Raw genomic sequence first — 71,809 nt, 5'->3', positions numbered from 1 at the left:
CCAGCCCTTCTAGAATCTGGAGTCAGTTACTAGATCTTTGATTCTTCTTCTTCTGCCATTCTTGATCCTTATGAGATTCTGGAGCTTCAGAGATAGATGGGCCCTCTGAGGTCAGATGGCCCAACCCCCTCATTTTATAAATGGGGAAAGTGAAGCCCAGGCATACGAAGGGCCCTGTTTTTGGCTGCTTACGGAGTTAGTTACAAAAGTGACAGAGTGGGGACACGTGTCCAGGTTTCCTACCGATCTCATGCTCTTTCTCCTTCCAGCCTCCAACACCCCAAATGCCACCTTTAATCCACATCTACTTTACGTACTTGGAGAATAACAACAATAGCTCATGTTTCCGCAGAATTTGGGTTTCCTCTTGCAATGTTGTTCTGTTCTTCTCCAAGGTTGTATTCTGAGAAAAGAAACTCACTGTAAGTTTCTTTTTTTCTCTTTTAAACTAAATATTGTCTTTTATTTTACTCCAGGCTTTGTGCTAAAGACTTTATCCTCAGTATTTCATTTAACTCTCAAAACCCCTTTGTGAGACATTATAATCATTTTTGTTGAAAGACTGGGAAGCTCAAGTTCAGAGAGGCCGAGTAATTTACCCAAGATCACACAGCCAGAGAATGGTGGAGCTGGGATAAGAACTCAGGACCTGCAGACTCACCCACTAGGCTGGTCTGTTCTCCATGTCTAGCATCTGTCACCAGCCAAAGTATCATGCTCCTATTGGGACATTTGTCTCTTCATATTCATGGGGCTTCTTTCTCTTTGGCTATTTTGGTTACCTTTCTTCACCCCGATATCGTAGCAGTTGGCCATGCCAGGAGCCTACCATCCTCTAGCCTTACTCTGCGAGGTTCCTGACCCACGGCTTGGGATGTTTCGCATCACCTGACCTTGGAATCCTGGCCACAGCTGATGCAATACAGAATAACTTAACCCAAAGCCTACTAGCTATGGGCTGGTCAGCAGCCTCTGAGGTGTTGATGCTCTGTCCATAGGAACACTGTGCTCTGGCAGGTGATTGGCTGAACCAATCAGACCTTTTCTCTTGGAGAGCAGTAAGATAGGGTAAGGCATAAGAATAGTGTTCATAATCAGAAGAGGCAGAAACACAGAAGTCCAAGGCTTATGGACAGATTAGACAAGAGTGAAAAACGTTCCAGTGGTGGAACAATATCGTGTACTCCATGGGGCTTGACTCTGCAGCTCAGATGGTTTCTGCAGCTCAGATGGTTTCCTTACTTCTCTGTGAATTTTTAAAATAAACTTCTAGTAAGTGAGTAACATGAGTGTGTCTCTGTCCATGCTCCCCAGAAGAGGCAAATCAGCACTCTTCAGTCTGTTCCCCTTCAGTGCAGCAATTGGTTCAGCTGATCACCCTCCAGCACTGAGTCTCCACGTAGGGCAGAACTTCTACAGTCATTGGCCCCTGGTTAGACCTGAGATAAGTTTCCCCAAGGGAGGCTGAGAAACCATCTGGGCAGATTCCTGAGGCGCCCTTCAGACTTGATGGAGCAGAATTCCCGTGGGTGGCTCCTGAGACATCTTACCCAAACTCCCCAGATGATTTTATTCCCAAGTGATTTCTATGGATCTTAAAGTTTGAAAACAGTGGCCATGGAGAGCTGTTTGTGGGTCAGATACTCACTCTGGTCCTACCAATTGTGGTGAGCATGCATGATCTGGAGTGAAGATCCTGCATTCTCTTTGGTCTAAGGACTTGCCTGTGGATCCTCCTTTTTGGGAGGTGGAGGTAGGGGACATTGGACCCCATCATGCAACCCTGCTGATATGTTTTAGGAACTGGTCATACCTGAAATGGCAAAATGCTACCCATCAACTGGTCATACCTGAATGGCAAAATGCTACCCATGAACTTTAAAATATTTTGAATTACGTGCTGTCTCTTAATGACCCCAAGATTTCATACACCCAGAAATCTGATTTCCATCTTTTCTTGAAAATCTGTGATATTTAGTAGCACTGGGCCTTCATTCTGTTTTGGCAACAATAAACTATTGCTGAATACAGATGCCATCTTCAGATGGGGCTTAAGTGCTCCATTTACTTCAGGGTCCCCCCTCTTCTGATAGTGTCTCCAAATTTGAGGCTGTCAGTGGTTCAAGAAAAATGGGAGTGATCACATTTTTTTTGTGGATATGAAGAATATTCTCTTATATTTACTAGGTCAATTTTGTAACTGTCTTGAGAAAAATACAACTCAAAATGGTCATATTACTCTGATGATGCTGGATGTCTGATCCTAAAGACATTTGGGTTGTGGTGCTTGACACTGATTCCCACATCCCTCCATGTGCTGTAACTGGAAGGTGAGAGTCCACCATAAAACCAGAGAATATCAGAATCTGATTGTGGAGTGCACCATCTTTCTTGTACAGATGGAGAGACTTTGGCTCAGAAAGACAAGAGCACTCCTGGTTGTCACCCAGGATTTGGGGCATAGCCAGAGTGAAAGCTGAGTCCTCATTCTCAAGCTGGGCTCTTCTTCTTCTATAACTGGCACTATTTCCTTCAAAGTTTCTTTACACTTGGCCACATCCTTTTTTTTGTTTTTTTTGGCACGGGGCAGGGGTGTTCACTATATCACAAGTACAGTTCTAACTCAAGTGTCTTACAAATATTAACTGATTTAATAATTATCCTTATTGACAAATGAGAAAATTGACGTTTACAAAGTACTTTGCTTATTTGTGAAAGAAAAGGAATTTGAATCCAGGTCTGGGCACCATCAAAGCCTGAGGGCTTCCCCGTGTTGCTGTGTAAATCAGCTAACTTACCAACCTGGGAGGTTGGTGCCATGCTGTTTCCATTTTATTATGGAGAAGGCAAGAAGGTAAGTGGCTTGCCTGGGATCGCATAGCCAGTAGTTGATACAGTCAGGACTAAAATCTAGGGCTGGCTCCAGGCTGGCACTTGTAACTGTGGCCACATTTGCTACTCTTCTGTACCTCATGTAACCACTAGAAACCTTCCAATGGTTCATTTCCATTGTTTTGTATGGAATCACTCTGTACAACTTAGTATCAATACATACATTTGGGTGTGTAGAGAGGATCGGTCTATTTTGTGGCACACTGAATGTAACTGGAGAGTTTTGTGATAGTGCAGCATTTTGGGCCAACACATTGAGCAGCAGCCTAGACATTCAGGTGAGATGATGCCTACAAATGGAGAATCTGCATCCACAGACAAGAAGGGCCTTCTCCAGTGGCACATGGTGAGTGCCAATTCTCAAATGATTAGAGCCAACACTCTCTAGAGCCAGAACTAGAACACAGGGCCCTGACTTTTTTTCTGTATGATTCTTTCTCTTTCCAACATACAAAGTTACTTACCTCCTATTCGAATGTTATCAGTCAAATGCCATGAAATGCTGTGATTCCCTTCTGTCATCTTCATTTCACATTGTTAAAGATGAGAGGTATGCCTTCTCCTCACTTAGAACCCCAATACCTCAGAAAGTGAGGACTATATCAGTGGTTTTTACAACATACTCCAAAGAATCCTAAAGTTTCCTGTTAGGTCCTTGTAAGATTTTGAAAATAACAAAGTCTTTACCACCAAGAATAAAGATTCAAATTGACTTGACCACCAAGAATAAAGATTCAAATGTCTTTAGGATCAGACATCCGGCATCATCTGAGTAATATGACCATTTTGAGTTGTATTTTTCTCAAGACAGTCAGGACTAATAAAGATTCAAATGTGTTAATCACTCAATTACAAAACATATTTTATATGTTGAGTTTAGTGTAATATATCATTTTAAAGAAAGAGTTCCATTGCTAAAAATATCTTGAAAACCTCTTTTTGTAAATATCATTTGTCACAGAGTCACAGGATACATCTACCCAGAGGTAGAAAGTAAACGTGGATTCAAAGTCAAATATTCCAGTAAGGTAGAGGAAACCAAACTTTCACTTTGGGTTAACCAGGCACTTTGATGAAAAATGATCTTGCCTTCTCAGCATCAGTCGGCTGGGACAATGGCAGTGTTTCTTCTGTCCCTGCTGGGCATGCATTGACCTGTCCATCTTTGCAATGCAGGCACTGGAATAGCAGCCATCCTTTGGCAGGAGAGTCTGAGCCTGCTGGAGGCTCTAACACTCAGGCTTGCTTATAGGATTCTCTATATCTCCACTCTGGGTTCTAGAACCCAGAAGCCTGGCTGCAGATTCAGACCCTGAAAACCTGGGGGTAAGGGTTCAGGTGGTGAGGAGGGGTGTGGTGGAAATGGTGCTATGAAGGTTTCTGGAAATATCAGCTGTAGCTTTGTGAGTACAAGAGATTAGAAAGTTCTGTCACACAGGAATGAACTTGAGAAAAAGCAAGCAGATGAAGCAGATACACACTCAGGCCCGTTCTCCTCTATCGCCCCAGCTCAGGTGGGTGGTACACACACACACACACACACACACACACACACACACACATACACACACACACACACAGGCTCATATTCAGATTTGGTTTGATTCAGCTGTAGTTCTTAGTAAAGTGTTTAACTAGTCAGGTCAGATACCCTGCTTCTCATCTCTAGCTAGCCTCAACACTTCTCCTGTGTTTATCCACAGCAGGTAAACACCTACAGGCTTCTCCCTGCTGCAGCATATGAGGCTACCACCAGGCCTGGCCTCCCTGGCCATCTCACTCAACCCTCAAGCCTTCCCCATCTGATCTCTTCATGCCATCAAGGCCAGACTGGACATCCTCGGACACTAGCGATCTCAGAATCTCAGGCCTAGAGGGCATCGGGTCATCCACCGCATGCCTGTTGTTTGACATGTAGAGATGTTGGAGCCTAATATCTCAGGAGAATGAAGGGGAAGCTTTATCTTCCAAAAGGTCTCCCAGGATCTCTGCCTCAAGCCGGAAGCCTGTCTTAAATCAGATTTCACAGATGGCAGCCCATGGGCTATACCAGCCCCACACACATTTTGTTCAGTTCATACACTGTTGGATGCCACAATATTATCTTGTAATTTAAATTTAGAGTAAACATTTTAAAATGGAAAATTTTATCCCTCCAAAGTCCAGATTTCTAACTTCTCTTAAAAATATCGTACAGTGTGACAACCTCATCAAAACTCCCAGGTGGAGTAATTTGCTGAAGGTGAATAGCCACGTTCCTTTTAGGTGGAGAATTAGCTTAATTCATTTCTCTCCAGTTGGCCTATAAAGGCATTTGTATTTGCAGCCTCTGCCTCAAATAAAAATAAGATAATATTAATAATTGTTGATGCATATTGAGTATTTTACCAGTACTAAATACCATGCATATGTTAATTCTCAGTAAAACTCTATAAGGTAGATTTATTATCATTCTCATTTTACAGATGAGAAAGCAGGGTCTTGGATGAGTTAAGAGAGTTGCCCAAGGTCATACACGTAAGAAGAGGAAGAGCTTGGATTAGATTTACCCAATTCTAGAAACTATGCTGACCCTAAGGCCTAGGTAGTCTGCTTCCATGGAGGTGACTCTTGAAATTTGTCCATTCCTTATCTACATTTGGAGTTTTGGTCTTTGTTTCCAACAGTCAGTGAGACTTTGGTGCTTTTATGCCTACAAGCATTCACCAAATGGGGAATCTGGGTCATGACAAGATGAGACTGCACTCTTCTCCTTTCCATACCCCCAAGCCCCTCTGCTCCTCCTTCCGACTTCTTTCCTCAGACTGCAGCAGCACCATCCTTCTTTCAGTCAGCCATGCAGTCACTTCAACTTCATTTCTGACCCTCCTCTTCCCTGCTTATGTGTTAAATCAACATCTGGTGTTACACTGAGTCTTGTTTATACTTTATCCATGTTTTTGGCTTCAGATCTTTGTTTTCTGTCTCCCTTCCACCTCAAAACCACTCTTCAAGACATTGCTGTATTAATCTTCTTAAAGCATCGGTCAGCCCACATTATTCACCTCCTTAAAAACCACCATTGACTTTCCACTGCTTGAGGGAGCCAGGCCCCTGCTCTTTGGCATGGCCTTTGAGAACCTTTATAATACTGGGGAAGCTTCTCTAGGCATAGGTTCTTGGAATTCCTCTTTGTATTTCCAGTCTGCCAGCTAAACTGAGCTATTCCCAATTTCTCAAATGTCCCTAATGCTTTCCATGTCTAAACACCTGTCCTTTTTGTTTGGAATGCCCAACTACTAAGCCTTCCTTGTGGAATTGTACTCCATCTTTTAAGGTCTAGCTCAAATGCCACATCCAGAAAACATCCCTGAACAAAATGCTCCCCATTTATACCACCCTCATCCCTGTTCCCTGGACAGAGAGGAAATGCTATTTTACAACAATTTATGGAATATCTATTATGTGCCCGGCACTGTGGGATACTCATTGATGCACTTTTACAACTTTCAGCAAATACTAAGTGCTTACTATGTGGCAGACACTGTCTTAATATAAGAGGTGCAAAACTCACAACTGTAATATAATATCGGGCAGTGATAAGAGCAGTGAAGAAAATGTGAAGCAACTGAATCTGATTCACATGGGGTGATAAGAAATGAATAAGGAATCAATAAGGCCCACCAGGACTCATGGCACCAAGAGATGCCTGCTGCAGAGATGTGCAGGACTAACTGGCCCCATCTAGGAGCAAAAGTTCAGCAACAGCCTCTGTCAATTCTGTGGCTCTTCCTGCACCCTGACCCCATCTTTGAGGTTGATTGGCACTGTGGCTGCTGGGTGTCTTTATGAGCTCTCTTCAAGAGAAATGCAGCCACGAGGAGGATCTGCTTTCAGGGTCTGTAGATGCAGGGGTTCTCCACTGATGCATTCTGGAGACTGGGTTCCAGAGTGAGCGTCCCCACTGTTGGAGGAGGAAATGCACAGCCAGACCACTGGGCAGTATGGGTTAATGCAGCCAATCCGAACAGAGCCGACCGATGAGGGCAAGGGGCTGATCATTCCTGCTACAACACTCCCCAGAAGCTACTGAAGTCTGTTATCAGGATCGCAGACTTTAGCTGAGAATAGCTCAGGTGAGTTGGTCCCGTGGAAATCACAGGCAAGCTGGCTGCCTCCTGGGTGCTCCACTCCTCAAGTCCCTCCCTGTGGAATGTCCTGTCCACTTTGCTTGACAATGATGATTGGTATGATGTCGATTGCTATGATGGTGATGATGATGATGATGATGATGACGACAATGTGACCACAAGGCTCAATTACTGAGGGTCTCTGCTAAGTGCTTTATGTGCTTTCTATCACTTAATGCTCACATATAGTCCTTGAGGTAGGTACTGTCATTATCCCTACTTTACAGATGAGAAATCTGAGGTGTAGAGAAGTTAAGAATTTTGCACAGAGGCACACCTTGTACATGAGGGGTGTTAGAATTTCAAACCCAATCAGATGCTGGACTCCAGAGCCCCTGTGTGTTTAACTCTGTAACAGTATAGTCTCCTGTGCTGTTGAAATTTTATCTGACCCCAAGGCCTCATTCAAAAAACATCTCTACCACAAAGCATCTTTGATTATCTTTTTCATGTCTGTGTATGGCACACGTGACTGACCTCAGCAGTAGTTGTCATTCATCCATTCAACATTTATTGCGTATTCATTAGGTGGTACATGGACAAATGCTATTTTTAATTTTAATTCCTGAGTATTTTAATATGTACTTAAATAATAGTTAACACATCATACCTGTGGGCTTGTAAATGTTTCCACCTGGACGGAACTAAAACATTATGCTAGAACTGAAGTCATTTTAATGAGGACCATTAATTACATGATTAATGGGTCAGGGGATCTCTAGAAAAGGTTATGCAGAAATGGCTTATGTCTTGGATGCACTGCTCTCATTTGTGGAATCTCTAATATGATTCAACAATCTCATTGCACAATGAGAAAACTGAGGCCCAGAGTTTCAGGTGACCCACCTATGAGCTCCTAATAGTCAGAGGCAGATTGAAGGAAAGCCTCCAGGGCACCAGATCCCCAGGCCAGCATTTCTTTCTATAATGCCATTAGTTTTTTTGCTTTCTACCTGTGCAATTTTAACCTCAAAGGGCAAAACAATTAAAACAGTTCATCTGAGTTCATTCTGGTAGCAGAGAGAACCAGCAGTAACTTCATACACCCAGTTAGATTGCTGTCATTTAACAAGGACTTTTACAAGTATTTTCCTTAGAGTCCTGTCTCTGTTTATACTTATAAACAGAAAAATTTTTTTCAAGATGCTTGTCATTCCTCCTACATTGTTAGAGATTTGCTTGTATATAGTCTCAGGAAATGATTTGATGTTTTCCCCTGGGAGTTTATTCTACTTAGCTAGAATCATAAGAGAGAATCAACTTTGTATGTTATGAGGCCTCTTTCGATTTGCGTTGACATTGTGTGTGCTGCTCTGACTGCCAAGTTGAAATTGAATGGTGTATAAATATAAAATGACTTCTTTAACTTTTCCACCTAAGTCAGCCCACTGGGGGAGCACATTGCTTGGATCTGAATGCATCCCTTTCAGAGGGACACAGTCTAGAAAGAGGGTGACAGGACAGGAGGAGACCACAGCCCTATCAAGGGAGCAGCAGCTGACGGGACTGGGGTTAGCTGGCCTGCAGACTCGAGGGGCCATCCCAAGGTCACTATTAGCAGCTTGTTGAAAAGCTGTCATGAGGCAGGGCAGGGCAGGCACACTGTGCTGCATGTCTTCAAAGCCCTGGGCTGCAGACGCCACCTGCTACTTCAGGAGTTGGGGTTGGGAACAGAGTAAGCAGGTGGGCACCTAAGGAATGTGAGGAGGGGAAGGCAGCAGCTCCAGGGAATTGTTGTCAGGTAGGAATGCAGGCTAGAACTTTTTTAAAAATATGAAATCTAAGTTTTTAATGGTGGCAATAAATTTCGATAGATTGTGTGGCCAAACAAAACACATCTGTGGGTTAGATCCGGCCTGCAGACTACCATTTTTGACTTGTGCTTCTATGGGTCATGAATTACTTTAGTATTTCCAGCTGCTGATTCAGTACTTTGAGTCCATGCATGGATTCCCCCTTTCTTATGTGGCAGTTCCTGGGATGTGGTCCTGTGCTCAGGGTTCAGCGACTTTGGAGAGTATTTTCACCACTCTTCAGGGGATTGTGTGAGACTTGGACAAGAACTCTGAAGCTCCAAAAGCTGGGGACTCCTTGTGGGGTAAAGGGAGGGTCAGGCGATTCCAGGCAATGTGGCGAGGTCCCATGGTACCTGGGAACATAATTGAGACAGAGGCAAGAGATCTAAGTTTTCACACTACCTTTGTTGTATGTTCTGGGATAAGTTTTCACACTACCTTTGTTGTATGTTCTGGGATAAGTAACTTCTCTGGGTCTGTTTCCTCTCCTTTAAAATGAGAGGTGGGATTGGATGGGTTTCTGTGATTTTGTTACAGTCACCCTTCCTCACTCTCAACCCCAATTCTATAGGACTTCCAAGACCCCACATCCAGTATGCCTGTCTGAGGTGTGTTTGCAGCAATCTGAAGAACCCACTCTGCAGAGCCAGCTGGGTCAAGTTGCCCTCTCCCTGTTACCCTAGGGTTCTCTCTGCCTCAAATGCCTTCCTACTTTCTCTACCCATGTAACCCCTACCCATTCAATCATTCAGCAAGCCTCTCCTGACCCAGGTCAGGTCTATTTCCCAATCATATGCACCATTCCATCAGAGTACTCACTATAGGCACACTACTCATTTATTTGTGTGATTATCAGATCAGCGTTTCACTGGGTTAGATTATCCTGATGTTCTCTTCTCACCCTGATAATCAGTGATTCTGAGACAGTCAACCAATGAACGGCAGTGCACAGAGCAGTGGCTCTCAAGCTCTATTATTTCCCCCATGCACTCGAGAGAGTACGGCACACATCCAGCACAAATCTGCTGGGTTGAGAAGCTCATATAGAGGTTAAGAGCACAAACCTGGTCTTGACATTTCCATCTGCTGCTTTCTAGCTTTGTGGCTCTTTCCATAAGATGCACTGACACCCAGCTTAACCATAGAGTGATGATTCATTTTTGTTGTTGTTGTTTTTGAGATGGAGTCTTGCTCTTGTCACCCAGGCTGGAGTGCAGTGGCACGATCTCGGCTCACTGCAACCTCTGGCTCCCAAGTTGAAGCTATTCTCCTGCCTCAGCCTCCTGAGTAGCTGTGATTACAGGCACCTGCCACCATGGCCAGCTAATTTTTATACTCTTATTAGAGATGGGGTTTCGCCACGTTGGCCAGGCTGGTCTTGAACTCCTCTTACTTATATAATTCTTGAAAAGTTATTTAAAAGTAAAACTACGTGTCTCAATAGGCTGATGTAAGATTAGGTAAGATGTTGTTTGAATAGTCTCTGACAAAGAGTAACGCTTAATACATGGAAGCGGCTATCATTATAATTATTATTAGGTGGTGATGGTGGGAGCTGCAATGGTGAACACACAAAAAGTAAGATTAAAAATCGGTCTTTACAATAAAAGAATTTACAGAGAAGGCTTTGATTGATGGAGAAAGTAGAGTACAGAGTGGGACATTCAGGATACATTGGGAAACCACTTCTCCTAAAATTTTTTCTAGATTCTAAGTGCTCACCTCTTTACATTCCTAAGGAACCTCAGGTGATCCACCCACCCAAAGTGCTGGGATAACAGGTGTGAGCCACAGCGCCCGGCCAAGTGATGGTTAATTTTATGTGTCAACTTGACTGAGCTATTGGGTGCCCAGACATTTGGTCAGACATTATTCTAAGGTTGTGTGTGCTGATATTTCTGGATGAGATTAACATTTGATTTGGGAGACTAAGTAAAGCAGATTGCCCTCCCTAATGTGGATGGTTCCCGTCCAATCCATTGAAGACCTGAATAGGAAAAAAAGGCTGACCTTCCTCCCTATAATAGAAAATTCCCATGCTTGTCTGCCTTTGAGCTGGCACATTGGTTTCTTTTTACTGACAGACTTAAACTAAAACATTGGCTCTTCCCAGGTCTCAAGTCTGCCAATGTTTGGACTTGTACTACATTATCAGTTTTTCTGGGTCTCCAGCTTGCAAACTGCTGATCTTGGGACTTGTCAGCTTCCATAATCACATAAGCTGATTCTTTAAAATAAATCTCCTTTAAAACACACACACGTGTGCACACACACACGCATGTCCTATTGGTTTTGTTTCTCTGGAGAACCCCAATGAATACATGTGGAAACAATGATAGCTGTCCTGCAGGATTCTTGTGTGGAACAACTGAGTTAAAACACTTAGCTACTATTGGATGCACAGCAGGCATGCAGGGATGCAATACATGGAAACCATAAAAATATTTTGAAATCCCAGACAGAGCATCCTTAGAATAAATATTCTAGCTGGAGTTTTGGATATTTGCTCTCTTCACCAATTAGCATTTCCCTCCTCACCAAAGGACTCAGAGGAAGATGAGACCAAATCAGCCAGAGGTCCAGATATGGTTTGACTGTATCCTCACCCAAATCTCATCTCGAATTGTAATCCAAATTGTAATACCCTCATGTCAAGGGAGGGACCTGGTGGGAGGTGATTGGATCATGGGGGCAGTTTCCCCTATAATGTTTTTCTGATAGTGCGTGAGTTCTCACAAGATATGGTTGTTTGATAAGTGCCTGGTGCTTCCCCCTTCACTCTCTCTCTCTCCTGCCACCTTGTGAAGAAAGTGCCTTGCTTCCCCTTTGCCTTCCACCATTATTATAAATTTCCTGAGGCTTCCCCAGCCAGGCAGAAATGTGAATCAATTAAACCTCTCTTGTTTGAAAATTACCCAGTCTCAGGTATTTCTTTATAGCAGTGTGAAAACAGACTAATACAGGTGCTTTCTCCCCCAAGGGATATTTTGCAATGTCTTAAAAGATTTTCAGTTGTGATAACTGGGGGAAGAGAGGTGCTACTGGCATTTAGTGAGTAGAGGCCTGGGAGGCTATCCAACATCTTAGAATGCACAAGGCAGGCCCATGGCAAAGAATTATCTGGTATAAACAGTCGATGGTAAGCCAGACAGTAAGCGATGATATGTATATATCATCTGTATATCCTAAAGTCCATATACATACAATCAACTGACAACCTGCACAAAGGCAAAGCCATGACACAGACTCCCAGCCACGAGCCAACCTGACTCACCCACTGGAGGCTGACTTACCAGAAAGGGAAAGCCAGCATCTCATTTACGCACAACTTTTTGGGAAAGTAAAACTTCAGGGAAGCTGGGTGTCCCTGGTGTCCTATACAGTGTGATCATGAAGCATGATACACGTTTTTGCCCACACCTTCTTCCTGCCTAAGCTTTTCAATACTGAGCAATTCCTGTTCCGCATATCATATCATAAACTCTTTAGGAAAGTGAGAGGCCTAACAAGAGGTTGGAGGCAGCAGGGGAAATGGGGTGAGGCTGGGTGTTATGCTGAGCTACCCACCGTCTGGGCAACCTAGGTTTGGCTCACTTTCTCCCCTTTGTCTTAAAACCTTCATCAGTGAAATGAGAGGGTGGGATGAAATGACCTTTTAGTTGTTCTTTTTTTTTTTTTCAGATGGTGCCGAATCTTAGTAAGACAAGAGTGGAATTTCTCATAGAGGGCTTTTTCTCTCACGCACTGCGCTTTGCAGAATATCACAGAACTTGGAAACACCAGCTTGGGAATTAAAGAATGTGACAAACCTGAGTTGGAAATCCTAGCTCCGCCTCTTACTTACATAATTCTTGGAAAGTTATTTAAAAGTAAAATTACATGTCTCAATAGGCTGATGTAAGATTAGATAAGATGTTGTTTGAATAGTCTCTGACAAAGAGCAACGCTTAATACATGGAAGCGGCTATCATTATAATTATTATTAGGTGGTGATGATGGGAGCTGCAATGGTGAACACACAAAAAATAAGATTAAAAATTAGTCTTTACAATAAAAGAATTTACAATCCAAGAAAACTAGGTCAGTGACACAGAGAAGGAAGAAGTGCTCAAAGGAAGTATGGTCAATGGGTTGCGAGATAGGGTTTGCATTTAGAAAAGAGAAGTTAATTCCAATTAGAGATACAGAGAAGGCTTTGACTGATGGAGAAAGTAGAGTACAGAGTGGGACATTCAGGATGCATTGGGAAACCACTTCTCCTAAAATTTTTTCTAGATTCTAAGTGCTCACCTCTTTACATTCCTAAGCAACAGTTAAATGGGACAAGCAAGTTCTCTCTGTTGTCCCCGTTCAGCCTAGATGTCTGTGGAACTGTTGAATTATTCAAATGCTTTTTGTTCTGTCTGACTCCCTACCAAAAAAAAAAAAAAAAAAAAAAGGGAAAAGAAAGAAAACAAAAACACAACAAATGTGTACATCCCATGTCCAAAAGGAGTATTTGGTAGCAAGGCACAAGTACACAGATGAAGGAAAAATACAAGAACAGAAAAGAGCAGGAAAATTTCTGTTGCCTCTTCTAACCAGGAATTCAGATGGGGAGTTAAAGAGTGAATGCCTTCTAATTAGCCCTCTGCTCTGTGAGGTTCTCACATACGCTGTGTGTGCCCAGCTACCCCCAGGGCTGTCAGAGAGCAAAGCTACTTTCATAGGAAGAGAGGGAAAGAGAGGAGCGAAGAAGAGGAGGCAAGCAAATGAAGCAGGTTCTACATGGCAAAATAGAGACACAGCCCATCCTTCTCATTTAAATGAAAGAGACAGCTAATGGACAGGGCAAAATTTCCTGCTCACTCTTGGCATGAGCAGACCGGGGCTGTTGTCCTAGCTCTGCATGTTATGGGCCCGTCATAGTATCCCCTACTTCACAGGCTGTAATGGAGATTAAACGGGAAGCCACCGGTAAAGGGATTACTGTGAAAAGCAAAGTGGTTCACATAAAACAAAGATACTATTATTGTTGTTGTTTTCACAGTTAAGGAAACTGATGTGTAGAAGAGAAGGTCTTTGCTCAGGAGGTCCTGAACAGATGGCAGAGCTGGAAGTTTCCATCCTCTCAGGCCGAATGGGCAGGTTGCTTTCAGGGATAGGGTGCAGGCAGGCTGGGGCCACCTGAATAGTCAAAGCCCTCTGCTTCAGCCACCTTCAGCCAAGGGAGCCTGGGCTGGGGCTGATAAACACAGCCAAAGGCATATCCGGTATGAATTTCAGCAGCCCCTCCTACTAAGACGCCAAAGCACGCAGGTTTGTGGTGGGAAGCCCTGGGGAGTGGAGAGGAAGAGCTTGGGAGAACATGTGGGAAATTGAGCCAGCCAAGAGAAATGAAAAACACATTGGCTGGTGTGAAGGGAAGAGGATGCAGAGACACAATCCATAACTTTAAATGTTTCCGTCATCTGTGGCAGAAAGGTGCAAGTGACCTGCTACAGGGCAAGCCCAGTTCCGAAGCCCAGGCTGCTAAGGCAAAATACCTCCAGACATCTCTATCAAAACTTTTACAAGGATAGTGACTGTGACAAAATCATTCCAATGCAAACATGTAGAATTTCCACAGCTTGACTCCCAGATTGGTCTGCAGAAAGAAGACTATAACCTAGGGACAATTTTTTTTTCATGTCGGGTGGCTTCCATACCAGCTGCCTGTAATTTGTTGAGCAAAGCACTTGCCCTTCTTGAGTCTCTGATTCACTAGCAAGGCATCTACATGGGAAGAGTGATGAGGTCCTTTCTAGGTTTCAAAATGTGAAGTATGTGAGAGAGGACGAGAATGGCACAAACCTTTATTGTGTACAACTAGTTGCCAAGTACTCTTACATATTTTACATATATCACATCCTTGGGCCTTTATGGTTTTTCTTTGAGGAATGTATTATTATTTCTAGTTTAAGTATGGGAAATATGATGCCCAGAGAGGGTTGAGACTCATTCAACATCACACAGTCAATAGTCACAAAGTTGAAATTCAAAATTATGTCTATTGCTTTTCGAAGATAATGGTAGAATAGCAGTAATCGATGTTGTTGTCCCCTGAAAATGATGTTATAGAACATGTGCTCCTTGTTACTGTCATGAGCCTGTCCCACATCCCAGCTCTGGATATTTTAGGGGAAAGATCACCATCTTTGAAGATGAGACCTGAAAGATGCATGCTGAAGCTGGCTCAGACTGTCTCAAAAGAGCTAATTGTGTGCACCTCTTCTCAACTCCATCTTCAGTGATGTCACCTCAGTACTTTGAAATTGGCCATGACCCCAGTAGTTACACCATAGAAATAGACGAATACTACAAGTCAGGGATCCCCCGTCATGGAGAGCTGGCTGACTAGCACACCACTGGATGTTGCCTCAGCTCCATCACTGGCTGAGAGGAGAAATATTTAGACCCATGTAGTAACTTGACATTGCTGTGACATCCAAGCACTGTGTAAGTGGGCTTGTCTTGTTGACCTGGGTTAGACCTGTTGGGGTATTGGTGATGATCAGAATCACCTGGAGTGAGTGCTGATAGTGTGAAGGAGACACAGGCTCCTTTCTTCTAATCGGATAGGGCCTGCTGTGTTTTTACCAAGTTTCCCAGATAACTCTGATGCCCACCACAGTTTGGGAACTGCTAGTCTAATCTACACACCGAGAATGGGAATACCTCTCTTGACCTTCATCATGTGGATGGTGAAAGTAAGCATGAACAAATAAACTCAGATCTTGAAAGGGTAGAAGCCAGAGGCTGGGTGCGGTGGCTCATGCCTGTAATCCCAGCACTTTGGGAGGCCGAGGTGGGTGGATCACAAGGTCAGAAGATCGAGACCATCCTGGCTAACACAGTGAAACCCCATCTCTAATAAAAATACAAAAAATTAGCTGGGTGTGGTGGTGGGTGCTTGTAGTCCCAGCTACTCGGGAGGCTGAGGCAGGAGAATGGCGTGAATCCGGGAGGCGGAGCTTGCAGTGAGCCGAGATCGCGCCACTGCACTCCAGCCTGGATCAAAGAGCCAGACTCCATCTCAAAAAAAAAAAAAAAAAAGAAAAAGATAGGGTAGGCGCCAGATAAGCATGAACCTGAGGCTCCATTTCCTTGCCTGTAAAATAGGGATACTTCTCCCCTTGCCTGGCACTTCTTGAGAAGGTGATCCTGTTGTAATGGTTTTACAAACAGTGAAACTCTGTACAATGTGTGGCATTGTGATGACAAAAATATGAAGATGATTTTTCTTTTGGCTCTATTTCCTTGGAGTGTTGAGGACACCCTCCTTTCACCTTTTACTCCCACATCCTATTTTTGAACTTGGCATATTTTGGCCTAGGGATTAAATGACCCATGGAGCCAACAAACCTGTGCAGCTGCCCTGACTCCAGCATGTCCCAGCACCCCTGCTCCTTGCTGCAGCTGATCTGCCCCCTTCCAGTACCAGCCACTGGCCTCTGGCCCAGGCCGAAGATATCACAGTCCCCATTTCCTTCCAAGTTGCTTCTCAAAACCTGGCACTTAGCTTTTTAACATAATGGCTGTCCCACCTCAAGAGGCTACTTGGCTTTAATTTTAAAATATCTCTTTTTCTCCTGTGTTTTGGAGTATGGCCAACTCAGCTCTGCCAGTGACCCCTCCTTATGGGTGCAGATGAAAGTTCTTAAGTCGTTGGGGCAGAGGCCAAAGTTCTAGAGTGTATTTGCCATGATCATGCCAGATGATGTTCCCTCTCTTGGGTCTCCACTTCTGCATCTGATATTTCCCAGCAGGGAGTGATTGGCATTTTGTGTAGGGTAATTCTTTATTGTCTTGGACATTGCAGGAAGTTTAGTATCCCTGGCTGCCAGCCACTGAGTGCCAGGTAGTGCCAACTTTGTCATTGAGACAACTCCAAAGGTCCCCACACATATTTCTAAGTGGCCCTGTGGGGCAGGTTCTGCTCCAGGACTGTATTATGAAGACTTCGGTTTTCTCATCTGGCAAATGGACCAGAGAAGTTCCCAAGAACCAGAAGGTCTCAGGAGCAGCATTAAGAACCGCCTTGGGCTAGAAGGAGAGGCTGAGTGTGTCTCTGTCCTGCTCTAAACCAAGGTTCTGGTTAAGTTTATTTAATTTATAACAGTTCTACAAAACAAGTTGCTTGGAGAAAACCTCTTGTGGTTAAAAAAAAGTGTGAAAACCACTGGGCTGGGTCAGAGGTTGCTAGATGACAGCCCAGAGGCCCAATATGTGCTCTGCAGTCATGTTTTGTTTGGCATGGGATTTTAAAATATTTAGAGCCAACATTTTAAAAATCTGGATTTTAGGCTTCTCAGAAAACAAAACAAAACAAAACAAAACAAAACAAAACAAAAAAAACAAGAGGACAGGAAGATTTGGCAACACAGTGCCGATTTCTACAAGGCAAGAGCAGCCAACGGCTGAGCAGAGGCTGCCCACTTAGGCAGGGCCTACCCTGTCCCTCTTTTCCTTTACTTGTCTGGCCCCATAGGCATCAGAGTGTACAATGCTTAGAAGGGTAGTTCTCAACCCAGAATATCTGGAGTAGCTTTTAAAATTCCAGTGCTGGAATTTTAATCCAGACTAATTTAATCACAGTCTCTGGGGTGGGGCCCAGCTGGAGCATTAGTACATTGAAAATCTCCCCAGGTGATTTTACTGTGTAGGCAGGCACGAGAACTAATAGACTCTAGATGACTTCTAGTTTGAACACCTGCCCCAAGAAGCCTGGATTCAAACAGGAGTTCCCGTTCCCTCTCCCCATGTCCCTTAGGATTCCCATGCTCCTTTTCTTCCCCTGGAAACCCTTGACTTTGCCCAGACTCACAGCCATCAATCCTTTTGCTTAGTTGAGTTCTCACTAGACGGCATATCCACCTCATCTCCCACTGCGTCCAGGGCCTTCTAATTGAATTCAATCAATGTTCTGTTCTTTCCAAGGCCCCAGAGGGTTCAGACCCTCTCCTGGAGACTGTTCCACTCGCAGGAAAACTCTGCAAACCCCATAACTCACCAGCTCCCACCAGCCTCTACCACAGAAGCTAATCCAGGCCCCTTCCTCACACTCTATCTGCAGTGACACCTTCCAGAATCATCTTCTCTGGGACTTCATTTGCATAAATGCCAAAAAGGCAACCTGTAAGGTTGGGATTCCCAACCTCAGCCCTATTGATATTTTTGGCCAGATAACTCTTTGTCGTGAGGGTTGTGTTGTGCATTGGAGGATATTTAGCAACATCCCTGGTGTCTATGTCCTTTAGGGGCAAAGTCATACCTATTGAATACCATTGCTGTACATTCAAAGTTTCACGTTCTTTTAAGGCATGAATGAGATGTGCTGTTATTCCAGTTCTTATGCTGCCAACATACCTGTCCACTCCCCATTTCCTTTGAAAGCAAATAGATCTTTCTGATCCCACCCACCTCTAAGGTTCATTACATCAATAACAATACATCCATTCATCCAATTTCTCCAAGTTCTAGAAGTCTTCTATACCTCTAGTTCTCTCAGTTTATGTATGCAAGTGATCAGCATGTCTTATAGGCTCTGCTTCCTAAATATATCTCAAACTCCTCTACTTCTTCCCAGCTCCACTGATTCCAATTTTGTATCTATATAGATATACATCGATATATATCGATATATGGCACACTGAGCTTGTGCCATGTGCCCATATTCCTTCTCCCCTCTGGTCCTCTTTGAAATTAATCTATATCTATATCTATATAGATATCTATATCCATATATCTATGTATATCCCTATGGAGATATGGATATAGATAGATAGAGATATAGATAGATAGATAGTTTTGGTCTGGACTATTGCGATAGCCTCATTCTCTCTCCTACAGATCATTTTCCTTACTGCACTCAGAGCTGTCTTTAAGAAATGTAGACCAGATCATGTCACTTACCTGCAGAAAAGCCTTCAGTCTTCCCACTCTTAGAATGAAACCGAAACTCCTTACTAGGGCCTATGAGGTTGATCTGGCCCCAGCCAACTCCTCCAGCCACTCCTCATACTAATTTTCTTCTATTTAATTCTAGCCAGATTGGCTGCCTGTCCACTCCTTAAATATACCAAGCTCTTTCCTGCCTCTGAGACTTTGCATGTCTCATTTTCTCTGCCTATCTTTTTTTCTTTTTTTAAACCCTGGTTTCCACAGCTGGTTTCTTCTCAAGGTTCAGATCTCGTCTTAAGAGTCACTTCTGCAGTCATCTCCCTCCCCCCAAGTTATTCACTGTCCATTGAACACAGTGAATAAATCCATGACATTATTTATATCTTTTAAGCAAATATTACAAACTTTATTATCTTTTCCTTGTTATCGTGCATTTTGCCTCACTGGTATATGTGAAGTCAGGTACCTCATCTATCTTAATTGTTACTGTACCTCAAGACCTAGTACAATGCCTGGCACGTGGCATGAGAACAATAAAAATAAATCTCCGTTGAAGGATTCAGTGAGTAGATACCAATAAGCTTCAGGTCCCAGACTCCCGAATGCACTGGTAGCAGATAATGACTGACGCTCCTCCAGCTCTGACATTTTAAGATGCCACAGCCTCTGTACCCGTAAAATGTCAATTCACAGTGGACCACTGGGAATTCCATGAGTCACTCAGGGGATCATTACTATCTTACGGCCTTTGTGACCATAATAGGGTTTCTTTGGTGGAATAATACTGATTTCTTAAATGTCAGAGCTAGAAGGAAACTTAGAGGCAATCAAAACAGTCTTTCCACAGTGAGGAATACACCCTAAACTTTATTGTTCATTTAACAACTGCCCCTGAAACGCATAAAAAGTTAAAGAAGATAGGATCACTTTTGCTTAGAGGGTCAAACCACATTGTATCAGATAGAATTACTGCCATTCTTATGGGCCAGGTGTGAGTACCCCAGTATTTAGTCAGCAGTTCTGGCTGTGGCCTGGACTTTGTGCCAGTAGAAAGAAAAGGATCAGGCTGGGTGTGGTGGCTCATGCCTCTAATTCCAGCACTTTGGGAGGCCAAGGCAGGTGGATCAGCTGAGGTCGGGAGTTTGAGACCACCCAGGCCAACATGGTGAAACCCCGTCTCTCCTAAAAATACAAAAAATTAACCGGGCTTGGTGGCAGGCATCTGTAATCCCAGCTACTTGGGAGGCTGAGGCAGGAGAATTGTTTGAACCCAGGAGGTGGAAGTTGCAGTGAGTCGAGATCACACCATTGCACTCCAGCCTGGGTGACAGAGAGAGACTCTGTCTCAAAAAAAAAAAAAAAAAAAAAAAAGAAATAATACTTTATGATTTTCACTGGAAGCCCTGGAGTTGGGAGAAAAGCTAGTCTCAAAGAGTTTGTTATACTTTCTGATCTAATACAAAGGGAAATTGAGTTATTGAGAAAAATCTTGCACTCTCTCAAATTGAAATAGAAATAGCTTAATGCTAAGCTTTCATTGTCCATTAGCATAGTATACAGGAAAAAGTCCATGAAATTGAGGAGTCAAGTCAAAGTGATTAGAAAGAAGAGATAAAAGACTAAAAGGAAAGAAAGGAAGCCTAAATATAATGAAACAGAAGGAAAAATTGAAAGTACAAACTATTATTATATAAGACTGATTTGAAACCCTAAAGTCCAAGGAAGAGAGGGCCAGTCAAGGAAGGAGTGAGGGTCTTCCAGGGCTCTATGTCTCTCTCAGCAAAGAAATTGGCATGTGTCATTGTGTAAATTCCTTTAAGAGAGATTTACTGAGCTTGTGCCATGTGCCCATATCCCTTCTCCCCTCTGGTCCTCTTTGAAATTAAAAGAGTGGAATAAATGGTCTTGAAGTAATTTCTAGAATCCTATTTCTTGTCACTTTTTGACTCAAAGCCATGGACACATCTCCAAATAGGATCGAGAGTATACTGTGACATCCTTTCAGTTATGTGCCAATTTCCTCAAAATCACTCAGTGGTCTTCACAGATGGACCAGAGAGACAGAGTGAGATAACAAGCAGTACAATTAAAGGATATTTTCTTCTACTTAGATAATTATCTAGGCATTATGAAGTTCCTGGTGACACTAAAACACCATTCACTTCTTTTTTTCCCCAGAGCCTAAAATCTAAAACATTGAATTAAAACAAAGAATTAAAGTCCTTACATTTGTATACATGCTTTTTGAAGCTTATAAAATGCCTACACATACTTTATTTCACATTAGTTTCATAACAAACTTGAGAGATGTTATTCTTCTTAAATTATCAACAAGGAAACTAAGACTGAGAGACTAAGTGCTTTGCCCAAGCTCACCTGGTGTGCCATGCAGCTGCCACTTGCTCTCGGCTCCCTTCCTCATGATTCTCCAGCTCTGCTCAACATCCCAGGGACCTGCACACTACAGGATCTCTTACCCTGTTTCTTCAAGGCAGGTTTGGCTGATGGGAGTCAATGATAAAAGACCGAAGGAGGGGAGGGGAGAAGCTGGGTGTTTCTTCTCTTCTCTCTCTGCCTCTGGTGTCATCTCCAGCAATGGCTTCATGTGCTCAGTGATCAGTGCTTCATGTACTCCTGATAAATGTCCTGGCTTCCCAAATCTGGTAACACTACCTGTTCTTGTGTCCCTCCAGGCTCAGGGGCAGTAGCATCTTCCTGCTGTTGCTAATATCTGTGGTGCTTCACCATCTCGTTTGGCTTCTCAGCTTTTTCATTACCTGTGCATCCAGTTCCTTATATTCCTTATTTTGAAAGACTTAGAGTGGTTTACATTTTCCTGGTTGGACCCAGACTGAGTCAACTGGCTAGGGAATCACTACTCTGAGGAGCCCTAAGACAGCATATCAGATGTGTGTGTATGTGGATGTATGTGCATTTTACTACTAAACAGTGAAAGCCTTTTCATCTGGAAGTGAGCTCATCTGGAAGTGAGCTCATATATCTTTGGATCTTGGGACTCTAACATAGTGCCTGGCATATACCACACACCAGCAAATGTTTGCGGACTTGCTATGTTTGTTTGGTAAAACAAACCCAGCCAGAGTGGCTGTTTAGTTTATCTCCATATCTCTACGTATCTGTTAGACCTAAACAGAAGAAATACAGGCACTTCTAGTCTATAAAATGTACCTGTGAGCCATTCTGCCACATACAACTGAGCCACACAGGAAAACTGCATCATTAGCAATTTCTATAAAATCATTCTGGCTTTGAACCACAGTAGTTATTTTAGTTGGGAAGATATTAATTAGCTGAAACTTAGGAAAAAGTTTAATCACCTAAAAAAATGGGGGGTGAAAACTGGGTGAAAGACATGGGAAAACATGGAAAGAGCCATTCTTTTAAATTATTTCAGTTTTCATACACTTATGCAGGAATTGTTTAACAGAGTTGGATGGTACTAGGTGTGGGAGACCTGGTTGCTGGCCCCAGTTTTGCCACTAACTTGCTTTGTAGTCTTGGGCAAGTCATTTCTCTCTGGCCCTCAGTTTCTTGATTGGCAAAATGAGGAGGTAAGATTAAATGATCTCTCACTGCAAGATCATTAGCTTACCAGCATTTAGAGAATCCAGCCCAATTTTATATTCACATCAAATGAGATCTCGCTTATTCTGGCCCCAGCTTACCTTTCCATTCTCATCTTACTGGTCAACTCACCTTACTCACTACCCCTCTATGCCACCTGCTCAGCCAGATGCTTATGAACCTGGACCTATGCCATCCTGTTTTCTCTGTGTCTGTTCTCTGTGTTCTCTTTACCCCACTTTGCGGCTCTGCTTAATTTCTCTCCTCTCTGCTATGGTCTCAGATCCCTTTTCCGGTTGGGATAAAAAAAAATAAGACTTCCTGCTATTGAGGGGAATTATGGGGTTCCGCTTAAAAGAGTGGACTTTGAAGCCAGAATAATGGGTTTAAGCCCTGGAGCAGCAATCTACTAGCTGTGTGAATTGAACAGTTACTTACTGGCTATTCCTAAGTTTCTTCACCTGCGAAGTGTTGATATTAATATTACCTACATTAAATTTCTGATGTTGAAAGACCTAGAATGATTCCTATTTTCCTAATTGGAAACCGACTAAATTACCTGGCTGAGGAACAAATATTATGAGAGCTATAAACCTGGCAGAAATGGGCAGAGACAGCATACCACTGGTGTGTGTGTGTTTGAGTGTGTGTGCATCTGCATTTTCCTATTAAGCAGTGAGAGTCTTTCCACTATGATATAGCTTTAGCACAGTGATTGACATTGCAGGCACTAGCAATATTTGTGGACATTTAATACTGGCAAGGATTATCTGAGGCAATACATTCTATGCCTAGAACAATACATGGTACATGGCGACGCCCAGTGATGCAGCTATTATAATTATAGCATAAAGCTAGTACAGAGGAAAGACTGATGGATGAGGAGGAAGAGGAAGTGGGTTCTCACTTTAGCTCTGCCACAGGCTAGTGGTGACCCGGTGCCTAGATGGAACCATTATATGTGTCTCACCAGGCTTTTTTCTTTCTTACTAGAGCAGTTATTGTGCTGTCTTATTATGTTTTTGTGTGCTACAGTGAGCTAGTTAAGGCTAGGAGGCTGTTACGGATTGAATTAATTGTATTCCCTCCAAATTCATATGTTAAAGCCCTAACCCCTAGTATCTCACAATGTGACCATATTTAAAGGTAGGGCCTTTAAAGAGATTAAGTTAAGACAATGCTGCTAGGGTGGGCCCTAATCCATTCTGACTTGTGTCCTCATAAGAAGAGGATATTAGGGCATACAGAGAGATACGAGGAGTGTGTGCACACACAGAGAAAAATCTATATGAAGAGGCAGCCAGAGGTTGCCACCTGCAAGTCAAGGAGTGGGGTCTCAGAGGAAACAACCCTGCAGGCACCTTGATCTTGGACTTCCAGCCTCCAAGACCATGAGAAAATAAAATTCCATTGTGTAAGCCACCCAGGCTGTGGTATTTTGTTATGGAAGCCCTAGCAAACTAATACGGGTACTATGTATTTATTCATTTATTCAACCATTACTTATGGAGCATCTATTATGTGCCAAGTCCTGATTTGTGCAATAGGATATGAAATGCTGAGAAAACAATAAAAGAAAAAGGGCTTCTGCTCTCAGAAGGTTTGTAGTTCAGTGGGAGAGACTGACAGTCAAGAGATGACACAAGTCAGTGTGATAAGAGCACAGAATGAAGCGTCCCTGTGCCCTGAGAGTACATAAAGCAGCGTGGGGGTAGGGTCTGATGCCCTGGCGTCTGTGTTGTTTTATCCCCAGCACTGTCACAGCACTGTGCTGACAGACAATACACTGTAAATGTTGGTTGGCATTTATTGAAGGCTCTGATCTCTCAATTCTCTATGTGGATTAACATGAATTCTTAGTACTCAAGGAAAGAGAGCCCAGGGGCAGACTCTGCTAAGTGTGGACTGTTTATAGGGCAGCATAAAGCTGGTACAGAGGAAAGACTGATGGATGAGGAGGAAGAGGAAGTGGGTTCTCACCTTAGCTGTGACACAAGCTGATGGTGACACCCTTCCCTTATCTGGACCTCCATTTCCTCATCTTCAAAAATGAAGTAGTTGGAGTAGGTCATCTCTAAGATCCCCTGTAGCTCCATGAACTCTTTCCCAAAATGTAGTTCATGAAAAACTTATACTTAATGTAGGATAGAAGAGACAGAGAGAAGGAAGGAGGAGGAAGAAATGTAGAAAGAGGAAAGCTGGCAGGCAAGAACAGAAAAGGAAGGAGGAAGGAAGGAAGGAAGGAAGGAAGGGCTAACAAACTAGGTTGGCAGAGGTGGAACTCGACCTGTGGTCCTAGACAGTCCCTGGTGCCCCGTTTGCAGTTACTTGGGCAGCAGGTCTCCTGGTGGTTCAGCAGCACCTGTGGATTCAGTTGCCTAAATCCTGCCTGTACCAGGCCATATAAACTTGGACAAGTTGTTTTTTTTTTTTTTTGAGATGGAGTCTCATTCTGTTGCCCAGGCTGGAGTGCAGTGGTGCAATCTGAGGCTCACTGCAAGCTCTGCCTCCCAGGTTCATGCCATTCTCCTGCCTCAGCCTCCCGAGTAGTTGGGACTACAGGTGCCCACCACCACGCCCGGCTAATTTTTTGTATTTTTAGTAGAGATGGGGTTTCACCGTGTTAGCCAGGATGGTCTCAATCTCCTGACCTCATGATCTGAAACTTGGGCAAGTTATTTAACCTATGCCACAGTTTGATCCCTTACATGATGTGTGTAGGAACATCTTTATCATAGGGATGTCGTGTGGATTAAATTTGAAGATGGGTGGTGAGGTTAGAGATTATGGAAGTAATATAAGAATATCAAATTGCTGATTTGGGTGGATTTGCACTTTACAGAGCCACCCAGTATGCCACCTCCCCCCATCCAAACCACACATACACCCATTCCCACAAGCACAGTCATGCATGGCATAATGACGTTTCAGTCAACAATGGGCCACATATACCATGGTGGCTCCATAAGATTATGATGGAGTTGAAAAATTCCTATCACCTCATGATATCTTGATGATCCTGACCCTGTGTAGGTCTAGACTAATGTGTGTGGTTGTGTCTTAGTTTTTAACAAAAAAAATTTAGAAGTAAAAAAATAATTAAAAATAGAAAAAAGTTTATAGAATAAGGATATAAGGAAATAATATACTTTTGTACAGCTGCACAATGTGTTTTTGTACAACACAAAACAATTTGTGTTTTAAACTGTTACTACAAAAGAGTCAAAAATTTTTAAGAAGTCAAAAAGTTTATAAAGTAAAAAGTTATAACAAGCTGTTTAATTTGTTATTGAAGAAAGGAAAATATTTCTTTATAAGTTTAATGTACAAATTTAGTGTATACATTTAGTACAGTGCTTATAAAGTCTTCAGCAGTGTACAGTAATGCCCTAGGCCTTCACATTCACTCAATGACTCACCCAGAGCAACTTACAGACTGGCAAGCTCTCTTGATGGTAAGTGCCCTGTAAAGATGTACCATTTTAAATCTTTTATTCTATATTTCTACTGTGCCTTTTCTGTGTCTACATATGTTTAGCTACACAAATACTTACCATTGTGTTACAGTTGCCTACAGTGTTCAGGACAGTAACATGCTGTACAGGTTTGTAGCTTGGGAGCAATAGGCTATCCCATTTAGTCTAGGTGTGTAGTAGGCTATGCCATCTAGGTTCGTGTAAATATTAAATACAATGTTTGTACAACATATCCCTGTCATTCAGTGACACATGATTGTAAATGAAAAAATGTGCCATAAACAACAGTCATCCTTACCACCTGTAATCAATTTATTATTTTTTATCTGTTGTATGACAATTCATTTAAAATATGGTGGCTGCAACTTGCTGAAATGATTTCACACCTCACTAATAAGTTATGACCCTTTGTGTGAAAAAGAATGATGTTGTGCAGCAGTTTCCAAAATGTGTTGCAGGCCCCTCAGGGAGCAGAAAAGACAACTTACTGATATAAAGGAAAAGTAATAGAACAACTATGTTTTGTTTTTCTTCACTCTGGTAAAATGTTTATTTTTGTATGTTTAAAAATATACATAGCATATTATTACAGTGGTATGTGTATAATCTGGGCACAATACATACACAGATACTAAGGGTATGTTAACAAATGTTTACTAATGGGGTGCATCTTCAGAAAAATTTGGAGACTAGGATGAAGGGTATCCCAATTATGTGAGCTTAATAATTGGACAATCAACTACACTTCTTCCTCAATAGATTTTTCTAAGACATTATAATTTAAATTTCTGTCTTTTAACTTGGTCACCTACAGCCTGAAACTCATTATGCAGCAAAACCTCAGTTCATCTGTGTGGATATGACTCTGGCCTGAGGTGTGAAGGGCTTTGCTGTCTCTTCTTGGGCTGGCTCCACCATTATTTGCTGTAGGACTCTGGGCAAGATGGTGCCCCCTTCTGTCTTAGCTTCCTGCTTAAAGTGAGGGAGTTAGTTAGTTACCTTTAATATTCCTTTCAGTTCGCTAAGATTTTATAAGTCTATGAGGATTTGGAAACTCTTTACTTTTCTGTTCCTGAGTGTTGATTAATTTCAACAGGAAAATGTTCCTGGTTAAAAGTCTGCATTAAATGTGATTGGGACTTACCTCTATCCCTCCATTCATGTTAGTTTATCTTTCAACCAGGAAATGTTAGAAACTCAACTCGTTGCTAACCACAAATCTTTGACTTAATAACTGGGTCATGAACCAAGTCAATCCCCACTGAAAGAGACCACAGAAAACATACAAAATTAAGGACGGGTCTATAGATATTTCCTGGAAAGAAATGAATGTCTTTTACCCAACTACTCACAGCTAGGAACAGTTACCACAAGTATCATAAAAGCCAAGTGCTATTAGAATGGTTTGGAGAGGGAAGATCAATTAGAAAAAAAAATTAAGTTATCAGGGTCCAACAATAGGGAAATGCTTAATTTTGAAAAATGTGTATGAAATACTGTGCAACACTTAAAATAGCATTTAAAAACATTATTTCCTAACACATGTAAATACCATACAATAAGTGGAAAAAAGCAAGAGACAAACTGTAATTTACAGTAGTCCCAATTTTATTAAATGCATACTGAATATCATATGTACACAAATAGAAAAGAGACCTGAAAAAAAGAAATACTAAAAAATTTTAACAAAAGTAATACCAGAACTAGGAGTTATGGGTGATTTTTATTTGTATTTTTATACTATCCTGCATTTTTGAATTTCCTTCAATATGTATTTGTTTGTTCAGTCATTCAACAAATATTTTTTCTGCATCAACTATGAATCAATTATGTTCTAGACACTGGAAATAGAGACGAATCCTAGCCTTCCTGCAGCTTCCTGTCAGTGATTGGACACAAACAATAAACATGAACAATGAATAAATGAGCAGTGGTACAGATAGTGGTACATGCTTTAGAGGCATCCAATCAGGCTGATGGGAAAGAGTGACGAGCGTTGTGCATCTAGTTTGGGTGTCTGGTGGGGGTTAGGGCAGCCCAGAGGAAGTGCCCTTTGAGCTGAGTGAGACTGAATGACACAAAGAAGCCTGAATATCTGGGAGAATTTTCCCCTCCAAGACAACGGGAAGGGTTAAACCTTAGTGTGTTCACACAGCAGAGAGAAGGCCAGGGTAGCAGAAGCACAGTGTGCCATGAACACAAGCTGAGGTTGCAGGGATCTGACCACACTGACATCACAGGCTTCAGTCTAGCTGCATTGGAGGGCACAGAGAGGTTTTGCGTGGGGAGTGATGGATGGCACACCCCTTAGAAAGATGACTGGGTGCAGAGACTCCTGGTGGTGGAGGCAGAGTGAAGGCAGGGAGACCTACTAGGAAACACAGTTTTCTTCGTAATTTACCAATTCTATGACCTCGGTTTCCACAACTGTAAAATGGGGCAGTTGGGCAAAGTCAATGATTTCTAAGGTACTTCCAATACTTAAAAAAGTAAAAACATTATTATTTTTATATACTTGCTTAGCTTTAAAAGGATGTAAGCTTCTCAGACACAGGGGCCAAGTCTTATTCCTCCCTTTATTCTCAGAACACTGCCTTCCACCTTATAGATTCAAATAAATGGATCTAGGCTGTACACTGGCATGTGTTTGGGTGTGCTATTAGTTCTCTGTGTCAGTTTTCACCGTGCTTCCTTTTGAACTCATTTGCTGAAACCTTTCTACTGAAGGTAGCGGCAGGGCACTGAAGGCTTTTTAGCCAAGGCTACCTGCTGCGTTTTAGAAAGGTCACACAGACAGTAATGAAGGGGCCTTGGAGGGGGCCAGGAGTGGAAGCCGGGAGACAGAGAGATGCATTGTTTTATTAGAGAATCCCCCTGGGCCCTGATAGTCAAGAGAATCCACCTTGGAAGGCAGGGTGTGCCAGCGAGGAAGGAGCCCTTGGTCTGCACAAAGCCACCTCCATGGAGAGCCCTCCAACACTGGGAGATGAGAAAGTGCGAGACTCCACTTATTTATAGATGGGGGAAATGAGGCACAAAGAGACAAAGTGACTCATGTGCCGAGGATTTCTGACTTCAGGGCCTCCTCTCAGCTAATGTGAAAACCAGACTCCATTTAGGGAGGGATCTAGGGAGGGAGAAGGCTTTTACTTGGGCCAAAGTGGAAAGGCTCACCAGGGAGGGTGGGGGCGGAGGAGACAAGTATCCTTGACTGAAACCATGACAAATTCTTCAATATCTTAATTTTGACACTCTCATAATCCAAGAAGGGCTAAAATTGGCCTTAGAGCTTGCGTTATGAAACCCGAGCAGATCAAACAAAAGAAATAAGCAAAACTCGAGTCAGCCAGATGATAATCCATGTGGAGAACATGCAAATTCAAACGAAAATAGATCAGAGACACTTTCCCAAGAGACACAGAACTGGGAGATCCTGGAACCAAATCCTTTCCATGAAAGATGGGGAGGGAAACAAGGGGCTCTCTTCAGTTCTGCACCCCCAGAGGCAGAAAGCAAACTTTGCCAGCACAGTCAGGATTGGGACTTGAATTTAATTTTCCCCATTCTGAGTCAGTGGTCATCTCACTCCCTCACAACTAATTTGGGGTCTATTTGCCAAACCTGCAAACAGGCACAATAGCAGGGGACAATCTAAGTGATGTCAAAGCATCTTGTGCATTCTGTGTATTGCCATACACGTGCACACATGTGTGTGCCCGTCCACACTCATGCAAGCGTGCGCATGCACGTGCACACACACACCCACACACACTGTTTTAGGTTTGGCGTGGTCTTTACTAATAATAGTGGACCAATAGCATTGCTAGATATCTGCGTTTACCACCCAATTCAAAGGCACAGTTCATGGGACCCAGAAGAAACCAGAATCCAACCCCTTAATTTTTTTTTTTTTTTGAGAAGTCTTACTCTGTAGCCCAAGTTGGAGTGCAGTGGCACAATCTCAGCTCACTGCAAGCTCCGCCTCCCGGGTTCATGCCATTCTCCTGCCTCAGCCTCCAGAGTAGCTGGGACTACTCCAGCCCCTTAATTTTATAGATGAGGACTGGAGTCCAGAATGGATGAGGTTGTAGAGTTACTTAAGGCAAGAGCTGAAGCAACCTGCCCCCAGTTCCAGTGCTCTTTCTAGACAGCAGGAAGGAAAACTCTGTTCTTCTATACACATGTGCTAGTTTCTGTTCTCAAGAATGTATTATCAAAAGGAAAGTTATCTCGATACTTTCCAGCTTATTTCTTTGTCAGGGGCCTGAAATCTTGGCACACTAATTAGTGGATTTCTAAAAGAAGTCTTTCAACTTCTTTGGATGTTTGCTACTATGATATTGGTAACAATCACATTCATACATTAAATAAACATTTACTGAATGTCTACTATGTACTGGGAACTCTGGCAGGATCCTTGATGTCCTCTTAATCTCTTTTAATTTTCATAATACTGTGATGCAGGTATCATTATCCCCGCTCTCCACTACCTTGTTTTATCCCAGAGGGAAGTAAAGCTCAGAGAGGCTAAGACACTTTCTCCAGGTGACAGACTCTGGAAGGGGCAAGGTTAGGATTTGATTGTCTGTCAGATTCCATTATGCTGTGTGCCTCAAATGCCTGGTGATCCTATACGCTACCATGGGCACTATGTGGGGCAGTGCCACTAAGCTCTGCTGTGACCTCGAGGTTACCTCTGAAGTTTATGAGCCACTGCCAGAGGCTCAGGGTGGATGATCCAAGATAGCTGGGCTAGGGTATTAAAAGGGCCCTATCAGAACAAAGATCATTCACTTTTGAAGTCTAATCTCTTTGGGTTCTAGATGGGAAGGAAACATATTAAAGGTGGATGAAGGAGGGAGGTACTTAGACTGCAAAAGGGATATAGAACATGGGGCATAGTTTTAAAGAAAGTTTGCTGGTGGAGGCCCCGTCCATGTTTTATATGAAGGTGCTTTTCACAGCAGACCCGGAGAACTTTCTACACAGCAATAATTTCTTCCAGTGTCCCTGACAGCATTCTGTTTCTGCTTGAATGTCTCCAGGAACAGGGAGCTCATTACCTTTCAGACTATTCTAATTGTTAGAAAGTTCTAGTCTTCATATGGAGCCAAATCTGCCTCCCAGATATGTCCATGATTTAGGCCTAGCTCTACCGTTTGGTTTACAAGACCAAGTCCACTTCCCCCCTAACCAGCAACACTCTAAACATTTGAAGACACCTTTCATTTTTTATACCAGCGTTCCCCAAAGTGTGCTGAGCAGAGTAGTAAGTTTGCACGATGTTACTAGGTGTCCTTATAAAACAAACATACCAAAACAAACAGACAAAAACCCATAAATAGAACTCTGTGGGCAAGCCAGGTTAAATCAGGTCAACCAGGTATGCTTCCTACAAAACTTCTCAGCACTTTTAGGATGCTACTGCCTAATATGAACTCCAAAAGGGAAATACTGGTTGTGCAATTTATTTTCCAAACTTCTGTCCTCTCAAACTTTTGACCTCAATTTTTGTTTTCCTCCTGCTGTTCCTTTTACTATTTTCCATATATATTATTGGGAATAATGCTCAGAAAATGCTTCCTTACATAAATCTAGATTCTTAACTATCATTGTTTCTAATCCAAAAAGCCAGTCTCCTCCATTTTGAGACATAGAATTGAGGTTTTCTCGCTGTCTTCTCTATAGTTCTTTATTAGGGCGGTCAGATTAAAATATAAGATGCCCAGTTACATTTAAATTTCATATAAACAAATAATATTTTTTTCTATAGATATGTTCCATGCAATATTTGGGACATACTTTTATGAAAAATATATTCACTGCTTATCTGAAATTCAAATTTAACTGGGTGTTCTATATTTTTATTTGCTAAATTTGGCAACCTTAGAAGGGAGATAAATGCATTTTTCCCTTGAAAAATGTGACCCTCAGAATTGGACTTAATTTTCTGGAAGTGGACCACAACTGAGACATTCAGAATCCTGGGAGCCACCTGCGACTCTACTTTTTCCTGAGGCATTTTTAAAGAGAAAATAATCATATTTTTATGCAATAAATAGAGACCAGTTCAAGGTTGACAGATATCAGATATCTTCCTGAATCTCCTGGCAAAATCCAGAAGCCAATTTCTCATTCCTCACCCTGTTTCCCTGAATGTTAGCATTAGGGAAGAAGATCCACATATTCTTTATAATTTCCTTTTCATTGCCCGTCTTCTCCATAAGACCATAAGAAATTCAAAGGCAGGAATTAACCATGCCTATTTTGATGACTGCAGTATCCCCAGAAGTTAGCACAGGTTCTGGCATATGTAAGTGTTCAAAATTTCTAAATGAATGAATGAGTCACAACATTGCATGGAAAGCTAAGCAAAACAGACAAGCTGACACTCAGAGGAGAAGAGATTATCAACAGAATCTTTTCTTATGGTTGGTATATGTCATTCACCCCAAGCTTTCCCAAATCCATTGTATGCTATTCACCTATGCTGAAGGCACATCTTTTGGAAGATGTGTGTGCAAAACAAGAACATTTAATTGCTATGACTAAAATAAAACATTTCAACCAAACACTAGTGATTTTCAAAAAGTTGAATAACTTCCCAGAGCCTGCAATTTTTACTGAGGTGTGGAACCTGGCCCTTAAAACTGGCTGGGCTGCTTCAAGTGGGTGTGAGATGGGGGCAAATCACACTGGGTCTTCCCACAGAAATACGCTGACCCAAGAGGAGTTAGGCAAAGTGAACAAAAACAGCCTCAGAAGAGCCTAAGCTGCCAGGAGGACAGGTATGGGAAGAGCACATGGTCCACAGCTTGGACTTGGTGATGGTGCATCTGGTGGCTGGCACAAGGACCGTGAAAGGCTCAGAGCTTTCGTTCTAAGCCACAGTTGATAGAGTCACTGTTGCTTACCAACCACATGAGCTCACCCAAGCTTGGGGCTTGTCAACAGTAAAAGCATCCTGGGGCTGTCCCTGGAGCAGGCAATTGCTTATCTGCAACTTGGGAGCTGTAGCTTCAGTGCTGGGGAGGGTTAACCCTGACTTTATAAGACAAGAATGCACCAGAAAATAGAGGAATACGTTGAGAAGAGCCCTAAGTCTTAGGAGGGTAGGAGAGTGTAGCAAAACTTGTGTTATTTTCTGAGCCTGAACATGAAGAACTGAATTCAGGTTCTCACCCAGCCATGTATTACAATTGCTCCATGTCCTTCAGCAAGTCTTCTAACTTCAGTCTTTGTATCTGTGAAATGGGAACAACCACGCTGACCTCAGAGTTGTCATGAGGATTAAACAAGATGGTAGATATATAAGCCCTTTACAAACTGCCCTCTGTAAATTCTGGGTCAATATGAGGAAATGTTATCATACACTGTCCCCTTGAGTGTTATGATCTGCAGCAGTGTGATGGATCTGGTCCCTTGCTAGCATAAAAAGGCAACCAACAAAGAGAAAAGAAGCATGTCTCCTACACAGCCTAAAGCAAAATGAAAAGAACTTCAACTTACATTATCAGATTCCTTTTAATTTTGGAAGGAAACATTTTCTAAGCTTACATTGGAAAACAAAATCTCAGTGGGTAGAAATCTTTAGAATATAAAAAAATTATAATCCCAACACTTTGGGAGGTGGAGGCAGGAGGATCGCTTGAGAGCAGGAGTGGTGAGACCAGCCTGGGCAACATAGATAGACCCTGTCTCTACAAAAAATAAAAACTAAACTAAAAAAAAAAAAAAAAAAAACTAGCTGGGTATGATGGTGTGAGCCTGTAGTCGCAGCTACTCAGGAGGCTGAGGTGGGAGGATTGCTTGAGCCCAGAAGTTTGGGGCTGCAGTGAGCTATGATTGTGCCACTGCACTCCAGCCTGGGTGAGACAGTGAGCTATCTACAAAAATAAATAAATGAATTAAAGAAAAAATCATTTGGGACCATATTTATGGCCTGTAAGGCTTTAGGTGAGCCTTTGCTTCTGCATGAATGTTTCCACTGATCTCCTGGAGACTATCACTGGCTCTGGTTAAAGCCCTTGCTGACTCTGCTAGTAAACAGGAGCAAAATGTACGTAAATATAGTTCTATTTCATTGGAGGGAAAATAATTCAGAGTATCGTGGCTCATAAATTACTTGGTGCTTCCTCTGCTGTGAGATGCTACACCCACTGAAGGGAAAATTGCTAATGTGTAAATATGTGTGTATGTGTGTTTATTGTGCCAAGGCGATGAGGAAAATAGACAGATATCTTGCCTTGAACAGGCTTTCCTACCGGGCTTTGTCTGTGTCTTCCTCCAGTGTTGCATACAGTGGTTGCTTATGGGATGCACTACTTCTAGTCCCACCACAGTCCCCACCAGGACCTGAAGACCTCTATGTTTCCCCATTGTTACTTGTGTTTAGTTCTCAGTATTACCAACTCTATGCAAAGAGTATTCCAGGCTTGGAGCTAGGCAAAGGCTTTGCTTACAACTCTGAGAGGGCACAAGGCAATCTTTATGTAACCCGGCCTGCCCAGCCTCCCCTCCTTGCCCAGGCCAAGAATAGTCAATGATCATGTTCTGGAAGAAACCCCACCTTGTCCCTGGGTACTCTGAGCCAAGAGGAGGGGGAGTAGAGCTGGTGGCACATGCATGAGGCCAAGCAGCAAAGCCCAGGGAAGCTACAAAGGCAGAGTGTTGAGGCTGGATATATCATTTCCCTAGTCCCCCCACCACTCCACCTCCAAGACTGGCTTAGGCCTAATGATACCCCATGAGGATGGTGTTCCTTGCCTCCCAACACATACCAGGTTTATATACATCGTGCATGTAAATACAGAGAGATGTATTCTGAGAGGCAGAGCTTGTGAGTGAATACTTATATGCATTTCTAAGAAAACATACGACTGGACACGGTGGCTCACACCTGTAATCCCAGCACTTTGGGAGGCCAGGCAGGTGGATCACCTGAGGTCAGGAGTTTGAGACCAGCCTGACCAACATGGTGAAACCCTGTCTCTACTAAAAATACAAAAAATTAGCCAGGCCTGGTGGCACATGCCTGTAATCCCAGCTACTCAGGAGGCTGAGACAGAAGAATCGTTTGAACCTGGGAGGCAGAGGTTGCAGTGAGTGGAGATTGCTCCTCTGCACTCCAGCTTAGGCAACAAGAGTGAAACTCCATCTCAAAAAAAAAAAAAAGAAAAAGAAAACACACACAAATGCATGCATGGACCCATCTGTGTGCACTTATCTATATGAGAATGCTTTTGTATAAGTAAGCATATCTTCAGAGATGTTCTCTCAAAATACTAATCTGAACTCTGCTGCAAATACATCAATAGCTTCTAAATGCTCTAAGGCTAAAGATCCAAATTCTTAATGCAGCTTAAAAGACTCTTCACAGTGTGACCCTGTCTGCCTCCTGCAGGCTCATCCTGCGCCCCAATATGCCCTTCCTTTCTCTGCACAGCAGCTACACTGACCTTTGCTTAATCTTTCTTACTCAGAGCTCTCCTTTCACCGCAGGCCATTTGCATGTGCTTTTCTCCCTAAGCACCATGTTCTTCCCTCTTCTGTTTTTCTAGGCATCAGATAGCCATTCTTCAGGTATTGGTTGATACTTTACTTCTTTGGGAGAACAGTTACTGACCTCCCAGAATTAGCTGGATTCCCTCAAAACATGCTATATTTTCTTCGTAGCACTTACCATAGTTGCCCTTTTTGTATGCACTTTAAAAATGTACCTCTTCAGTTACATGCAGAATTAGTAAGGGCAAGGATCAACTGCTTTTGTTCACCCACTGATCTTCAGCACCAAACAGTTCCTGGCATATAATGAGTACTCAACAGACATGAATATTAGTCCATTTTCACGCTGCTGATAAAGACATACCCAAGACTGGGTAATTTATAAAGAAAAAGAGGTTTAATGGACTCACGGTTCCAAGTGGCTGCGGGGGGTCCTCACAATCGTGAAGAAGGCAAAAGGCATGTCTTACTTGGCGGCAGGCGAGAGAGAGAGTAAGAACCAAACGAAAGGTGTTTCCCCTTATAAAACCACCAGATCTCATGAGACTTATTCACTACCATGACAACAGCATGGGGCAAACTGCCCCCATAATTCAACTATATCCCACCGGGTCCCTCCCACAATACATGGGAATTATGGGAGCTATGATTAGAGATGAGATTTGGTTGGAGACACAGCCAAGCCTTATCAGCAGGTACTGAATGAAAGGTGTATACACTTCCACAGGGAGAGAGGTCAGCATATAAATCTGCGTGTACTTAGGTATCAGCATGACCATGATGACATGACATGGCATATTTACTCATTTGGAGCACAGAGAAGTCTGCTTAAGGATCCCTATGCCAGTATATATCTAAGGAAGAGTGTTCTATCTAAGGACAATATATACTGAGTATGTCTACATCCTACATTTATTTAAGCAATCATATGGAAGTGTACAAAAAACCTAGATTTGTACAAATATCTATGTGAAAATGCGTGTGTGTGCATTTTTGCTGATATGGGTATAGGCATCAAGGTAAAAGTCTATGTGTGTGTTTATTTGGGTGTGTACATCTGTGGAAGTGTATATATACATGTGTGTGAGTCATATTCTTCTTTGCAGCTGGGTGGGTCCCCTTTCAGATTTCTAAGAAGGAGGGTTTATATGCATTAGGTGAACTGATCCAAATGCACCTTAGTATAATTTGACTTAACCCAAGGCAGGTGTTGTGGAGGAAGGAACACTGGACTAGGAACCTATCACTGGAGCAAAATTCGTTTTTCTTCCTGGGCTGCTACCTCCCCATTTACATGCAGAGGGCCAGAGTCTAGGTGACAGTGATGCTATTGGGAGGTTGGAGGTATCCCTGGTTAAATGCCATGTCAGTGACAAAACACCATTTTAATTAAGTGCCTAGTTGCTCAAGGCATTTTATTATCACCTTCCTCTTTTATGTTAATTTACGAATTGTTTTCATCTTCTTTTTTAAATTTGATAACACAGGAAAATACGACTTCTGCTTATTTGACTGAACGGCTATTTGTGTGCATGCATACAGCCATATATGATCAGCTTTTACATGCCTACTTTCTGTGCTGTAGAGCAGGAAGGGAAGAAGAAGACAGTGTGATCTCCCATGGCCCCAAATTGTGATCCTTGGACCACCCGCTTTACCGTCCTCTGGGAAAGTTGTGGCAAATGCAGATTCCTGGCCCCCAACTACAATGCTATTAGCTCAGAATCTCAGAATGGGCGTCAGGAATGTTCATTTTCTCAGAAGTTTCCCCAAATCATTTCTGTGTTCTGTAACTGCCATAAAATAAAATAACATCAAGAAATTCATACGTAAACTGACACAACTAACCCCTTCACAATTCTATAAAAAAAGATTTCTAAGGCTGGCACCACTCTGTCCTTCAGGTTAACCGTCTATTCTTTTGCATTGAGGATGCTGGGTGAACGTTTGGATTTGTAGACATTGTGGAAAATGAAACAAGAAACCCAGTTTGAATGTTTGTGAGCAACATTGTGAGCAGAACAGACTTATTTTTGCAATACATATCACAAGAACCATGAGGACCTCTCAGACAAACAAAACAAAATAAAACAACAGCAACAAAAACCCACCAACAGACCATAAGGGTTGTCTGTGATATTTAGAAATATCTAAATGGATTTTTATAAAAAGAAAACTAAGCAGTAGTTTTAGAGATAGAATTGAAGAAATGAAGAAAATTCCCCCTACAAAGAGTTGTGGCTTTGGGACACAAGCCTTAGGTTGTAAAATCGGTATGGTGTGCTTGAAAAAAAACCAAGAGTTCCCTAGAATTCTACTTTTGCTTTGTCATGGGTGTTGCTGTTATGATTTTAAAAACGCTTTTCTTTCCCTGGATATATGAACCAATTTAAAAACTCCCGTCTTCCCCTCACAGCACTGGAAAAAATAAAATAAAATAAACCAAGCCAGCAGAGAGCATGCTCCCTGGGGCCCTGTCCTACTTTGCCCAGTGACCCCAGCCACCTTGAGCCCAGGTTTTGCAGCCAGTGCACTAAGGAATAAGGAGTTACAGGCTGTGTCATGGCCCATCTCACCCTGCTATTCTCTAATGAGAAACCTCAGATGCTGACACAGACCTTGTCAGAGACATGGCAAGAGCACCCAATTTCCAGATGTCAAGAGCTTCCTGGCCCGAAAGTGGTGATTTGACTCAGTGCAAACCATTGTGCTGTGATCAGGTGTCTCCTTCTGCCCTGCTATCTGGCAGGGGAAGCTCACTTAAACTGTGTCTGAATGATGGCGAAAGACAGAGATGCCGACTCTAAGTACGATCCTGTTTCCTAGTTTATACTTAATCACAACCTGCCTAGACAGTAGTGCTTGCTCCTTGGTCTCAAGGGGCATACATTAATCAGGCCCCTCTGAGAAGATTCCATGGAGAATTAGAACAAAATGCACCCATTAAAAATAACCTCTCATAATCTTCTCCTTCCTTCTTTCTTACCTGATCTCCAACTGAGAAAAGACAGACGGCCTATTCTAGTGGCAAAACACACACACAGACTCTGGTTCAGAATACCTGGGTTTCACTCCAGTGGGTTATGTGATCTTGGACAGCTTAGTTTACCTCTGAAAGTCTTAGTTTTCCAATTTATAAAATGAAGGCAAACATAATAGCATATTATTGTGTGAATACTAAATGAGAGCATGCACCAGAATTGCCAACTATAATGCTTGGCTCATAAGAAGCACTTCGTAGCTATTAGCAGTTACTATTATCAAAAGAGGCTCTCTATGAGAATAAAAACCTACTGTTGCACTTTTCCAAACAGAAGTTATTGGTCACTGTGTGACCTGAATAGACTTATTTTCACACAAATCAACAGGCTGGGTAGGAGGCATTCAACAATGTCAAAAGAACTCTGTCCTGGGTGTTCAGTGGTTAGTTTCCTCTGCTCCGAAAGCAGATTAGAGCCCAGGTGCAGAAAGTGTGCTTTCAGCAAGGCAAGTATAGAAACATCTTTTTCATCCACTAGCAAGGGGCAGGGGGAGGGATTCTCTCTGATTTACACAAAGTTTATATCTTTGTAGCCTTATTTCTCAAAATGTGGCCCATGGACGATCTGTGTTGGAAAAACCTGGAGAAACTTGCTAAAATGCAGATTCTTAGACCCCAACTCAGACCTTGTGATTCAGACTCTCCGGGAGTGGTGATTCTTTCGTACCTGAACACTATAAAATCAGGCCAATGGGCAAACAGGAATTATAACATCTGTATCACAGTATACATAAAAGTAAGTTCAAGGGAACATTTGTAAAAGTATCAGCAGTGGATCCAAAACAGTATAAATAATATAATTCTATTTTCATTTACAAATATATTTATGTACATTTGTATAGCTAGGCTTAGAACAAAGACTGGAAGCATATACATCATCAAATTTATTGATGGTTATCTTTAGGTGGTGACATTAAGTGGGATTTATCTCATTTTATACTTTCATATACTTTTAAATGTCCTATAATAATTATCCATTATCCTTTTAAAAAGAAAAAAATATGCTTTTAAAAATAAAAGCAATGCAGTCAGATGTGTGGTGCTGAAGACTTCCTAATATCTTACAGAATTTTAGAGAAAGAAGGAAACAGAGGACCCATATAAACCAAAGCATCTCTCTTTAGAGGTGATGAAATGGGTCTAGAGAAGGGAAGTGGCCTGCCTGAGGTTACCCAGACTCTTAGTGGCTGGGCTATGACAGACCCCAGGTCTCCAGGCTTTGGGGCTAGAAGCTTTGAAGTGTTCCAGTGCTAGCCAGGGACCTGCCTCTATTCCTTCCTGCCCTGTAGGGGTGACAAAAAGACCAGAGGAAGTGCAATGATTCCGAGGGTGGAGAAGGATGTAATAGTCTTTGCAGAGAGGACTTTGCAGCTCTCATTATTCTCGCTCTGGGAGTTAGTAGGTCATTTGCAAAAGGCATGGGAAGAGCAGCTGATGAAAAGGTCTAATAGTTTGGAAAACTGCTTAACCTTATTGCTCTATTTCTGGATTTCTCCCCATGGCCAAAGGTTGTTGAGATACTGATTTCCCCCGGAGGTTTCCCATTTAGGAATGCAGTGAAACCTCTGAAATCCAGAGGAATTGGGGAGAAGGCCAGCTGGAATTAGGGAACAGTTTGAATACACTTTAAGAACATTCAGGTCTGCTGTTTTCAAGGACATAGGATCACAGATTTGGAAAGAGCCTAGCCCAGCCTCCTGCTCAGTGCAGGCCTTGTGCTTCATCCTGAACAGAGCTTCAGCTTCATCTGGGCTTCTCTTGAATGCTTCCAAAAACGGGAGGTTCACAATTCTGATAGATCATTTATTTCGCTCTTTGGAAAGTCTTCCTATACCCGAGCTAGAATCTGCCTTTCTGTAAAGTTCTGCTTGCCTTCTTGTATTCATGCAGAACCGAGAAATCTGTTTTTTTCCCCCCTAGATCATACTGAAAAGCAATTATCATGCACCAAATAGTACTTCACAGCATTCTCTTCTGCAGGCTGACAACCTTCAGAATATTCAACCATTGTTTATATGGCAAATGTCATCAACTCTAATTAGAAATATAAATGATTATCTCTAGCCTGTAAATTAACAACTGTATAAATTCAGAGGGGAGCAGAGCTTAGATACCACCTGTACTGGCCTCAAATTACAGATGAGTAAACGGAAGTCGGCTGAAGAAAACCGCCTCACCCAACTTCAGAGAGAGAGAGAGTGGGGTGGTGGGTGGGAGGTTGGAGGGGGGCTCTTTTCACCTCACCCTGCCTCCTATTATTCACAAAACACCAGAATTTCTCAAGTTCTTGAAAGTGCTTAGGAAGTTTGTTCTCTTACGCATTTAGAAAAATCCCTCCTTCAAATTATATTTGCACTGTCAGTGAAGTATGGATTAGCACAGACTGAATTTAGTAGAGGTTATACTGTCAATGGAAAGTATCATTCAAAGCATATTAAGCTTCCTTGCTCTCTGCTGTCAGAAAATCATCTCCTTTGATCTAGAATGCTAGCTCAAGATGGAAAACATACCTATATGGCTACCCAGGCCTATCAAATTTCCATAAGGTCTGGCTACCCACTCAATTTAGGAGGCCTTCCCAACTTTGGAGCTGAGAAAGAGTGCCAGGACGTAGGGCAGCCTGTGTTTCTGCTTTACTCTGCTGTGTTCGTTTTAGAGTTTCATATCCTCTTTCCATTTTGGTCTGATTCTCTGATGAGAAGACAAAACAAAGACTTGGAGAAGCAAACTAGGCACTTCAGTGATTGGTTTTTTGTGTCAGTCCCCAGAAACCCTGCAGTCACATGCTTGGAAGGGAACATTCCTCCCTGCCTCAACCCACAGCAGTCTCCGTCTTCTCTCAACAAAGTATTGCATTTCCAGTTCTTACACTTGTTCTGGCACAGATTCTAAGCTACCTCGTGCTGCTTCCTGGTTTGCCTGGGTGCTAGGCTCCATGGATCCTGGAATCACAGAGACCTGGGTTCTCGTCCTGACTCTGCAACTAGTTGGTTGTATGGCTTTGGAAAGTTACTGAAGCTTTCTGAGCCTCAGCTCCCTCATTTGTTAGATGAGGACAATTATGCTACCTACATCATACAGTTGTGAGGACATAACGCCTAACAGGTGTCTAACATAGTCACTAACTTTTAGTAAGATTCCATAAAAGGTATCTGCTTAGTATCCTTAATATCATGATCCAAAAGGCAGAAATGGAAACCTATACTTTTCTCATGCTGCATACAGTAGGTGCTCCATAAATACTTTCTGACTGATTCTGGTTTAGGCTCCATTTGGCAATAGGTTCACCATAAGAAACATTCTAAGAATCATGTAAAGACAGTTCCTATTCTCAAGCTCCCCTTTCTCCAGATTCCTTATCCCATTAATTATTGCAGTGGGGAGGCTCACCCTGTCCTGCCACTGTTCACACCTCTCAGCTTGCATCTTAGAAAAAAGTTCTTCTTATTTGACAGACTCTGAGAACTTGCTGTCCAGGCAAAAAAAAAACTCACGATGAGGAATACAACACAAACCTTAGGTGGCCAGCATGTCAGCAAACAGAGAGACGAAGGGACACTGACAAAAGCCAACCCCTCAAAAGAAACAAAGCAACACACCAAAGAGGTAGAAAGCAAAGGATTAAGATATGCCTAGAATGCTCTTGCTTATCAGGACCCTTAAAACTAATCAAGGTTCTTGTGTCTACAGTATTCCTAAAGGAACGTGAATATGGTTAAACTCTCCTTTTAGCTGGGAATCTGAATTAACATTAATACCTGAATTTTAACAGAAATTACATTAGACATTCCTTTAGGCAAAAGAGTATATATACAACACCGACATCTGGTTATAAAGAGCTAAGGAATCTCCCAGCTTCCCTAAATGCAGAAGATATCCTAGTGGATGCTTGTTGAGTTAAATGAACAATTATTTCTTTTGTCTCTATTGCAGATTATTTGTTTATGCTCTAAATTTTGTGTTAAGGACAAAAGAAAAATATATTGGCTGAAATGAATGTGTTATGTTATAGCCCCAGTTGAGGGTGAGGAAAGAACGCAATGCTAATGTGGTGGAGAGAATGCAGCAGTTCCTGGAATAGCAGTTGGGTTCCCTGGCTTGAGTCCCACTCTGACATCCTTGGCTGCTTACCTTGGGCAAGCCCTTCACCTCACAGCGTTTCAGTCTCATCAGATGTTAAATACTTTCTATGGGCTCTTCCATGTCTGAGATCTTATGAGGCTACAGGGAGCATGAATATTAGCCAAAGAAGCTGCCCAAATCTCTGAGTGTGGAGACCAGAGCAGTAGAAAGAGAATGTGATAATAGCAGTAGAAAGAGAAGGTGATAATGTGTAATAAGGGTTTTCAATAGGTATGAAAACCCTTGGAAAAAAGTAAAAGCACTGAATGACACACATTCTCCAATTTGCCATGGCATGTTCCAAAATCACAGGCGCCTAACCTTCTCCTGATAGCTCGGTGCTCACCCAAACATCCCATCATTGAGTTGACAGGAAGCAGAGAAGGCCAATGCTTTTCTGGTTGGGGACCTTGGCTGCAACAGAAAGGAAGAGGGGAGTGGAGTCAGCTTCATGAGCCAGTGGAATGGCAATGAACCCTGCAGGCTGATCTGCTCTAGCCTGGCGTTGCCAAGGAGGACGATCCACTTCATCAAACCTGGGCCAAGCTCTGGCTCAGACACACAGGCAAAAATAGAAAGGGGCTGGGAGAAGAAATGTGTTTACTTTTGTGATTTCCCCTAACGTGCCTCTTGACAGTATTATAATCTCTTCACAAACAGGAGTCATGGCCCACAGGCCTCACCTCCATTGATAAACCCTCTCAAACAATTCATGTACAGACTTAAAGCCTTCTTAACATTTCATGATCACTATTTGGGCAGCTAGAAAACAAGTTTAGAAGGCAGCATGATGGAATGGAAAGAGTGCTGGTGAGGGTCTGTTACTGCCTAGGTGAACTGTGAAAATCCCTCTCTAAGGCTCTGCACAATCAAGCGCTTGCATTAGAAAGAATGTATGTATCTGCTGAGATTTTTACAGTTTCTACCAGTGACTCTCAACCAGGGGCTAATTCGCACCTCAGGGGCTCTTTTGCAATGTCTGGAAACATTTTTGCTTGTTATAAGCAGGGGGTGCTATTGGCATCTAATGAACAGAGGCCAGAGGTGCTACACATACAATGATGCAGCCCCCATAACAAAGAGTTATCTGGTCCAAAATGCTAACAGTGCTAAGACTCAGAACCTTGGTTTACACTGAATCGAGGAGAGTCAGTGGGAGAAGAAAACAGGGACCAAAGGAAAGAAGGAAAAGGGGTTAAAATTCTGTTTCTAGTTCATGAGGTATCCATCAGTTATGTGTTCTCCAGCTTTTCTCCCCATGACCAATGCCTTTTGAATTTTCCCTCAGAATTACGGGGCCATGTCTGAGTAGCTTCCTCATAAGAACATCTTCCTTATCCCTAAAATGCCAAGCCCTGATGCAGTACAAAGAGCTCCACTGTAACACATGGCCAAGACAGAAATATAAACAGTTTTGAAACAAGTAGAACTGGAAGGTGGGTGGTGGGTGCACGTGGAGAGAAAAAAACATATCCCCTTAACTCCGCTTCTGTGAGTCAGTGTTTCTGAGGTAACAACACAGAACAATAACCATAGGGAGAGTTGAGCTATACTAAGAGCAGGCAGAACTGATTTGGGGCACAAGTGTCAGGAGAGATGCAGCTTTGCAGCAGCAGACTCAAAGGCAAATGAAAGGGTTAAGCAATCTGTGCATGTCATTCTTGTATCATTCTACATTAAGTCATGGGCAGTAATTACAAGTAGTTACCTGCGGTTTCCAGTGGGGGAGGCAACAGCACTCCAGTCAAGGGGTTTTGGAGAAACAGGTGCAATGAAGGCATGGTCAAACAATTTATTTACTGTAAACTTTAGACTTTGCTCGGGAAAACAACTGAAGCTGCTCCTCAAATCCCTGCCTAAAATACCCCGTGTGAGCAAATAAGAGGAGTGGGGGAAGAGTCCATGTTCACAGCTGAAAGGTCCGAGATACTCAAAATCCTCAAGTCCAAGGGTGTAGGAAGGAAAATCTCCTTCAGATACAAATTACCAGCAGCAATATATTACCCCTAATACTTGAATAGTGAGGTAGATACATGGAAAAGTCATGAAAATATAGCAGACTCAGGTCCTCTAGGACTAAAGCTCTTTAGACATAAACTTACAAATTCCATGCAAAGAGGAACTGAACTGTACAAATAACAAATAATCACTCAAATAAGTTTTCTCTCTTTTTACAGCTTAAAAAAATAAAAAAGGCAGAAGGATGCCCTTCCTTCTGCATATCTCTATACAATTTTACAATTTTATTCTAAGTTTATTACCCTCAAGTTAAATAGTCTGTTTAGTGTTCTGTTGGGGGGGGGGGTCTTTAAAAGTAGAAAAACTGCTTTACAGCAGTGAGTCATTTGTACTACAATTCCTCCCTTGTGAATCAATGTTATCGCTAGGCACAGTACCTTGATGGCCCACAAAGTCTTCCGTGCCTGGGAGGTCTTCACACAGCAGTTTATTTTCTTTCTCCTGTTCCACGTGATATCCACTCTGCTCCCCTGTGTTGCCGTTGCTGGAGTAGCCATTCCCATAGGCCTTCAAAGAAGACCTGCGCAGGCACAGAAGCTCCTGGAAGGCAATCCTGAAATCTGGGCTCCGGCAGTAGATAAGGGGATTGAAACCAGAATTGACATAGCCTATCCAATTTAGGAGGATGTAAACTTCCTTACGGATGAGGTTATCCTGGATCACATGCACAATGTTAACGATGAAGAAGGGCAGCCAGCAGAGGGTGAAAGTGCCCATGATGATGCCTAACGTCTTGAGGGCTTTGTGCTCCTTCAAGCAGAACTTGGAAGATCTGCGGAGTCCATGCCCCGTCCGCCCATCCTGCTCCACCTGGCTAAGGTTCTGGACATGGAAGCGGCCCTCAGATTTGTCAATCTTCTGGAGCTGCCTTTTGGCCTCCTGAAAGACCCTGGAGTAGACGAAGACCATGATCACCAGGGGAACGTAGAAGGACACGATGGAAGAGGCAATGGCATAGGCTTGGTTCGTGAAGAAGTCACAGCAGGTCTCATTGGCATAGCAGTTGATGGCTTCCTGGTGGGTGGCCCGGTACCAGTGCATCTGAATGGGCAAGAAGGAGGTAAGGCCTGACACAATCCACACCATCAGAATGATCACCCGGGCCTTATTCTTGGTCAGCAGGCTCTGGTACTTGAAAGGTGAAGTAATGGCAAAGTAGCGATCCACTGCGATCACGCACAGGGTCTCAATGCTGGCCGTGACGCACAGCACATCAATGGAAGTCCAAAACTCGCACCAGAAGTTGCCAAAAGTCCACATTTTCATAAGAATATGGGCGGCCCCAAAGGGCACCACTGCCAGGCCCATGACCAGATCAGCACAGGCCAGTGAAGTGATGAAGTAGTTGGTGACCGTCTGCAGACGCTCGAACTTGGCAATGGCTGTGATGACCAGCACATTGCCAAACACGATGGCCAGGACGATGAGAGACATGACGATGCCCATGCCCACCACCCACACCTCGTCCCTTTCCTGCGTGACGTCGTGGTCCGGCGCATGGCTTCCATTGGGTGCCAGCAAGAAGGCGCTGCCGTTCCCGGGTTGCCCCATGGCGCGCAGTCTGGCAGGTGAGCGCACTGGCTGGGGGCGCCTCAGCGGGCGGACCCACGGCGGGGCTCTGCGGGCCGCGAGCGGACGCCTGGAAGCCTCATTCAGCGGCTGTGGTGTGGGTGTGGTGGGGACTCGTCCTGCACACTCAGCTTGTCGGGTGCTAGGGGCTCGCGGTGCCTGCCAGTTCCAGCCCGTGCTCTGAAGAAGCCGCTTCGCAGTGCGTTCTGCCCGTTATGTGCACAGGACTTTAGGGGAACTGCCCTCGCCGTGACGTACGGGAACTTTCGGCCAATGGCACGCCGGCAGCCGCGAAGGGGCGAGGCACTCCTCCCCTTTCCCTCCCCTCCCCTCGCCCTCCTTCTCCTGGGGCTGGCCCGGGCGGGGCCCAACTGCTCCCTGGAGGGCGGGCCACCACTGCTTCCCGGCTACCCTGGCTGGCCCCAGAGGGCTAAAGCTGGAGGTGGTGTCCTTACCAGCCAACCCGGGAGCTTTTGGCTCTTCTGTGGCCGCTACCTGCCTGCCCTGGGCGCCTGCGCGGCTTGAGGTCTCAAGGCAGAGGGCAGCACACCGGCACTGCCCCACATTCGGAAGGAAACGAGAGTGCCCACCGAGGCACGCACATACAGGCACAAATACACCCTGGCAGACATGCTCAGACTTATACCGAACCACAGCCATAGACACTGAGACACACCCTCCCAGCTCACCGACATGCACACTCGCGCGCGCTCTCACACAGAAGCCATCCGGCACAAAGTCACCCCTGTCCAACACAGAAACGCGGCCAGAAACAAACACAGAAGCACCCAGAAGCACAAAGACATGGTGACACACACAGAAAGTAAACACACGCTGGCTTGGAGGCATCCAGAGCGACACAGACACGGATGTCTCCATCTGGGTACTCCGAACTTGCCTCACCCGAGCACTGATAATGCTCCCCTCCCAACATACACCCGGTAACCCAGTGTATTCCCTTTCAAACATTTGGCAAGAGCACAGGAGGTGACTTCAACAGCTGCTGATTTCCTCAGCACACTCGCTGTCAAGTACTTTAGGTGCCCTCCTTAGGAATTTGCAGGCATGAAGACAGTTTTACCCTTTGGATTTTATCTGGAGCGGGGGTATGCAAGTATGTATTTTGGGACAGAGAGAGAAAGTTGTGTGCTTTTGTTTTAATTTTTTTGTTGTTTTGTTTTTAACTCTTGAGAGTGTGGCATCACTCACTCATTATCTGTTGAACTGGAGATGCAATGAGAATTCAAACAATTTCTTCAGTAAACCCAATGAAACTAAAAAAAATCCTTTCATCTGCTGGATAGTTTGTTAATCTTTCGGGTTGTGCCATGTGAAATTGCCACCATCTGGCGTCTGTGACTTACCAAAATGGCAAATTCATATGGTTCAGAGTATTAAGAATGTCTTAACATTAAGAACATTTTGAAGCTATAGAAAGCAAAAGATCCTGGCCAATATGGTGTAACTCTTGTCTCTACTAAAAATACAAAAATTAGCCAGGTGTGGTGGCACGTACCTGTAGTCCCAGCTACTCGGGAGGCTGAGACAGGAGAATCTCTTGAACCCGGGAGGTGAAGGTTGCAGTGAGCCGAGATCACGTCACTGCGCTCCAGCCTGGGTGACAGAACAAGACTCCATCTCAAAACAAAACAAAACAAAAAACACAAGATAATTCTCCCTTAAGAAAAAGAAAAAAGTAAGACCAAATCTCAAAAGTAAGATCTTTGTTCATGAAATACTATCCTTTCCATCTGGCATGTGACTTTACTGCTAAAGTGAAATTAATTTTCAGGGTTTGATTTCCCATGTATTAGTGGTGTCTTTGAAAAACTGAAAGTATTTCATGAAGTGTAACTAAACGTACTTTGTAGATTACATAATAACATAACAATGGTTAACATTTATGGACCATTCTGCTATTTGCTTTTCATGCATTATTCTATTTAATCCTTCCCACAGTCCCATGGGGGTGGGGACTATTTTTAGCTTAATTCACAAATGAGGTTCAAAGAGGAAAATGGCTTGCCCAGGGGCAATGGCTGGGCAGTGCCAGAATCTGGATTTGACCCAGGTCTGCCTGAGTCCAAGACCCATCTTTTAATCTTTTCAATGTATTGCATAATTACATGCAGACAGGAGTGATGGATAGGGAGGAAGGGCTACAACTGGAACTGGAATACCCAGGTTCCAGATTCACCAAACTTGGAGCTTTCTAGTTCATTTTTTTTTTTTTTAAGAGAAATCACGAAGTACCTGATTTCCATTGTCTCTAAAGGGGCATAAAGTCACTTCCATTGGGGTAAGCAAGAATTGAATGATATAGTAAGAAATATGAAAATGCTTTTGCTCATATAAGTGTCACACAAGTGTAGTTTGTAAGCGAAGTTTACATAAATTACTTAGTGGTTTAGAATATGTTGTTAGTCTTCTCTACTAGAACAATAAAATACTTTAGGGCAAAAGTAAGTTGGGTGTTTACTCTGGAAGCAAAGCTCAGAAACAGAATTTAACCTACATATCCCCTTTAACATCCTTCATAGCAGAAACTGACTTTTTGCAAGACAGATGCCTTAGAAAACAAGTATTTCCCATAAAATCCACAAATATGAATTAAAGATCTATTATATTCACATAGTTTTCAAAATACACTCACCTCATATTTGTGTTTTCCAAAATTGGCTGTGGCATGATGCATTTTAGGAAGAGGCAGTATTTATTATGCAACAACGTTTCTTTAAATATGCATCTACTCAAATTGTGGAACTAAACCATTTAAAACCTCCTTCCTGTTTGTGAAGCTATGGCATAAATAAGCATATTGTTTAACCTTCCTATAATAAGAAAAGAACAAAGAAAACCCCTTTAAGACAAATATTAACTGATCATGTATTTAGATATACACGTAAGTCACTTAAAAGTTTAACTGAATATTTTGGGAAACTCCTTTTTTAAAACCCACAAATACTAAATCAAGAAGGACTGGCTAGCCATATGCAGAAAACTGAAACTGGACCCCTTCCTTACACCTTATACAAGAATTAACTCAAGATGAATTAAAGACTTAAACGTAAGACCTAAAACCATAAAAACCCTAGAAGAAAATCTAGGCAATAACATCCAGGACATAGGCATGGGCAAAGACTTCATGACTAAAACATCAAAAGCAATGGCAACAAAAGCCAAAATTGACAAATGGGATCTAATTAAACTAAAGAGTTTCTGCACAGCAAAATAAACTATCATCAGGGTGAACAGGCAACCTACAGAAAGGGGGAAAAATTTTGCAATCTATCCATCTGACAAAGGGCTAATATCCAGAATCTACAAAGAACTTAAACAAATTTACAAGAAAAAACAAACAGCCCCATGAAAAAGTGGGCAAAGGATATGAACAGACACTTCTCAAAAGAAGACATTAATGCAGCCAACAAACATATGAAGAAAAGATCATCAGCACTGGTTATTAGTGAAATGCAAATCAAAACCACAATGAAATACCATCTCACACCAGATACAATGGCGATCATTAACACATCAGGAAACAGACCGGGCGCAGTGGCTCATGCCTGTAATCCTAGCACTTTGGGAGGCTGAGGTGGGTGGATCACCTGAGGTCAGGACTTCGAGAGCAGCCTGACCAACATGGTGAAACTTCGTCTCTAATAAAAATACAAAAATTAGCCAGAAGTTGTGGCATGCCTGTAGTCTGACCTACTCTGGGGGCTGAAACAGGAGAATCGCTTGAACCTGGGAGGTGGAGGTTGCAGTGAGCCGAGATTGTGCCACTGCACTCCATCCGGGGTGACACAGTGAGACTCCGTCTCAAAAAAAAAACAGGAAGTCAGGAAACAACAGATGCTGGAAAGGATGTGGAGAAATAGGAACACTTTTACACTGTTGGTAGGAATGTAAATTAGTTCAAACATTGTGGAAGACAGTGTGGCAATCCCTCAAGGATCTAGAACAAGAAATACCATTTGACCCAGCAATCCCATTACCTGGTATATACCCTAAGGATTATAAATCATTCTACTATAAAGACACATGGACATGTATGTTTATTGCAGCACTGTTCACAATAGCAAAGACTTGGAACCAACCCAAATGCCCATCAAGAATAGACTTGATAAAGAAAATGTGGCACATATACACCATGGAATACTGTGCAGCCATAAAAAAGGATGACTTCATGTCTTTTGCAGGGGCATGGATGAAGCTGGAAACCATCATTCTCAGCAAACTAACACAGGAACAGAAAACCAAACACCTCATGTTCTCACTCATAAGTGGGAGTTGAACAATGAGAACACATGGACACAGGGAGAGGAACATCATACACCAGGGCCTGTTTGGGGGTGGGGGCCTAGGGGAGGGATAGCATTAGGAGAAATACTTAAAGTAGATGACAGGTTGATGGGTGCAGCAAACCACCATGGCACATGTATACCTATGTAACAGACCTGCACGTTCTGCACATGTATCCTAGAACTTAAAGCATAATAATAATAAAAAAAGGAGAATCTGCTTATATCAATTAGGAAGTTCTGGGCCTTTGCCCTCCAGCCTTGACGAATGGATGCACGCTCTTTCCCTGCTGCTTCACCAAGCTGGTAGAAATGTCAAGATGTAGTCAGCTAACTAAGAGTCTTTTCTCCTGACCTCCTTTTGTGATTTTAGGTTTAGAGAAAGTTAGACTGGGAAAGAGCTTAATATATCAGTTAATTTATTTCCCCCAAGTTTGCAAATGAGGTTACTGAAGTGAAAAAACAAGAAGTGTCCAGGCCAAAGTGTTAAGGAAAATTAGGAGTCCAGGTCTGCTCATGGCCTCACAAGTTTTCCCTGCCTAATGCTGTTATTTTATTTCCCAGCAGAGGAGTTCGAGTAGCACTGCTTACTGTTCACATGACCTTAGAGAGTTAATGCTTCATTTGAACTGGAAAGTTCTTAGTAGACTAAACGCACCTTTATCTGATGTAAGAAAAAGCAGGCTCTTTTATGGTGATTGATAGCATCTAATTACATATTTTGTCAATCCCTTAAGACACTGATTTGTCGTTCCCAGCCTGTCAAACAGGAATAAAACCTCATATCTGGATTTACCTAATGAATGTCTGAATAGGAGTAAGCTTCCATGGTGCCAGAGCATGCCCTCACACCAATAGCTGGATGCTTAGGAAAATCTTATACTGGGTCTTGGCTTAGACAAGAGTCCTTTCTTGTGTATGATCCTGGAGCACAGAAACATCTGTAGATTTCTTTTCAAACAATAGTTTAAAATGCTTGTCTTTAAAAATGTCTCTGTACAGCATTATCCCATTAAATTTACATTAAATGAGATTAAATGCATGTCAAGTGCTTAGCATACTGCCGTAGAAGAAAAACCTTACTGTTAGTATCTTATTTTTGAATCAAAAAATAGATATAGAATGCATATTGGTCCTATCTAATCGCATGTATGAAATGTATGATAGGATCCTTTGAACATGGATAATTGCTAATTTACCTTTAATTTGGATTGCTGTGAAAAAATAATTGAAAAAACAGACAAAACTTGGTTCTTTAGAAAGAAGAATGATTCTGTAAGTTACTATTATCATTGAGTAATATAGCTAGATGGGATGTCAGCGTTTTTTGAATGAAGCATCTCACAATCTAGTCAGCTTCTTACACAATGCACCCACCAAAACTCAGAGGTATTTTTAGAGAGAGCAAGCTTACCAGCCCCTTTTGCAGGTGCATATTTCTCTAGCTATCCCAGTATTGAACTGAAATCCATTTTCTCACTTCTACCCATGGATCTTAAGTCTGCCCCCTTGAGGCCACCGAAAACAAGTCTCTTCTCTGTCCTAGCTTTTGGGAGAATCCCTTAAAGTTCTCCTTAGCAAACAAAACCTCTTCAGGTTAAACATTCCTTGTTCCCTTGGTTCTAGAGTCCCTTTTACCATCATGGTAGGCCTCTTTTATTCCTGCTTAGGTTTGTCTATGTCTAAACTTAACATCAGTACCTGGAAAGATGCTAGAACAAGTCATCAAACAATCAATTTGCAATCACCTTGGCAACCATAACTTAGAGCAGAGCAACCAGCAAATCTTTCCAAACAGCTGATTATACCAGATGAATTTAATTTCCTGCTACACTAGAGTTTTATGAGACATACTAATAAATTCTCCACATCTTAGAAGCACTGAACAAAAGGAGACGGCATTAAATTAAAGCAGAGGAGACTTCAGTTGGCCGTTCAAAAGACTCCTTCGTCTGAAAAGAATCAGTATTCAAAGAGGTTACACTCTAGCAGCTTTTCTCAAATTGGGATTTTGCAAGAGAATTAAGCCCTACAGAAAATTATTTTTCCCAAAGCTGGGACATATCTCTTACCCTCCTAGGGACATAAGAGAGAAATTAAGTCACTACATACAATGCAATGGATGCCTTAGGGTATAGTGCTTAACTGAATCTTCTTTTGCTGAATCTGAGAGGAATTGCTTGAGTCTCCTTCAGGTATGGGAATGAACACTGTGTGATGGTGAATGTATATATATATATATATATATACACACACACACACACATTCAGATATACATGTATGTACATACACACACACATATATATAATATATATATCTTATATATATATTATATATACTATATATTTTTATATATATATTATATATAATATATATATTATATATGTATGTATATATAATATATATGTGTATATATAATATATGTATGTATATATAATATATATGTATATATATAATATATGTATGTATATATAATATATATGTGTATATATAATATATATGTATATATGTATATATATAATATATATATGTGTGTGTGTGTATATATATATATATATATATATATATGATGGAAGCGGTTTGGTTCAGTGGAGAGGGCATGGATGGGGGATTAGGAGACCTAGGTGTTAGTCCCAAAACAGCTCTCATATTCTATTGTAACCTTAAGCAAGTTGCCTTGTTTCTCAATCTTCATTTATGAAATAGGAAGTTGGGCTTGGTAACATCCAAGGGCCTGTCTACTCTAAACTGAACAAGCCTATAGTGGGAAGAAAGTGCTTTGAGGGCCACTGAGGAGATAAATTTTTGATTCGGAAGAAGTACCATGGAGCTGACAAGCAAAAATTGCCAATATCCTACACAACAACTTGATTATGTTTTTTTATCCTCCATATTTCAGCTATTCACATTTCATCTTTGTGATTTATGCTATTCTGAACAGCAGGTGTTCTACAGTTTTCTAAATTATTGACTCACTTTTAAAACTTTTATGATTTTTAAAATTATTGACTCATTTTTAAAACTCAATGCATTTATTTTTAAAGAAAATTTTATATGACTGCCATTACCACACGTGGAAAACTCGTGTCATTTGCCATAAATAGAAAGTAACCATGAAGACAAAACAATGTTAGTAAATGCTAGCTAGATTTTGTTGCTTGCCAAAGTTCTGAGCCTTAGGCCTGCTCTCTTTTTATTGAAAAGGAAGATTTGCAATACCGTTAGTATTCTAGCATCAGATGGGACTTTCTCCATTTATTTTAAAAGGTTGAAAGAAAATTGAAAAGGGAATAACTCCTAAGTAGTACACTGTTATTTAAAGTACTGTTACTAAATTATTTAAAATAATTTCTGATTACACCTGCAGGTATCTCAGTCCTGGACTTGTGCTAATGGGATACACTTCAGTGATAGAAAGAGCATGGGCTTTGGAGCCAGAGGAAGGAATGTGGGTTCCAATGATGACACTGTCCTTGATCAGCTGTGTGCTTCAGGCAATATGCTTTAGGCTTCTGGGCCTCAGAGGGCTCGAGGGTAAAATGCCTTGGATAGTTGGAAGAAATAGACGGAATATATAAAACACTAGATTTGAAAAGGAAGGGAGAGAACCAAAAGTCATGACAAAAAACGAATCAGCATAACTGGGATTGGCTGGGGGGTAAGGGGGAATGAGTCAAGAGAGTGGAGGAGGCCATTACCAAGCAGGGTGCAAGGAGAGCAGTGGACTGAGTGTGGCTGTAGGACAGGAAGGGGCAATGAATTCAGATATTACCATACTGAATTTGAGGTTTTGGTTGGACATCAAAATGGAAGTTAAAAATATCATAATGATTAGGAGATGAGAAACTGAAGTGATGTGTCTGTGGGTGGTCACGATTATGGTGGAAGCACTGCCTGAATAGCAGCACTCTCAGAGGATGTTTTGGAACGTTAAATGAAATAATGCATTTAAGGAACTTAGCATGCTGTTTCAAAAAAAATTATTTATCATTATTACCATCATCATCATTATCATCATCTTGGATTTCCTGGGACAACCCCAATTTCTGGAAATTACACTAGTTTCTCTAAGGGCAGTTCTTCGAATGAATAAATAAATTGATCTAAGAGGAAAAAAATCCTTTTATATATTAACCTATGAACAGTGGTAACATTTGGGGTGGATTTGGAGGGATGTCCAAATGTTTGATTCTCTAGCAGCTGCCTTGAGATGATTTGTATGCAAGTGATTGAGGAAGGAAAGCTCCCAAAAGAAAACAGTCAGGGAGTGGGAGAAACAGCTCAGAGAAGGGAAGAAGCAAAGGCAAAGACCCAGTGTTGCCTGATCCTAGGAGCAGCTCTGGAGCCTACTGCTTGGTTTCCTCCTTTCTCCAAGTCTTAGTTATAAAATCCTAAACAAGTCACTTAACCTTTCTGTGTCTCACTTTCCTTATCTGTAAATTGGGGCTGTTGATATTATCTCACAACCTCATGAAGTTGTTATGAAGATCAAATGAGTTAAGGTCTGTAAAGTAGTTAGGACTGATGTGGCCCATACTCAGTGCTCAATTAATTATTGATATGAAACCTAGGGGAGCTCTGTTGGCTGTGGCACTCAGGAAACCTTCCACGGGGAAGAGATAGTACCTACAACTTCTTGCATCTAAGTGCAAACTGCCCAGTGCTAGAGCTTAAGAAAGGGAATTGCACAGTATTTTTTAGGCCCTGGAGGAAAGAAGAAGTGAAATGGTTGTGGAGATCAAGCAGCACCTGCCACAGAAGAGGAGGTCAAGGAGCAGGGCTGAAGGGGAAACAATGGGAAGAGATAAAACAGATGATGGCTGAAGGACAGAGGAAGGAAAGGAAACAGGGCAGCCTCTCTCCAAAGCAGTGCCTTCTCTTGAGAGGCACAGAGGGAGAAATCTCACTGGGTCAAGGAGAGAAGGTCAAGGTACCCCGGCTAAGTCTAATCGCTATGAGGTGGTGGAACATGCCCTGGGCCTGGAGAAAGGAGAGTCTTGTCCTGGCCTTCTCACCTGCTGTGTGACTGCCTCTCTCTGGGACTCAATTTCCTCATCTGTAAAGTGATAAAGTCAAATCGAGTGATCTTTAAGATCAGTGCCTGGCACATCATAGTTAATTGGTGGTGGTTAAGGGTTCTGAAAAACAATAAGCCTGTTTTTTGTTTATCATGCGTTATTATATACCAGGAGCTGGGCTTGGCCCCTTACGTACATATTCCCTGCTTTTATTCTTATTTCTGTACAGTTTTCAAAATAGACAGTTATTCCTATTTTACAGATGACAAAACTGAAGTTTAAAGAAATTAAGCAGCCTGCCTCAGGTTACATAGTAGATAATAGGAAGAGAAGGAACCCAGCTCTGTCTAAACAAAAGTCTCACTCTGCACCACTAACACAAGATTCAGATGCAATAGTCCAAGCTCAATCAAGCCTGCATGCTCAGGCTGCTGAAAAGGAAGTTCCCTGGTTGTCAGGGTCTCACAGCTGAGTTTTACCAGACTGCTGGAGCAAAGAGGCAGCAGTTTCCTATCACTTATGGGAAAAATGCCAAATGATCAAGATTTAGGGCCAACTACCCTGGTCACAATTTCTAAAAAGAGAGGGAGGATGTTAGGGCTTAGATATCATTGGCCGTGAGTCTCTGGGCTTTGCTTGTGCCCCTTCCTCCATTCACAGCACTTTCCTTCTTTCCTCATTTCCTGCACAAATCCCCACTCCCAATACACACACACTCACACACACACACACTCACACACACACAATAACCTAAACTTCCTAAAGTACTGTGTAAAGGGCTACAACATATAAAAAAATGAACAAAGAGGCAGGGTCCTTGCCTGTAAGAAACTCACAGGCTAGTAGTGGAGATTAGCACATAAACTTGACTTCCACGTAACATAGTAAATTCTATGATTGAGGTAGGAACTTGAGTTTCTTAGTTCCTTAAATGTCAGGTGTGTATGTAAAGATATTGTTTCAATTTTAGTTGCAATAAAGATTAAGGAAAATTAATTGTTCAGAAAGAGGAAATGGCTAGGAACTTGAATTTATGGGCAACAGAGGATTAATTTAGTACCCTATCTCCCCATGTAAACACTGGGGAGGAGGCATGGAGAAGCCTTCCAAGAAGAGCAGGTGAACATTGGATAACAAAGAATCTTCAGCCAAGAGATGAATGGGGTTGCAAAAAAATAAAATAAAATAAATTGGCACTGTTGTTTGGACACCGATTTGGCAAAACTTATTAAAGTGTAAAATGTATGTATCTTTTCACCTAAAACTTTCATTGCTGGAAATTAGTTCCGTAAATGTCAGGTGTGTATGTGAAGATATTGTTTCAGTTTTGATTGTAATAAAGAAAGATTAAGGAAAATTAATTGTTCAGGAAGAGGAAATGGCTAATAAATTAGTAGAAACTCAGATATTGTGATGTGCAGTTATTAAAAAGAATTAAATAGATCTAAATGCACTGACTCAGGAAGTTGTCCTTGCTTTATAATTAAAATTAAAAAGTAAATTGCATATAAGCTTATAGAAAATGATTCAATTTTTGCTATGTTGGAAAAATATATGTATGAGAGTTTTGAAACACTGCTAAGCCCCTATTTCTAGGTCCTCTTGTAAGCTCATGGGGGCATGGTTAGCAGTTCCATGTGGTACTACTTTTCAAAGATTTACAGTAAGATGGCAAAGATAAAAAGGGTAATGATGGACAGGATGTGTGATAAAGGCTACAAAAGAGGTATAAAAAGGGGATCTTCACTCAATAGACAGCTAGTCTTGTTAGTGCTGTCAGGGAAGATGAAGAGACATCATAAAAAGTTTCATTCTGCTGGTGGCTGTTGAGCAGAGCTTGAAGGATGCCTGTGATTTTGGTAGTAGGGCATGGAAGGAGGGAATGCCAGGGAGAAGGAGCAGCATGAACTGAGGCACAGAAGTGGAAACCTTTGAACTATGCTTGAGAAACAGCAAGTGTTCCAGGAGACCTAGGGCACCAGGTATGTGAGGAGGAGAACAGTAAAATAACAGTAATAGTGAGTTGGGCCAGATATTTTTAAAGCCCCTGAATACTGAGGGGAGGAGTTGAGGCTCAAGACAAATCATGAAGGGGGGTGGAAAGGCCTTGGAAAGCTTTAATCTGGGAAACAGCCAACAATTAGATAAATGAGGCTATTTCACAGAGATGTTCTCAGCAGCCCTGTGCCAAGCAAGTGGATGAGAAGAAGCAAATTTGGTGAGGGGAGGGACATGATGCTGCACCCATGGGTCTGTGCTGTGTGTCAGGGCTTTGTTTCCTCATTTGTAAAGCAAATTTATACTCCTCTCCTGCCAGCTCCCAGACTGGTGGTGAGAATCAAATGGACAAATGTGTGTAAGACTTCGGGACTGACTGCAGGAGAAAAGCTGCGTTCCTATAGGGATTTGTGATTGTTATTACTAGAAAATATAGGACAGACCTCAGACAAGTGGAGCATCCAGGAGACACAGGGAAGGGTGTGTGACAAGCTGTGTGAGCTCATGGAGTGGTTGTCTGGGCAGTGAAGGATGAAAAGGAATGAATGGATCAACATGCAAAATCCACAAACAACAAGAAAATTTTCTGTTTTTAAATATAGAATACCGGCAAATTTAATATCTTATAAAAACTTAAAGTTGGAAACAGACACTGGTAGACCTTATTAGTGTTCCATCAAAATTTGTAGTGCACATACCCTTTGACTCAACAATTCCAATGCTAGGAATTTCTCTTTCAGGTGCATGCACACAAATACATAAAGAATATACATAAAGGATGTTCATTGCAATATTGTTTGACATAACAACAAGAAAAACCAAAAACTGGAACTAACCTAAATGTATGTCAAAGGAGCATGCCTAAATAAATTAATGTATTGACATACTATAGATTATTATGCAAAAATGGATGTTTATAGCAGTATGAATGTTTATAGCAGCAGAATGGTTTATTCATACTTGCCAAAACTTGGAAGCAAGCAAGATGCCCTTCAGTAGGTGAATGGATTAATAAACTGTGGTACAGCCAGACAATGGAATCCCACTCAGCACTAAAAAGAAATGTGCTATCAAGACATGAAAAGACATGGAGGAACCTTAATGTATATCACAAACTGAATGAAACCAATCTGAAAAGGTGACAAACTGTACGATTTCAGCTACTGTCATGCCCTACATAATGATGTTTCAGTCAACTGGACCTCATATACTATGGTGTTCCCATAAGATTATAATGGAGCTAAAAAATCCCTATCACTGGCCAGGCGCGGTGGCTCACGCCTGTAATCCCAGCACTTTGGGAGGCCAAGGTGGGTGGATCACGAGGTCAGGAGATCGAGACCATCCTGGCTAACACAGTGAAACCCCGTCTCTACTAAAAAAAAATACAAAAAATTAGCCAGGTGTGGTGGCGGGCACCTGCAGTCCCAGCTACTTGGGAGGCTGAGGCAGGAGAATGGTGTGAACCTGGGAGGCAGAGCTTGCAGTAAGCAGAGATCGTGCCACTGGACTCCAGCCTGGGTGACAGAGCGAGACTCCTTCTCAAAAAAAAAAAAAAAAAAAATTCCCTATCACCTAGTGACATCATAGACATCATACTGTTATAGCACAATGCATTATTCACCCATTTGTGGTGATGCTGGTGTAAACAAACCAACTGCACTACCAGTCTATAAAAGTATAGCACATAAAATTATGTACCATGCATAATACTTGATAGTGATAATAAAAACTCATGTTTACCACACTGTATTTTAATCATTATTTTAGAGTGTACTCCCTATGAAGAAAAAGTTTATTGCAGAACAATATGTCTTGTTATATTGGCAGCAGCCTCACACGTCTTATTTTACATGTCTCTTAATTGCTTAATTTTCTCTTGATCTTGATTTAATCTCATGTTGTTTTGTTCATCATGGCCCCTAAGTGTACAAAACCCACTGTTAGTATTGTCAGTAAGAGGCCATGTTGAAGGATTGACCTGGAAACAAAATTAAAAGCGACTAGGGGCCACAGAGGTGGAAAATCAGTCTTGGTTTTCACTTGCCAGTCAGGCGTGTCCCATTCCACCAATGCTGCAATCTTATTTGAGATATGGAAATAAAAGGCTCACTCCAACCATGGTGTTCAACTTACTGCTAGTTATGGATGGCTTAAATGAGGGGTGTCCAATCTTTTGGCTTCCCATATTGGAAGAAGAATTGTCTTGGGCCACACTGGAAGGAGGATTGTCTTGGGCCACACATACAATACACTAACACTAACGGTAGCTGATGAGCTAAAAAAAAAATCGCAAAAAATCTCATAATGTTTTAAGAAAGTTTACAAGTTTGTATTGGGCCACATTCAAGCCCTTCCTGGGTTGCAGGTGGCCCACGGGCAGCAGGTTGGACAAGTTTGGCTTAAACAATTCAAGAATTCTTACGTATTACATAATGTGAAAGCGAGTGGTGAATCTGTGAGTGCTGAAGCGAAGGCAACTGAATAATTTTTGGAAACTCTTAATAAGTTGATTGTGGAGCAAAATTACTTGCCAGAGCAAATATGGATGAAATTTCTCTGTTCTGGAAACATGCCTGAAAGGACCTTCGTCCAAAAGGATGCCAAGTCAATGCCAAGTTTCAAGGCTTTTCCTTAAAAGGAACAGCCCTGGCCGGGCGAGGTGGCTCACGCCTGTAATCCCAGCACTTTGGGAGGCCGAGGCGGGCGGATCACGAGGTCAGGAGATCGAGACCATCCTGGCTAACACGGTGAAACCCCGCCTCTACTAAAAATACAAAAAATTAGCCGGGCGTGGTGGCGGGCGCCTGTAGTCCCAGCTACTCGGGAGGCTGAGGCAGGAGAATGGGTGAACCCGGGAGGCAGAGCTTGCAGTGAGCGGAGATGGCGCCATTGCACTCCAGCCCGGGCGACAGAGCGAGACTCCGTCTAAAAAAAAAAAAAAAAAAGGAACAGCCCTGCCTGGGGGCTATGTTTCAGGCTACAAATTGAAATCCTCTGTGATCTGGCACAGTGAAAACCCCAGGGCCTTCAAGCATATCAGTAAGCACACACTGCAGTGTACTACAGGAATAATAAGTTATGAATGATCCAGCTCCTCTTCCAAGATGTCCTCCTTAAACTTTGCCAGTGAAATGGAGAAGTACTGTTTGGGGAATAATATGCTTTCAAGGTTTTGCTTATTTTTGATAATGCTCCTGCACATCCTTCTTTTTTTGGTTATCTTCATTCAACGTCACACTGTTGTCTCTCTCTCCAAGCACCACCCCTTTGTTCCAACTAATGGATCAAAGAGTTATAGCAGCTTTTAAGGCCTGATTACTACCTGAGGAGGACCTTTGCCTAGGCTATTGCTGCAAATAAGAAAGATCCTTTTTAAACACACTGGTGCAATTCTGGAAGGATTACAACATCTATGGCAGCATCAACAACCTTGGTTAAGTTGGGGGTGAAGTCACCAAGGAGTGTGTAAATGCTATCTGGGAAGAGATATTGAAGACATTTGTCCATGACTTCAAAACATTGCTAAGGATGAGGATGTTGCAAAAAAAAATATTCACAAGGCTTTAGTTGAAATGGCAAACAACTTTAAGCTGGATGTGGAGGAGGATGATATTGAGGAGGTCACAGATGTGGTCACTGAGGAATTGACTAATGACGAGTTACTGGAACCAGAACAGAAATGCATAGCAAGAGGAAAGGAAACTACAGGAGAAAAAAAGAAAAGCCCCCAAGGATATTCACAGTGATGGGTTTAGGCAGAAGCTTTTGCAGACCTCAACAAACTCCTTAAAACGTTTGAAAATGTTGACTCCAACATGAAATGATTTTCATTAGTAGAGAGGAATGTTCATCGTGCATTATCTATTTACAAGCAAATCTATGATGAATAAAAGAAACAAACCAAACAAACCACCATGAACACATTTCTGAAAAGAGTGACATCTCAAGAAGAGCCTCAGGCAGGTCCTTCAGGAGGTATCCCAGAAGAAGAAGGCATTGTTATCACAGGACATGACAGCTCCCTGGGTGTTATTGCCCTTAAAGGCCTTCCAGTAGGATAAGGTGTGGAGATGGAAGGTGCCGATTTTTATGATCCTGACCCTACATAGGTCTAGGCTAATGGGTAATGGTGTGTTTGTGTCTTAGTTTTTAAAGAAAAATGTAAAAAGTAAAAAATAAAAATAACATTAATATAGGTAAAAGTTTATAGAATAAGGATATAAGGAGAGAAAAAAATTATCTTCCTCTGTATTTGTGTTTCAAGCTGTGTTACTACAAAAGAATAAAAAAGTTAAGAGAAATTGTTTTTAAAGTAAAATAGTTACAATAATCTAAGCTTATTGTTGAAGAGAGAAAAATTATTTTATTTATAAATTCAGCATAGCATAAGCAAACAGTATTTATACTGTCTATACTAGTGTACAGTAATGTCCTGGGTCTTTACATTCACTAACCACTTCCTCATCGTCTCACCCAGAGCAACTTCCACTCCTGCAATTGCCATTGACGGAAAGTGCCCTAAAATGTGTACCATTTGTTATATTTTATACCATATTTTTACTGTACCTTTTCTATGTTTAGCTACACAAATTCTTACCATTGTGTTGCAGTTGCCTACAGTATTCAGGACAGTAACAAGCTGTACAGGTTTATAGCCTAGGAGCAATAGGCTATAGCATACAGCCTAGGTGTGCAGTAGGCTCTGTCATCTAGGTTTGTATAAGTACACTCTATGATGTTGGCAAAATGATGAAATCGACTAATGATGCATTTCCCAGAATGTATCCCAGTCACTAATTGGCACATGACTATATATGATATTCTGGAAGGGGCAAAACTATGGATACAGTAAAAACAGGATGTTTTTACTGTATCCATACTGAGGACTTTTCTCATGGCCCCATCCTGTTTTTACTGTATGGACCTGGGCCTGGGGAGAGGGAGGGATGAGTACATGGATCACAGAAGAGCAGTGAAACTATTTTTAGGGCAGTGAAACTATTCTGTAGGATACCATAATGTTAGATGTAAGATATGTCACTCTACATTTGTCAAAACCCTTGGCATGTACATCAAGAATGAACCTTAACATAAACTGTGGAGTTTGGATGATTATGATTTGACTGTATAGGTTCGTCGATTGTAACAAATATACCTCTTTGGTGTGGGATGTTGCTAGTAGGGAAGGCTGTGTGTGTGTGGGTGTGTGTGTGTGAGGGCAGTGAGTGTAAGGAAAATCTCTGTATTTTCTACTCAGTTTTACTGTGAACCTCTGCTTTAAAAAATAAAGTCTAATATTATTATTATTTGAGACAGGGTCTCACTCTGTCACCAGGCTGGAGTGCAGTGGTGAGATCTTGACTCACTGCAACCTTTGCCTCCCGGCTAAAGTGATCCTTCCACCTCAGCCTCCTGAGTAGCTGGGACCACTGCATCCAGCTAATTTTGTATTTTTTGTAGAGATGGGGTTTCACCATATTGCTCAGGCTGGAAGTCTATTATTTTTTTAGAAAGGTGGCTCTGTGCCAGCTGATCTGAAGCAATATTTAAAATACATCAAGAAGTAAAAAAGTGAATTGTACAAGTGTGAGTAGCATGTCTCCATTTGTGTAAACAAACAGTTGTATGTGGCATCTATCCAACATAAATGCTCACCATAGGAATATGTGTATATAAATTCAATAAATTAGTCTAATGTACAATGACATTTTATGCTGTAGTTCAAAGAATGAACTAGATATATATGCTGGTACATAAAGATCTCCCAGATATGAAGTAAGAAAGGTTGAAACAAAACTACGTAAAATATCGCCTTTTAGTATAAGTAACACGTGTTTATATTCACAAACATATTTTGGAAAGTAGAAGCAATTAACAACGTATATATAACATAGGGGACTAGGGACTGGGGCATGGGACCTGTGGAGCGGCCCCGACAGTATACTTTTACTTTCATTTTGGTACTCACCTGTTTTGTTTGAGTTTTTACTATGACTACTATTAAAAAGTGCAATTCAGTAAAAACAAAACCGAAAATCAAAACTAATGCTCCACAGATTTCTTGAATATAGTGTCATGGCCACAAGAGTCCTTTCCTTCATCTCCTCTTTTTTTGGGTGGAGAAATTGAGAAGCAAAAGTTAACAAACTCAATAATAAATCTGTGACTATAGCGACCAAGAGTGGGGGTGGGGCAACGATGTGCCGCAGATAACAGCAAAGAAGTAAAAGTAGAAATTGTTAGAATTTTTAGTAACTTGGAGGGGAAAAGAGGAAGGATGTGAGAAGAAACCAGGAAATGAAAATAAAGATGGCAAAAACTTGAACAAATGAGGAAGGTGCTAGAGAAAAGCCTGAGCTTGCTCAAGCAGTTTCTGGGGCTTATTTTTTGTCCTGAGTGTATGTGACTGCATGTCTCTGTGTATGTCTGCTGATGTGGCCGTTTTTGACAGCCTGGTGGATTAACAGGGCTATAAATCATTCTGTCTCAGAGTTGGAGTGCCCTGAGGGATTACTTTGCTCAGCAGAGCGCCACTTTGGCAGAGGGACCTCAAAGGCAGACAGACACCAAGGAGGGTGGGAGGTCTTGGTCCCCACCCCGGCTGGTGCTGCTCCACTTCTGGCTGCTTTCTGTATCCTGCTTCTGCGTAAATTTGTATTTGTGCAAATCTTCCATTGCTGAAAAATATCCACTGACATACCAACCCTTTCTTAATACAAACAGGGAAACAGGTCCTTAGTGAGGAAAGAATTTGAGAAATATCACAGAGGTAGTAGGAGAAACAGGTCTAGAATATATGGTTTCTGACTCTCAATCTCTGTTACTGATTTATTTTACCTTTTAGCTGAGCCAGAAAAGAAAAGGAAAAGGCCTGAAGGGAAGTTTAAATTTCAGTGGCTTAAGTGGAAAAGGGGATATTCCTAGGGAAAAACAATATTAGACTTGCAAAAACCAATAAGGAGAAAAATTATCAGTAACTATAATAGAATAGACAAAAGAGGAAAATTGCACTCAAATATTTTCGCGGGTGAATTGAACCGTAAAACTAATATTTAAAGATTCAAATGTCAGGGATTTAAATAAATTTTGCCAATGCAACCAAAAAGTGTAACAATTTGATTACCTCTTCTGGGTCAGTCACTTTGCAAGGTGCTGTTGATACAATGGTGAGTAATTCAGACACAATTGCTGTCCTCAACGGTCTGCAGTTGTGTGTATAGTTTGTTGGTTTGAACAAAACAAGAACATGCAATTGCTTATATGAATGATCCTTCAATTCACTCTTGAGCTGCCAATTATTTGCAAAGCTCAGCAAATACTGATATGCACTGACTCATAAAAAGATGTTGGTCTCAGCCTCTGTGAAGTTCAGAGTCAAGATTAAAATCAGCCACTCAGGGGAGCCTGTTGAGGAGGAGAGACCTAAAGTACTTCTTACTGGTTACTGGAAAATGGAGGAGAGACTGGGTAAACAGAGCAGCCACGGGAGCAAAGCAGAGTGTTGCTAAGAGGGAAGGGAAAGAGGAAGAACAGAGGCTACTGCCCCTTGGAGGGCTCTGACATGCTGATATGCTTCACTCGGCTGACATGCTGAGTGAAGCAGCAGGTCAGTGACCAACAAGCCCTGAGGATGCAGCACAGACCCTCAAAACCCCAGAATCCTAAAGCTGGGACTGCCATGCAAGACCCAGGAGTCCAATTCTCCCTGCACAGATGAGAAGCCTGAGGCCCACAGGTGGGAAGTGGCTTATAATTGTCACATGCAAATTGGAGGCAGTGCAGGGATCAGAACCCAGGACTCACAGCTGAGGACTTTTCTCATGGCCCCATCCTATCCTGTGAAAGGAACATGACAGTAACTAAAGACAGGATGTTTTGAAGTCAGATAGACCTGGATTTGCATCCCAATTCTGCCACTTGCTGCTGACTGTATGATCTTGGGAAAGTGTGTCTATTAACCTTGGTCCCTTCATCTGTAGAATGGGGATTGTATAAAGGCTTGTCTCCAAGATAACCATCCTGGATTCCTTGTATCCTTCATGCACATGCCATTGCCCCATCAAGAAGTGGAGTTTATTCTTCCACCTCCTCGAATGTGGTCTGACCTGTGACTGCTACGTCCAGTGAATTCAGTGAAAGTGAGGCTGCCAGTTATGGAGCTAGGCTTTTAGGGGACTGGCAACTTCTGCCTGTCTCACCAGAACTGCTTGCTCTGGGGAAAGTCCTCCACTATGTAAGAAGTATACTATTCAGAGACCTCCATGCTATGAAGAAGCCCAAAGTAGCCATGCGATGGAGCAGCTGCATGGAGACAGATCCCCCACCCAGCCTACTCCAGCCACCAGCTCTTTTAAGATTGTTTGTTACACAGCAGTAGGTAACGGGAGCACTTACCACCTGAGACTATTGTGTGGATTCACGAGACAACTATTTAGACAGGGCCTGGCACATGGTGAAACTGAATAAATGCTACCTTTTTATTTTCATGAATTTAAAATAAAGAAACTCCCAGCACCTCCACCGTAAGTCTCTTAGAATAACTGAATAACTGTCTGCAGCACCCCTAATGGATGCATTTGCAGACCACACAGAACAAGCCCCATCGCTCCTCTGTCCCACAGCTCATGGGCCTCTGGAGACAGCCCTGCATGTCCCTCACAGCGTGCTGCAGCCATGCTGACCTTCTCAGCCCTTCCTGTGAGTCAGGTATTTGCACATGCTGTTCCCAATGTCTAAAAGTCTTTCCTTCCCTTCTGTTTATCTCTTACTTTCTTGCTCATCTCTTAGCTCTCAGTCTTATCATCGTTTCCTCTGGAAGTCTACATCCCCACCCTCTGGGACATGCTCTCAAAACACTGGGCCCTTCTTCCCAGCAGTTATCTCAGCCTTGCACCTTCGCCTTTATTTGTGAGATCATTCCATTAATATATTTTCCAAACACTCCCTCAGGGCAGAAACAACATAGACTTTACTTGCTGTTGCTTATCATTATATCCCCCAAATCTAGCACCAGCTGGAACTCCTGAATGTGTTGATGCTCAATAAGTAATCTTTGCAAGCAAGCTCCATTTTCCTTGTGTCTTTTCTTCCTTAGACTAAGCATCTGCAGTCCCTTCAAGGTGTAGGACTTCATATCAAATTTGTTCCCTTCTCTTCCATTGATCTCTAGTTGAGGCTGCTCAGCCCACATTTCTTTCAGTGTTCACAACCTCCAAGGCCCTGCCCTCAAGTTCCACAATTAGTGGCTTGTTTCACCTTTTTGCTATTTTTGGAGAAGGCCTCCCCAATACCAAGCAATTTCTCCTTTCCGGTTGTCTGTTATGAAACAAGTTTGTTCCTCAAACTTGAATTGTGGGTCTCCAGGGCTCTAGGCAAAACTGCTACATGGGCACCCCCTTGGGCTCCCAGCCCCTCCCTGCATCAACTCTCCAACACCACACCCCTTCCCCTCCCACTCCAGCTTCTTTTTATAGCCCTAGTTGAGGCACCAATCATCACTCACTCAGAGAAATATATTTATATCACCTCCAGTCTCTCCCCACTCCAGTCTCTCCTTCCTACCAGCTACCCCAGGAATTTTCTGAACTACAAACGTGCTCCTGTTACTTCCCAGCCCAAGACCTTCAGTGAACTTCCCCCGCCCCCACACTGCCTTTGCCATTAGCAGCAGTTGCAAACTGGCATTCACAGCCCACATCTGGCCTATGGATGTCTTTGGTGTGGCCTGCAGAGTGTAAAAAATTAATTAGGCTTTAACATTTAAAATTTGAGTATCTTCACACAGCATTCCAGATTGCCAGTTTCTCTCAGTAATGTCAATGACCCAGCCACACTGGAAATATGAAAGGAGCGAGCTGAAGCTGAGAAGAGCCTGCTCCCTTGGGGCACATGGCTTGGAGTTTGCCAGTCTCCACCTCTCCCTGAAGTCCCCCGGCTTTCAGGCTGAGTGGGCAGCTATCATTTGTCATTGCATTTGTGGTGACTCATCCCACTGTTCCACTTGTTTGTGCTACCTTCCTGCCTTCTGCAGGCCCCTGCGTTGCTGCCCCATCTGGCTTATAATAATTCTCAACTTCTGAGCATGTCAAGAAGTAGAGGAGGAGGAAATGAATAAAGAAATAACATTTTCGTCAGCTAGTTGAGTAGCATTTACAATTCACAGATTACTTTTTTTTTGTATATGGGCCGAAATTATGGTTACTTTTTACTTTCCTCGTTGTGTTTTCCTATAGATCCCAAATTTTCTACAATGACCATAGGTTTCTTTTGCAAAGCTAGAATTTAAATAAAGGCTATACCTACAGAATTTTAGCTATGTATATAAAATTTAGAGCGCTTTGCTCCCCTTATATGTTAACTCATACTATTGCCTATGTTATCCAAGTTGGTCACTTATCACATGTTACTACCATTAGTTCATAAATTAAATAAATTTAATCCACCGTTTACTTCTTCTCATAGTTTTACCTTTTTTGTAATTATTTTATTGAAGTATAACATACAAATAAGTACAAAAATCTTAAATATGCTCAATGCATTTTTATAAGTGTATTTTAATGCCTAATGCATTTTCAAAAAATGACTACATTTTATACATAGCACCCAGATTGAGGAAGCACTTCCACACATATTAGCTCATTTAATTTTCATGATCTTGAGAGGCAGGCAGAATTGCAGGTGAGGAAATTGAGGCTGACAGGAGGCAAAAATAAATGACTTGTTTTAGGTCCCCCAGCTCGTATGTGGCTGAATTGAGACTTGAACCCAGTCTCTGTGCATTATAACCGACTTTCAAAAAGAGCCATGACTGTTGAAAGGCAGAGAGGCAATGTCAGGAAGACAGAACTGGAGAATACAATGCTGCTGTGAATCAGACGCGTGGCAAATTTAGGATCTGTGTGTCTAAAAATCACATGCTCTCTTTACTCACCTCCCAACTTGCTCCTTTTTCCCCTCGACCCCTCCTCCCCCTGCTGTCATTTTGGTTATTTTTCCATTTACTGCTCCAAGTTCAGTGAAACATTCCTCTTAATGGCACGTTTTGGAATCAGTTTGGCCAATAGAGTCACCACATTGAAGAAATTCAGCCCTGGCTTCCTTCCTCTGCCTTTATTGGAGCATGTAAACAGTAGCTGCAGAACCAGAAACAGGAGATGCCCTATTTGTTTGATGGCTAAAGCCTGAGATAGGACCCTCTAGAGTGATGTCATTCAGAAATCCCAGCAACTCCCTGGTGCTGCTTCTGTCAAATCCCAGCTCCTACTTGGAAAGGCCCTTCGATCATCTAGCTCTTTCCCCCTGCCATGGATGGGGAATCTAAAGCTCAGAGGAAGAAAGATGTTTGCCCAAGGACAAGGTCAACCAGTGACGGAGGTAGAGTTAGAAACCCATCGGCAGCCCTGTTTCCTAATTATGTGAAACCTGTATACCTTTATATCAGGTTCTTGTGCTGGTTACGTACCTATCGCATCTCAGCTTCAATTCCACCTTCCTGTCTGTTCTATGATGCTAGTGCTGGAAGTCTACTAACTATATTTCACAGAATTTCTTGCTGGGTATCTTGATGTTTCCTTCTGGCAACAAAGGAGAGTTAGCGTTCTATCTCTAGCTCCTTTTGGCACCCCCACTATAAGCTGCGGGTATTTCCCAACTAAGAAGTCTGAGATCCAGCCACATGGTTTCTCCTCCTCCTGAGGTGTAAGCATCAGATAGGCATGGCAACCCCCTATAAATTTGAGTTTCTTGTAGCCTTTCCATTTCCTTTCTCTTCTCTCAATGCTATACGTGGTAGCTACTTTCTGCAGTTACTCATATCTAAATTTCTTCATCATTTTCTTTTTGTTTGTATAAACTTCCAAGAACTGTGCAATGAACTCGGCACCCCCACTATAAGCTGCGGGTATTTCCCAACTAAGAAGTCTGAGATCCAGCCACATGGTTTCTCCTCCTCCTGAGGTGTAAGCATCAGATAGGCATGGCAACCCCCTATAAATTTGAGTTTCTTGTAGCCTTTCCATTTCCTTTCTCTTCTTTCAATGCTATACGTGGTAGCTACTTTCTGCAGTTACTCATATCTAAATTTCTTCATCATTTTCTTTTTGTTTGTATAAACTTCCAAGAACTGTGCAATGAACTCCCTGTATTTAATACCTTTTATTTGAAATACCTAGCATGGTTTCTCATCTTCAAAGTAAACTCTAATGATATGTTACTTAAAAACTTTTACTCTCTAATTTTTGTAGTTTCTACTTCTAAACATACATAGAATTATAAAATAAGTGATGTCTAGAATATAGGAAGGGACATTAACATTTATTTATTCAACAAATATTTACTTGAGATGCATCTGGGTTATGGAACACAGTATTAAACAGTTCTTGGGTGCAAAGTGTTTGAAGTCTTGTGGGGAGACAGGTTAGTAAACAGTCAAGTATAAAGCAGAGTAAAAACTGTTATGAGGGGTGTAAGTACATGGGGGAATTGGGAGGATATGAGACCCAAATCTAAAATGGGGAGGTGGCAAAATATTAAGGAGGACTTCTCTGAGAAAGCAAGATCTAACTTAAACCTGAGAGACAAATAGGAATTAGTTTGCCAAACAAATGGGTGGGTATGTGAGGTTGCTGGAAGAGATATTATGGGCAGAGATGATAAGAGAACCTGTCAGGGCATATTACAAGTTGAATTAGGTAACCCCCCTGCCCCACTAAATTTATATGTTAAAATCCTAGCCCCTAGTACCTCAGAATGTGACCTTACATGGAAATAAGGTTGTTGTAGATGGGATTGGTTAAAATGAGATCATACCTGGAGTAGGGTGGGCTCCTAGACCCACTGTAACTTGTATCCTTATAAAAAGGGGAAAATTTGAAGATAGACAGGCACACAGGGAGAAGATCACAAGAAGACAAAGACAAAGGTCAGAGTGACACACTACAAGCTAAGGAACACTAGATATTGCCAGCACACTATACCAGAAGCTGGAAGAAAGATGTGGAACAGATTAGATTCTTCCTAACAGCCCTCAGAAGTTATGACACCTTGAATCTCAGACTTCTAGCCTCCAGAACTGTGAAGCAATAAACTTGTCATTGAAGTCACCTGGTTTGTGGTACTTTATTATGACAGCAATGAATACAAACTAGCAAACTAGTATGGGGACTAATCATGAAGGACATTATTATTATAAGCCTTGTTAGTAATACTGTACATTTAATAAGCACTTATTAAACATTAGGCTCCAAATGCCTTATAGGTATTAACTCATTTAATCTTCATGACAACTCTAAAACGTGCGTACTATTATGATCTTTACAAATAAGGAGAATGAGTATGGAGAGTTCAGGTGACTTGGTCAAAGTTACCTATTTAATAAGAGATGTGAAACTGAGCTTTGAACCCAGACTGAGAATAAATATCAGTTACATAATACCACTGCCTGTGAAAGGTTAGATTTTTAACTCAAGATCAGTGCCTATCACTGGAGATTTTTTGAAAGTCAGGTTTACTGAGGTATAATTTGCAAACAGTAAAATGTGCTCTTTAGTGTGCAGTTATGTGTATTTTGACAAATGCATATGGTTGTGTAACCACCACTATCATGAGTTGGGTAGCCACCATCAACGGTTTTAAGAGTGTTAAGGACAGCAGTGACACAGCACATTTTTCATTTTAGAACTATCCTCCTGACTTCATTATGGGGAATAGATCAGAAGGGGCTGAGAACAAAGATGGGAATGGAAGATGGTGGTGGCCTGGACTGGAGTAGTAGGATTGGACACAGAGAAAAGTGAATGGCTATGAGACGTACAGGAGTAGTAAAAGCTATGGACCTTAGAAACTATTGCTTCTTGAGGCTTCTAACCTGTAAACATGGGTCAAGTCTGAGTGACCCTCTGATCATCTGAGATTTTTAGCAAAAACTTTAAAAAAAAACCCTAATTAGGCAGAACACAATATTAAATGTCACCAATAACATGTACTCCCTGACTGCAGCTCTTTTTCTGTAACCTGCTCTGGCCAGGAGTCACTCCATTAGTCTTAGAACAATGCTTAGTTATAACCGAACCTGAGAGAGTTATATAATTTTGAGGCTACATCATGAAATTGGGCTTATGATGAAAGATTTCTTGAACAAAAGTGGTGAAGATGGGCGTGCTTAAACAAACCTTCTGCGTACATCTGAGAAATTTGGATCATTTTCAGTAGTTATTTACTGACTGTGGACCCTCTTGAGGCATTAGTGCCATTAGTACTGATTCCACATAGCCTGTGTATGTTCATTTCTTAAGACTTCCTTCTCATCATTTTGTTCTTTGCTCAAAGGTCCTCTCTTCAGAGTGGCTTTTCCTGACCATCTTGTATGAAGTAGTAACCATCTTAGACCTGTCATT

General features: G+C 42.1%; 1 protein-coding gene across 1 annotated transcript, besides 9 other annotated features; it reads right to left on the bottom strand.

Moving 5' to 3' along the window:
* On the bottom strand, window positions 44,284–46,296 carry ADRB2 (adrenoceptor beta 2). The gene has a single exon (NM_000024.6). The coding sequence runs from the start codon at window positions 46,073–46,075 to the stop codon at window positions 44,834–44,836; it is 1,242 nt and encodes a 413-aa protein (NP_000015.2). The 5' UTR covers window positions 46,076–46,296; the 3' UTR covers window positions 44,284–44,833.
* Window positions 45,396–45,981: an enhancer, noted in NCBI's record as "H3K27ac-H3K4me1 hESC enhancer chr5:148206489-148207074 (GRCh37/hg19 assembly coordinates)". NCBI's record gives its function as "activates a minimal SCP1, AML or CMV promoter by ChIP-STARR-seq in primed H9 embryonic stem cells {active_cell/tissue: H9 hESC(primed)}" and the evidence as "EXISTENCE:reporter gene assay evidence [ECO:0000049][PMID:30033119]".
* Window positions 46,028–46,167: a silencer, noted in NCBI's record as "silent region_16492". NCBI's record gives its function as "represses an Ori minimal core promoter by ATAC-STARR-seq in GM12878 lymphoblastoid cells {active_cell/tissue: GM12878}" and the evidence as "EXISTENCE:reporter gene assay evidence [ECO:0000049][PMID:35858748]".
* Window positions 46,258–46,567: a silencer, noted in NCBI's record as "silent region_16491". NCBI's record gives its function as "represses an Ori minimal core promoter by ATAC-STARR-seq in GM12878 lymphoblastoid cells {active_cell/tissue: GM12878}" and the evidence as "EXISTENCE:reporter gene assay evidence [ECO:0000049][PMID:35858748]".
* Window positions 46,838–46,997: an enhancer, noted in NCBI's record as "active region_23369". NCBI's record gives its function as "activates an Ori minimal core promoter by ATAC-STARR-seq in GM12878 lymphoblastoid cells {active_cell/tissue: GM12878}" and the evidence as "EXISTENCE:reporter gene assay evidence [ECO:0000049][PMID:35858748]".
* Window positions 63,315–63,364: an enhancer, noted in NCBI's record as "active region_23368". NCBI's record gives its function as "activates an Ori minimal core promoter by ATAC-STARR-seq in GM12878 lymphoblastoid cells {active_cell/tissue: GM12878}" and the evidence as "EXISTENCE:reporter gene assay evidence [ECO:0000049][PMID:35858748]".
* Window positions 63,415–63,464: an enhancer, noted in NCBI's record as "active region_23367". NCBI's record gives its function as "activates an Ori minimal core promoter by ATAC-STARR-seq in GM12878 lymphoblastoid cells {active_cell/tissue: GM12878}" and the evidence as "EXISTENCE:reporter gene assay evidence [ECO:0000049][PMID:35858748]".
* Window positions 63,755–63,834: a silencer, noted in NCBI's record as "silent region_16490". NCBI's record gives its function as "represses an Ori minimal core promoter by ATAC-STARR-seq in GM12878 lymphoblastoid cells {active_cell/tissue: GM12878}" and the evidence as "EXISTENCE:reporter gene assay evidence [ECO:0000049][PMID:35858748]".
* Window positions 66,850–66,899: an enhancer, noted in NCBI's record as "active region_23366". NCBI's record gives its function as "activates an Ori minimal core promoter by ATAC-STARR-seq in GM12878 lymphoblastoid cells {active_cell/tissue: GM12878}" and the evidence as "EXISTENCE:reporter gene assay evidence [ECO:0000049][PMID:35858748]".
* Window positions 67,300–67,379: an enhancer, noted in NCBI's record as "active region_23365". NCBI's record gives its function as "activates an Ori minimal core promoter by ATAC-STARR-seq in GM12878 lymphoblastoid cells {active_cell/tissue: GM12878}" and the evidence as "EXISTENCE:reporter gene assay evidence [ECO:0000049][PMID:35858748]".

The sequence above is a fragment of the Homo sapiens genome, chromosome 5 (genome assembly GCF_000001405.40).
Source record: "Homo sapiens chromosome 5, GRCh38.p14 Primary Assembly".
Lineage (NCBI taxonomy): Eukaryota > Metazoa > Chordata > Mammalia > Primates > Hominidae > Homo > Homo sapiens.
Note: the sequence above shows the minus strand (reverse complement) of the source record. Positions and strands in the feature narration are given on the sequence as shown.

Coding starts and splice junctions, on each gene's coding strand:
- ADRB2 (NM_000024.6), bottom strand. CDS start 46,075: ATGGGGCAACCCGGGAACGGCAGCGCCTTCTTGCTGGCACCCAATGGA.